This window comes from Corella eumyota, chromosome 5 (assembly GCF_963082875.1).
Source record: "Corella eumyota chromosome 5, kaCorEumy4.1, whole genome shotgun sequence".
NCBI classification, from domain to species: Eukaryota; Metazoa; Chordata; class Ascidiacea; order Phlebobranchia; family Corellidae; genus Corella; species Corella eumyota.
The window spans coordinates 4,836,685-4,897,632 of NC_137494.1; the positions used below are offsets into that span (position 1 = coordinate 4,836,685).

A 60,948-nucleotide genomic window follows, 5' to 3' on the forward strand; every position below is an offset into this window, starting at 1 on the left:
AACAAAATTGTAAGTTTAAAATTAAGTCAAAAAGCCTTATACCATAGCTCTATAGTAAAAAATCAATAAAATAATAGCATATTTGTAAAGCAGAAAAAAAAAATGTGAAAAAAACACAAACAAAAAATAATAATAAAAATTAAAATTATTTTGCAAATAAATAAAGAATTTTTTTACCTTGACTTTTTCAGCCACGATTTTGTCATCATCTATTCCAACTGCATCCACCTCCATCTGAGATCCTCCAGACTCGCTTGACGATGAAGAAGAGGAAGAGTGAGAGGAGTGGGTGGATTTGGCATCTTCATCCTTATCCTCCTTGTTGTCTTTGGGATCATCCAGATCAAGTGATCTTGCCTCAGCGTTGAGCTCCTCAACTCTTTTTTCCTTGGCTTTTAAATCCTAAAATAATTTAAAAAAACGAAGTAATAAAAATGAAAAATAAATAAATGAAACAAATTATAACTATGGGTAGTAAAGACATCTAATTAAGTTTTTTTTTATTAAAAAATGTTTTTTTTTACCTTCTGAAAGTCATCCAATTTTTTCTGCAACTTTTCCACTTGCGCCAAACCTCCCTCTTCCTCCTGCTGCTCTTTTTGGTCCTCCTCCACTTTGTAAGAAGATGCAAGCTCTTCCTTGTCATTCATCCATCGAAGCAAGTCATCACATTCTCGAGAAAGGGCATGTCGTCGACGGGAACGCTCTAACGCATCTCGTCTCAAATCACCAGAAACTTTAAGCTCATCATAACTTGAAAAAATAAAAATTTTAAAAACATTTATTCAAAAAAATTTTAACTAAAAATACAGGTTTTGACTTAAAAAACAAAAGTTTAAATATTTAGAAAAAGAACCAAAACACAGGAAATTTTTTATACAGCAATAAAAGTTTATTTATAATTTAAGTTCTCCAAAAACATTGATGGCATAAATTATAACTTACTCGTTTTCAATTTGTTTTTGTCTTCCTAAGATCGTCGCAACCTCCTCTTTTTCCTCCTCTTCCTCATTCTCACTTTCTTCTCCTACATCCTCCTGAGAGAGCTTTTGGAGATGAGAGGAGGGAACGAATCCTTGTCGATCTTTGCTCTCAACCTTCCACCAATCCTGAAGAAAATAAAATTTATTAAAAATTAAAAAAAAGGATTTTTGTTAAACCAAAATAAAATTTTAATGAATAAAAAAATTAAATAAAATTCAAACATTTTTAAATAAAAAATTTAAAAAGTTATACAAAACATTCAACTTAAATATGTAACAATAAAACTTGAAGTGTTTTGTAAAATAACCAGTTTTTATAAAAAATAAATTAAAATCACAAAATAAAAAAATTTAACTTTTTTCATTTACTTTGTTGTAAGAAGACACCAGCGTAAGAACGTCATCTTTATGAACAGATAATTCCCGAGGAGATTTTTCTTTATAATCGTGTAAAACTCTTACTTTTTCCACTTCTCCTTCTTTCGCCCACGGACTTTGAAGCTGAAAAATATATTTAATTTGAAGTAATAATTTTAGAAAAGATTAAAATAAAAACAGTTTTGTAACCATAAAAAAAATAATTTTTTCTTTAATAAATCTTTAAAATAAAATTTTTGATTAAAAAAAACAATTTTATATTTTTAGTCTAAATTAACCTTGCACTCTTCTGCTTCCTTGTGGAGAGATTTAATTGATCCTTCGTATGCCTCAATGTCACCCATAAGTGACTCGTGTTTCTTCATCAATGACTCAGCAGAATCTTCATCAGCACCAACATCTCCAGATGCAATGACTAAGCGTTTTTCCTGATAAAACAAAAAAAATTAATAAAAAAATATTTTTAAAAAATTCTGGTAATCTTTTAAAAAGCAAAAAAGAAAAATCTTTTAAAAAGCACAAAGCTAAAAATTGTATTTTTTACCTCAATCCAGACTTGGGCATCGTTAGCATTAGCAAGATAGATTTGAGCTTTTAAAGAATCGTCTAAATCCTGTTCTCTCTGCTTTGATGCAAGTCCAAGTTTTTTCCATTCTTCTTTCAGATTGTTGGATCTGTCATCTGCTTCTTTCGCTTCATAATGACCTAAAATTTGGAGAAAAATTAACAAAAAATTTTAAATATATTTTTTTTAATTTAACTGCATAGAAAAAACTTTTTTTTAATTTTTAATAAAAAATTAAAAACATATCAATTTAAAATGCCCCCAAAAAAATGTTAAGTAATGATTAAAAAATATTTAAACACAAATAATATAAAAATAGATATTATTTTAGTAAATAATACAATAAGCTATTTGTTCTTTGTTAAAAGATTTCTTAAAAATTTGAATAAAAATTTAGTTTACCTTCTTCAATAAACTGGTTTGCTTTCTCACAAACTGAATCCAACTGAGGTTCATGAGCTGACAACTCACTCAAAAATATCTGATGTTTTTTTACCAAATTCCTTACGCTCATCAAATCTTTACCTGTGATCAAGTGTTCGAAAATTCATCAAAAATATTTTAAAAGTTGATATTTTACTTGAATGTAAAATACTTGTAAAAAATAGTAACAAAAAAATTAAAAATTATTATTTAAAAACTTTGAAGAAAGTCTTACCAATATTGGTGGAGTTAACAATAGGCCATTTATCCTGTATCCATTCCTGTTCATCTTGAATATCTCGGAATAATAATTTGCTTTTCAATGACTCAGCTAATTTCTCTCTTCGTGTTGTCATTGGGACCTATAAAATAAAAATTTTAAATAATACTAACACTTTATCGCATTTTTTTATAAAATATTGAGACGGTTTTTTTGCAGAACTGACCTCCAAAGCTTTGTATCTAGCAAGTACTTGTTCTTGTTTTACTTGTATTGGTTCAGCATTAAAGTGACCTTCTTCAGCAAACTTTAAACTCTGTCTTTCAATTCCATCCACTCTTTCCTACAAAGTAATTTAAAAATTAAGTTTTAATTTTTAAATCAAATTTTAATATTTAAAGTGCTCAATAACCTTAAAAAAAAAATTCACATATTTTTTTAAAAGTCTAACCTTATGAACTTGAACATCCACTTCCAATAGCTGATGCCTCTTGATCAGGGAGGAGACCGACTGGACATCTTTTCCAAGATCCTCAGATGCAAGTGAACCTTCCACTTCCTCCATCCAACGATTGAGATCGGAGCAAGATCGGTTGTAAACTTGCTCAGCACATGCCTCTGTTAATCTTGTTCCTAAAAAAATGTGGAAAATACTTATAAAAAATAAAAAAAATTTTATAAAAATAAATTTTTTACATTTATTAGTTTATAATTATAATATGTAGTAAATTGTAAGTAAAAGTATGGTACGCTATAAGTAAAAAATTTAACTTCCAAAGTTGAATAGTTTAGACATTTAAAAAAAATTAACTACGTACTTCTAATTTCACAATTCTTCAACAGTTCCTCCCATTTTTCCTTGATATCTTTAATCTCCTCTTCAATTTCATCTTTAGCATAATGCTCAGCTTCCACAAGATCCTTTGCTTGCTGGATGCAAGCATCGACTCGCTCTTCACTTGCTCTTACCTCATCTTCAAACACTAGATGTCTCTGAAGCTTGCCTCGAACATTTGTTGGATCCTAAAACATCATTGTAAAAAAATTAAAATATTAATTTTTTCGTTAATAATTTATTGCCATTTTTAAATAAATTACCTAATAAATATAAATTAAATCATAAAATTGTTTATATTCTACCTTGTAGCATTCATCAGTTGCCGTTTTGTTCTTTTCTTCAATCCATGACTTAAGGTTATGGGCATCTCTCTCAAACATTCTCAACTTGAATGCATTGTCCAAAGCCAACTTGCGAACCAATATTCCATCTTTAAGCAACTTGTGCCTTTGCAGCAACTAAAAAGTATAAAATATATTTATTGTTTTACCAAAAAAATTAATATTAAATAGAAAAATTCCGGCTAAAATTAAAAAATGAAAAATATTAATATCTTACAGCATCTCTTCTCTTCCCAATGTCCTCAGAAGAATAATGCTCCTTTTCAATAAGTCTTGATGCAACCTCATCCACTGAGTTGATCTTGTCCTCTTGCGCCGATGAAGACTTTGTAAAGTCGTCATGTTTGCGAAGTAGAGTCTGGACCGCATCTAAAGAGTCTCCAAGATCAGTTTGGGAGAGAAGAGTTTCCTAAAAAATAAAAATAAAAATTTAATTTTTAAAATATAAAATATTTAGACAATTACCAATTAAAAAAAAATTACTTACTCCAAAAAAAAGTAGACTTCAGACTTAAAACAATTAATTTTTCTCACAAAAATATTTATAAACTTAAGTTTCCATACCTGAGTTGTCATCCAAGATTCAGCTTGTTCTGCATCCCTGTTGAACAAAGCAAGATGTAAACATTGTTCGTACAAAGCTTGCCTCTCATCCCATGTTTGTAACAAGGTTTGGTGCCGGTCTGAAACCTTGGTGAGTTGTTCTGGAATAATGCCAGGCTCTGTGCTGGTCTTGGTCTTTATTTCCCTGTAAAATAAATATAAAGTTCTGACCCATGGTGAAAATAAAGCAGTACTTCTGGCATAGTCATTAATAATTTAATGCATTGATTTGAAAAATAATGTTTAAAAATTTATGTTCTAGAGTCTACGTTTAAATATTTTAACAAACAAGTTAATAAGTTAAAAGAAAGATTTAACAGACAGGGTCAAATTAAGGTTATGCAACATCGTTATTTTTCTTGAATAAACAAGAAATTTTATGCGCTTCTTAGAGTTTAATTTAATTTTACAGTTTTTTTTCAGCAACTTTATTTGCTTGTGCGGATACGAATTAAGTAAAACAAAAAAAGTGCAAACCCTAGATTGTAACGGTTGAAACGCACTGTTTTAAAAAACTTGGGCATGCAAAATAACAGTAGCATAGACTATAAAATCTGAGCTGATTTTGAAGCACTTCTTTAATTTAAAAAGAGTAAAAAATAGATCTGTAAAAATTCTGTAGTTTTCCCTTTTTTAAGCTTGTGTTTATTACTAAAAATAAACTTTTTTCTTACTTTTCTTCGTCAGAATCAGAGGAGTCAGAACTGGAGCTCGAATCAGAAGAAGAATCTTTGTCCTCCGCCTCAATTTCCACAACAATGAGGGTGGATGCGGGATGATCTTCCCGAATTAACCTTTCTCCAAACTCCTGGACATGTGAGAAACTGCTCTCTTGTGCTCCAATCTCACCCTAATAACAAAATTTTTATTTAATAAAAATTAAATAAAAAAAAAATTAAATTTAAAAAAGAATATTTAAAATAAAGTTGTTACTTTATGTTCCTGGTGTTTATCAACAAGTGCTTCAGCTCCAGCGACATCTAGCGCCAGCTCGTCCGACACAATTCTCGATTCAATATCATCCGTCCACAACAACAGGTTATGGCATTCAGATAAAAATTTCTAAAAAATACAACAAATAAATAAATATAAAACTAAAATTATAATTTTTAATATATATAGTAAAAATATTTTAAATTTTATTTTTAACTTTTTTTTACCATTTAAAAATTTTGGTTAACAAACCTGCAAGTCATAACTCTGGTTCAATCGATTTTTCCTTTGCTCAGCAACTTCGGTAACTTTCTTCCAATTATCTTTGATCTCATCTCGTTGATTAGCAACTGATACATCTCCATGTTCTTTCTCAATTCTGTCAGCTTCATCACATAACTTAGTGACCTGTAAAATTAAAAGGCTATAATAAAAAGACATTTTTAAAATTAAAAGATAGGCTATATGTTAAACAAAAAATTTTTTATGCATTTTTGTAGTAGCCTGCAAAACAATGCTTTTTTATTGATAGTTATGCTAAAATTTCTGTAGTTTAATAAAAAGAAAATGTGCTAGATTGTTAAAGTAAGAGTAATGTTGTAACTTGATTAAGTTAATATATACCTAGGGTAAAAAAATAAAAAAAGATGTTACAATTAGCTTTTATTTATATTTTTTTTACCTTAACTTCCAGTGCTTCCAAATCTCTTTCTATCCCTTCGTGTTTTCGTTGTAACGCTTGCACAGACTCAACATCACTACCAATGTCATCCGAGTGCAACATCTTCTCTTTTTCCTTCATCCAGGAGATCGTTTCATCCACATCTCTAAGAGCAAAATTTATAAATTAAAAAAATAATCTTTCAAAATTTGAAAGTTGCAAATTAATACACAAATATCTGCGATAATTATGTTTTTTTTATATATTGTGGTGAAATTTAACATAAAAAAACAGCAAAAATATTAAATAAATATTAAAGCCTAATCTGAATACCAATAACTTTTTTTTTTTTGAAAAAGTCTTACACACACCGTTTAAACATGTGAACTTCCATAGCAGCATTGATTGCTTGGTTTCGTTGTTGAGCTTTTGAGTTCAATTCCTCCCAGGACTTGTTGACCTCTTCTTCCTTGGTTCGGATGGTGTCATGTTCCGGATGTTGTTCTTCCTCAACCTTTAAGGAATTATTAAAAATAAATTTACTTAAAATGATAATACTGATATGTTATTAATAAAACCTTTAAAATATAACTAAAAATAAAAAATACTGAAAATCCATCAGTTCTTGTTCTTATAAATTGTTTAATTTATGGATCTAATCCTGAAGTACATTACTATGTTTATTTGGTAGCCTATAGGGCCAGTTATATTAGTTAGTACAAAAACAGGGTCATAAAAAATATTATTTTAAAGTCGTACCAATTTATGGGCTTCAGAATTGACATCTTTCACTCTTTCATTGTAGCCTTGCAATTCACTTAAAAACTCATCATACTTAGCTCTAAGCATTATTATATGATCCAAATCCTTTCCACAATCTGTTGATGATGCAATTGCCTCCTAAAAAAAATCACAAAAAATTTTTGCATACAATAAAAACAAAATTTAAAAAAAAACTTTTTTAAAAAAATAACCCAAAATTTTTAAATATATATATACAGTTAAATCCATATTTAATTATTTATGTTACCTTATCCAAATTATTTTTTAATCTTAACCAAAAAAAAAACATTTACCTTGTCTTTAATCCAGTATAAGACTTCATCACATCTTTTAATAAATGCAACCAGAGATGAAGTTTGATGCAATCTTACTCCACGAAGTTTAAGGGCTTCCAGCAGATCTTCCCATTCTTTATGTAATTCTTCCAGTCTAGCCTGTTTAAGTGTAGAAAATGAAGATTTAGATATAAGTCAAATGTATTAAAAAACAAATTTAAAAAATTTTTGGGTGAAGAAAAAAGCATTTATATATAAAAATTTTAATTTCAAAAAATTGGGTTAGAAATAAACAATAGACATGTAAAAAAATTTACCGGTAAATTTAAAAGTATCACATTCTGTAGCTGTGTGAATGTTTAAATTTAAAACTTATTCAAAGTTTTTTCCAATACAGTGAACAGCTATTGAGCCAGACAAAAAATCAATAAAGAAACAAAATCGGCTTTACAATAAAATCACTCCTATTTCTATAGAGAAAAGTTAACCCAAATTACTCTTTTTGCTCTTAACAAGAGAATAAAAGAAACAAGAGAAAGAGCGAGTAGGCACTTGAAGCCTATCTCATGTGATAACGTAATTGTTTATTCTCTCTCTGTAAGGGCAGGGCCCATTAAAGTCTATTAATTATTTACAGATTTGTTAGTAGCGTGGTATGGCATGCTTTTGTAATGGTGGCATACCAAAAGGCTATAAAATAAAAATCTGAAAATTCTAAACCGGTGAATTACATAAAACAATAAAATTTGTTTGTGTAAAACTGCTATTAAAAACTGAAAGAATGAATAAAATTCTTTCCATGTTAAAATCAATTTCCCAGACAATTTATTAATAAAACCTAAAACAAAAAGTCTTCTATTTTAATTTTACCTCCACAATTTCTTTGTTGACTTCAATTTTAATCAAGTTGTTGCCATCATCATCTAATTTTGTCAAAGTTCCCGAATTAGCTTTAACCTCTGCTTCCAATGCACTGTGTTTTTGGAGCCTAACCTGTTAAAAATACAAACAATTTTATAAAAAAATATTAAAACAGAAATGACAAAATAAAAAATATTTTTATTGGCTATCTTATTAAATTAAAATCTTAAGTTCTATTAAACCAATTTTTAATTTTTTAATTTAAAATAACAATTAGAACAAATTAATATTATTCTAATTTAAAATATTATATATATAAAATAAAACAATATAAATATATATACATACAAACAATAAATAGGCCTACATAAACAGGCATTTTTAATCAAAAATTTAATAAAATTAAACCTCCAAGTTGGTTGTATCTTTCCAACTTTCATCCTTAGCAGTTTCCATTCTCTCGTTCATCCATTTTTCAAACTCCCCGGCATCTCTCATGAATTGTTGAAATTTTAAAAGGCTGCCCAAATTTTGTCGGCGGGCTTGCAATGCATCTTTGTAGGCCTAAAACGTTATTTACCATATTTTAAGTTTAGTTAACAGAAAGAATATATATATTTATACTATTTAAAATATGGAAATATTTTATGAACATTTTATTGTTGTGATACTGAATTATGGCTATTTATATTTCATTAAAATAAAAAAATAAACAAAAAAATAAATCTTAGACCAACACACTTCTATAAAAATATTTTTACAATTTATTAGTATTTTTTTACCTTATATTGTGATAAAACTTGTTTCCTTCTTGCAGCAATGTCCGCTGCAGTTTCAAGTTGAGCATAACTTGCCTCTGACATTTTGTTGTCAATACAGATAATTATGCGCTTGTTAAAGTTTTCTAAAAATAAATCAACTATAAAGTAACTGAACAGCTAAATTAAATAGCAAGTTATAGCTATCAATCACTACAATTAGCTGATCAGTCAGGAAAAAAACTCGTCTGCCTTGTTTTTTAGTTTATGTTAAATATTTGCTAACTAATGTAATTTTAATTTTTTAATTTTGCGAAACTAATAAGTAAATGTAAAGTTATAAAGTCTCGGTTAATTTCTTTTTATTTGCTTGCCTGTCAGCCTGTCAGCCTGTAAAACCCTTACTTAATACAGCAAAATTAAACCGGTAATGCAAACAATGCGATTTTTGATTTTGTATTGATTTAAATAGCTGTTGTAACTGTAAAAGACAAAAAGTGTCACCCCCTGATTTCGTGGCCGCGTCACAAGCTCAAAATTTTTACGACTGTGTTCTTTGTTAAATAAAATTAAGTTTTTTTATAAAAGTTTTTTTTAAACAAGATAGCTAATAATTAAAAAATCTTATAATCATAAATATTCAACATAAAAAAATGAATTAGTAGTATTTTAAATAAATAAGTTTAACAAAATACACAATATTTTGTACAACAAAAATTAGGACAGTAGAAACTAAGTAAAAGTAAAATCAAAGCAGACTAAATGAATTAAAACTGCAGTAAAATTTGTTTTCGTACCGTTGGAGTTGTAAGCAAAAAAACAAACAAAAAATGATTTGTTGTTAATTATTTTTTAGCACATAAAACAATTTGTTAATTTTTGTTTATTCACAACGCAGTTTCATTGTAGTTGCCATTAACGCTACGTCAAATCCTTTCCAAGTATTCCATAAGATATTGTTCCACGAACCTTCCGACATACCCCATTTTCCATTTAAATTAACCGAGTAACAATCCCTACTCCACCAACCTGTATGAAAAAAAGCTTTTTATGTTTAGCGAACCCAATATATGTTATATAGATAACAGTTACCTCCATTGTCGTTGCCGTTTAAACATTTGTTGCCGGCGTTAAACTTCGCGCCATCCAGGGGCCCCAATCCGTCGCCAGCTGTTCCAGTATAACCGCCAACATGCAGGCGATACTTCGTACCTTGACCACTAAGTGAAAACGCACTAAAAATAATGTTTTTTAAGACTAAAGGATAAACTAAGATTTGTTATTAATTGCCGATTGCAGAACTTAAACGTGGGTAATTAAAAATGTCACAAAGTTACTTGTAGGGTACTTAATTCATCCGGCTTAAGAACTCTATAATCATACAATGAAATAGGTAAGTGTTGACCTGTATTCAGCAAAAGCATGATCTTCTTTAAAATCCCAGATATCAACTCTAAGTCTACATCCTCGCAAATATGTCATGTCGTAGATTTTTGCCAATCCTTTAAAGAATTTTTATTAATATATGTTTAAAAGTGATTTGTCATTTTATAAATCAAAATAGCTACAGTTTTATATTTAAGTTAGGAATGTAAAAGTGGAAATTAGTTATATTGTACAAAATAACTTTATAGATTTATACTAGGTTAACAATATCATACCAATCCAAAATTCTTTCTCCAAGCAACCAAATCCTTCTTCGTATTCGCTAAATGGTTTTTGAAAATCTTCATGTCCGTTAAACCTACGCTGAACTACCTAAAAAATCAAGTTTAAAAATTTTACGTCACAACTATTATATTGTTATGCATGCAATTAAAAATACGTCAACAAATTATTGTGCAAATTTAATATAAACAAAATAACTTACTGTCCACCCTCCGTCACAAAATACTTTTTCTCCATTAACATCTGTTCCATTTCTTAACCACTGCACACCGTAAACTGACGACGAAGCGCAACTAGTTGGTCTTAATGAAATTTCTAAATCTAAAAAAAATGATTGGCATAAAAAATTATCACATTAAAAATAAATCACTGGCTTGCAGTTTAATGTTTTAAAAATCACAGAGAGAAATTTATAACGCTATAGCGAGTCACGTGATGTGTGAAAAAATGTTAGTTTAATTAAAAAAAACTGTGGCTTTATGATTTCTATAAGTAATACTTAACCTTTTAAATAATTAGAAGTGTCCACCAGATATTGAGCCACCTCTTCATCTTCAACTTGAACTCTTTGTACTGAAGCAAGTTTCCCACATTCAGACCATGCTACAACAATTAAACTTTTCAAATTTTTAACTCAATTAATATATGTAGTGATTATATATTTTATAAGCACTTATTCTTGTGTTTTTTATATTTGTGCAACTTACTTTTATCACGTGCTAAATTACATTGGGTCCTATTCTCCGTGACGTAATCACCAACGAGTTCCCATTGACTACTTACCACTTCAGATATACAGTAAATCTAAATTTTACAAAGACAAATTTTGGTACGTCCCCCATTTCTTACTACAGGAAAATTTAAGGTAAAAAAATGATTTTATTTACCTCATGTTTTGATTCATAGTTCATAGACATGTAGTGAAGGTTATACATGCGAGTTGACTCGTCTTCCAACTGGTTTACACAAAATAACAATTAAAACATTGTTTTAATTTTTAATTTAAATATAAACAATTCTTTATTTAAATCAAAATTAAAAGAAATATAATTTTAAAACCTGTACAGTTCCACAGTGTATTCTTTGAATTAGATCCCAGTTCTGATAAGGGTAAAATAATATGTTCAGATAGTCCGCCAAAATTCCATCAAACCTTTTCGTTAGCTTCGTAAGTTCAGTGTTGTTTAACATCATAGGTCCAAGTCCACTAGCTTTCACATTTGATATTTCCAGCATAAACATTGGTATAATGACAAGAAAATAACCCAAGATTCTCATTTTAAAGTAATTTATTACCAAAATTAAGTAAAACATAAAACAATTACAAAATCAATGCTTCTGTTTATCAACTACGGGCAACTATAAAAGCTTTACTTTATTTAGCGTTTTTGATTTGAATGTTTAGTTACAACAGGCGTTGTAGTTTTTAAATAACAATTTTCCCTAACAATCTTGTTAAAAGCAATAACGTCAAAAATTCATTCAATTACCACAAAATTTCAATAACTTTTACATTCTACGACCGGAAATTTTTTTGGTCAAATTTGATGAGAAGGGAAGTAATAACTAGTTAGAGCTTGTTTACATTTGACGTTTAATATAGTCTATTAAACTATGGCACAAAGTTATCATTATTTAAAAGTGCGTCAAAATTATATTTTAAAGTAGATCAAAATTTTTTGGAAAAACATCTCACAATAAATATTCAGTGTGTTATTTTAAAACTAAAACTACTCGTAATTCGTAAATTTCTAAAAAAAATATTTAAATAACCCCCTCTATGATTTATTCATAAAAATGTGTATGCAAAAATAACTTCCAAGCAAATGTAAACACAAAAACTCGCTTTCCAGAAAGTCGTGTTTTTTTAAATGAAAGTCGACAAGATAAAAGTTTTATTTTTAATTTGTGGCTTTAATCCCACGTCAAAAGCTGCATTAATAATGTAAAAAGTTAGACAGTTATGTCTAATTTAAGAAAATTGGGAAATTTTTTAGAATCTTTGCATCATGTTTTTGAAGAAAAGTGACCCTGTGACGTCATCTGATATGACGTAATTACATGGCGCGGTTTTCATATGCAAATATATGAAGATGTATAAACTTTGAATGTAATCTGTTTTTAAAAAAAAAAACTAAAAAGTATTTCTAAAAATGTAAATTAATTTTAAAAAATATATATATATTTTTTGTTACACTAAACACCTGATATTAAGTTACTATTTCTATAGAGCAGTTGTGTGAAATTTCTGCCCAGACGAATAATTATCGACGACAGTCAAACTAATTCGATTTGCGCCGCATATATAATTAATTTAACATAAAGTTTATAACAGATTACATCTTTACATCATAATCAACATTAATTATAAATTACCCCAAAAAGATACGATCCAGTTTTGGCTATATATACCCACGAATCTTTTAATGTTAAGAAAGTTGTAGTTGAACTTAAAGACTAAGAAATTGTATTGAAAAAAAGGTTTTAAAAATGATTAAAATATAACATATTAACCGATTAGTAATACCATGGAGTGGTTACCAAGTTAAACTTAATTTTTTAGCCAAAAATTGCATTTTTTTACAGAAAAAAAGAGTTAATATATTTTTAAAAACAATTAAAAATGGTTCGTTTAGTAATTCTTATAGCTGTAGCGTTAGTTGCACAAGTTTTTTTCTGCCACGAAACCAATGCCATTAGCCTAAAAGCTTTTTGTAAGTGCGTGGGAAGGCCAAAAATCTTCAAATGCTATCGGTATTGTCAACTTATGTCTGTGCTACACAACAGCGGTAACCATGCAAATGGTATGTTTACGACTGGAAAAAGATCATTCGAAGTAGACCCAGAGCAGCCGTATTTGGAAGATGATATTGAACCCGACAATACAGATCTTAACAAACGTGCTGAAAACACCTTAGATAACGGCTACCTGAAAAGTCTTTGCAATTTGTTTGAAGGAGCTTATATTTGTCAATACTTGGGCTATACTGAGGACGATTTATAAGTTTTTTCAGTGATTTTTTTGGATTTTGACACGGGCGTTTATTTTTAATACATTCTTGCATACTAAACATTTTTGTGGTGATTTTAAATTTTTTATTTGAATTATATTAAAATGGAATGAAAAGTAGTTTAACAAGCGTAAAACAATTTTGTAGCAAACCGAGTTTGCAAATACAAAAAAAACATGATTAAAAAAACATTAAGTATCTTGATTATTATTTATTACTTATTTTATTAAAATAGGCTGTCAATCTATCTGACTTATTGTCGCAAAACGACACAAAGTCATTCTCAAAATCGCTTATTTTAAACTCGTCGAATGCCGACAAACGCCATCGCTTAGTGAGCATATAATTCGCCGACCAATAAAATCCAGTGTTTTCAAGTTCAGAAGCAGTAATATACTGTTGTGGGATAGGGTAACTACTTTTACTGCCTGGCGCGGGTCTATGTTTCAGGCTAATTGAGTGACGCTGTACGGTGGTTGAATGTAGCGGGATTTGCGCAAAGACTTGACCGGTAAAATGTACAAAACATTGCGAATCAGAGTCGGTTAGATGTTGCTGATTTCGGCCGTTGGCTTCTGTGCATAAATCACGTAAAAACCCAAACCTAAAAAGGAAAAGGTTGAAAAATTAAAAAGACAAATTAAACGGAAAAATAAAATGAAGTTTAAGAGTTAGTTACCTTGTTAGAATTAACTGCATTAGTTTTAAAATAATTTTTCGAAATTCTTCGGGATTCTTTAAATACTCTAGAAAAATACAAAACAGGTAACGTTTTATACTCCATAACTAGATGTATGACATACTACGACCAGTATTGCAAAAAATTCAATAAAACCATTGAAATTTATTTACACTTACCTTGAAAATTGGCATTTTGTGACAAGGATTTTAAGTTAAGTGGAACAAAGAGAGGACTTCTTAACGGTCCGCTGGTTCCCGATCTCGGAAAAGAAAAAGGGTCGCTCGGAACAGGGAAGAGAAAAAGGTCACACCTGGGTGCTTCTCTCCACCACATTTGTAACTATTAAAAAAGAAAAAAAAAACATTAAAACCATAAACCACATTATGGATGACACCATCTAAAATCACCACACGAACCATTTCAAACAAACAGGTTGCTGTAGCAACCATCCATTGAAGTTGGAAACAAAACACCAGCGAGTCGGAACCAACGCTGGTTTGAGTAGAATAATTGACGTCGCACCATTCAGAGCGTTGGGTTTGTTGTCTGTTTTTTAATGGGACTCGAACTGTTTTGTACTAAAATAATATCAACACGTAGGTTTTAATAGCAGTAGTTAAAAGCCAGAGTCAGATTTTTACCCTAAAGTCTTTAATACAATTTTCAGTACTGGTATACCCTTACATTTAGACCAAGGTTTTAAAAATTTTATTTTTCGGTTATTTAATTCGGTTTAAAAATAGATGAATAACATATTAATTTGACAATTTAATATGACTTCTAATCGGCAGCGTGATGTAGTGGTAAGAATGCTTTCTACACCATCATGAGGTTGTGGGTTTAATCCTCACTGCTCTCATGCTGTAGCGCCCATGAGTAAGGTGTTATAAACGGTATAAACTCCTGCTGAGCCAGCACTTAATCAGCAGCATAATTATCGGGCAATTTTAATCTATATAATATCACAAATTGCTAATGGCAACTCAAGACTGGGTCAGAGTTACTGATGTTACTCTATGTTTAGGTCACACAGTCGACTTTTTCACATAAAAGATAAAGATATATCCAAAAAAACTTTCAGAAAAAAACCTTACCTTGGGTTGATAAAATCCTTTCGCATTCTCCTTGGCAGGAGTTACAAAAAAAGCCCCTGATTTACCCTTGTGGGTTGGAAATATTGGTTTGTTTTCGTTTTCAATCATCTCTAAATCCTTTCTCTTTATCGCAATTTCAAACCAAGCATTTTGAAAAGTTTTAAATGGATTGTTGTTGTGAGATAGAGGTGGATTGCTATATTGGTAACTGGTAGGATCTTCAACTGCATCAATTTAAAAAATGTCAAAGATAATTATTGTAAAGTTTTGTAAAAAAAAAGAAATTTGCAATTAAAATAATATCAAAATTTAATAAAATTTAGCTAACTTTATTAAAAAAAAATAAATACATAAAAAAAAATTAATTTTTATTTAAAAAAAATGACAAATATAATCAATATTTTTTATATATACTTACGTTCAAATCCAGCATTAGAGGGCAGAATACAGTAAAAAATACAACCATAAATAAATGGGTGACTTGGTTCAAGTGAGGCATGTAATATCAACTTGTGTTTTCGCATGTTCTGAACCACAATATTCAATTTAAATTATATTTTATTAAGTAAACAAATCAATCTTAAAGTATGAGATACCGTAAATTTGTAATTTATGTCAAATGAGTTTAAATAAAAGATTCATATATACCTCAAACAACTGGCAAGCTTTTGTAATATCTTGTAAACCAGCAATATTACTTAATGCCCAGTGAACTGCTTCTAAACTTGTAAAACTTGACTTTGGTAAACTATTTCGTTCTGGTACGAAATATATTCCAGTGCTGCACAAAAAAGTGTAAAAACAAATTTAGGAGTTTTTTTAATTTAAATGGTGAACATTGGATTTTGTCCAATTTAAATATAGTATTTTATCCACTTGAACAAAATTTTATTAAGTGGTTAAGTAGGAATATTTTAAACTAAAAATTACGCTTCATTCTTCATGGCATTAATGATTTCCCTGTATTCAGAATGTTCATTTAATTCTTGATGTTGATAAGTAGCTGTTGGTCTTTTTGGTGTAAACTGTTTGTCGTCTGTGCTCCAATTCACCTAGAAAGCAACCAAAATAATAAACATTTATCAAAAACATCTCATAAATAAATACAAAATAAGTGTCCGTTTATTATACTGAATAGCATAGTGTAGTACCGGCAGCATGGTGTAGTGGTCAGAACACTTGACTTCACTACATAAGGTTTAAACTCCTGCTGACCTAATACTTAATCAGCATCTTAATTATCATGCACTTATAATCTATAATATTCTTAACTATCATAGGCAAGTTAAAACTGGGTCAGGTTAACAGATGTTACTTTATGTTTAGGTCATGAAGTCGACCCTCCCACATCAGATATATATAAATAAATAAATTTAATCTTAAAAAATTTACCTTGTTGGAAATAGGCAGAGGTTCAATATTCTGATCCAATCCAAAACTATCTACATAATTTTTAGCAGGGGTTGATCTGTCACTTGATGGGGTACTGGAGTTAGGTCTTGAAGTAGGTCGACTGTGGGGAGTAGGAGTGGAGGGGTTAGATGTTTGGAAAGATAGGATTGGTTGAGAGGAAAAAGATTTACCCAATGGAGTGTGAAGATTGCTGGATGACTTTGTCATCGACTAAAATTAAATTTTGAATAATTTAAAGATGGGACAGACAAAGTTAATATGGATTTACAAAGTCCAATAGTCTTAAGTTCAATACCCACTTCTGTCCTGACATCTTTTAGTAAAGAACTTGCTTCTAGTAAATCTATAATTAGCAGTTCATAAATAACTCTTACTAAAACAATAATAAACTCAACTAAAAAAGTTACATGGATTTTCCCTTTAGAGTCAGTCTTTTCACCATTGTAGAATTAAAAAAAAAATTTAACTAAAGGTACACAAATATAATGAGTTTTACCCATGATCTTCTTGCATTTTGTGAGTTTCTTCGTTTCATCTTGTTCATCTGCTCAACAAACCTCACAAAACCACTTAACATTGCAGTACAACTTCCATCTGTATTCTCATGTGAACTACAACATAAAATTTCAAAAAAAAAAAAATCTTCAAAACCAAAATTATAAAAAAATTAATGTTTCAAAATAATATTTATTTTTTTATATTTATTAATCCTGAATGTGGTAAGATCAAATTCTCCATCTGAACATAAAGTAACATCAGTTACCTTGACCATGCTGTTAATTAAGTGTGGGCTTTTTAGGAGTTCATACAGTTTTAAGCGCCTTACTTAAAGGAGGTACAGCATAAGAGCAGTGAGAATAAAACCCAGGACAGCGTGCAATGAAGCCAAGGAACTGATCAATAAACCATGTTATTTTATTTATTTTTTCTTTTACATGATTTTTAAATTTGCTGATAACTATGTATAAAAATAGAAATTAAAATAGCCTTACGTATCACATAGACAACCATCGAATACATCATAGTGTAATTCCCCTTCATTATTTGACTTGAATGTTCTAAGGAAGTTAAGCTGTTTGATGGGAGAAGGTAGGACCATGAATTTTGCTTTCCAACATTTAATATCCTAAAAAAATGTTGACAAATATTGTTATAACATTTCAATGTGGTATAAAACAACTATTGGCACCTAAATACGTATGAGCTGCTACACAAAGACTACATAGATAAGGTACTGAGTTCAATCCCCACTGCTTTTATAATGTAGTCCAAGTACGGCACTATGATTGGCATAAACTCATGCAAAGTCAAAAACCAATCAGCAATTTCTTTATTGAACAATTACAATTAATAATATTTCAACTGGTACTTTATGTTTAGGCGAAAAGGCCATATTTACACTAAAGATAAATAAATACAAAGGAGTGTTGATTTATATATTTAATGAAAGTTAAATATAGTTTAGGCTCACCATGCAACTTCTGATGTTGTAATCAATTTGATCGCAAACGTAATCATCAAAATAATTCCAATAAATATATTCAACTTTCTCGTGAGAAAATGAACTACGTGCCGTTTGAAACTTGCTTCTGGTTTGAGGCCACAACATGTAGTAGTAATCTAATGTTACTGTCACAAATGGGTGCCTAAAAGTAAATATTCTTAAATAAAAATTACCCTTTTTTAATTTTACGACAATTGAATAGAAAAACTGAACTTTGAGAATATAGCACACAGAAATTACTTAGGTTTATATATTTTGACTTCAATCATGTCTTCAGTTCGAGATAATTTGATGACATGGTATTGTCGACCATGACTCAGCATATACATGTCAGTTGCTGCTTCAAAATCCATATTCCCAATTACTGCACAATTAAGAATAATTTCTATAATCGTAACATAATAATATATATACAAAGTAATCAGTTTTATTCATTTTTTTCCAAATTTCATAAAATCTTTTTAAAAATAAAATTTTTTTAACTCACGTGAGAAAAATTGTTGGTGTGAGTCTCGGAACGAACTCTCACTTTGACTCGGACTTACAAGAGTCGTACCACTGCTTGTACTATCCTGATTTCTCATTCTTTTTGATTGTTTAATTATCTGGAAACCCTGACAAAGCCGCTGATTGACGAGTTCAAGAAAAATTTCTCGGACATTCCGTAGTTCAACACTCTCGGTTTTGGAGCGCAGTTGATCATCACTAGAACTTAAAAAATAAATTTATATATTTCGTATTAAAATAAAATTAAACAAAAAGAAAAATCTAATGTACATTTTTTATATTTGTTTAACCTCGATGTGAAAAATTCGACAAAACATTAGTTACCCCAAGTCTTGAGTTGCCTAGCAGTTTGGGATATTATTGATTTATAATTACCTGATAATAAGGCTGTTGATTAAGAGTTGGCTTAACAGGAGTTTATATCGATTTTAGCGCCTTAGTCAAGTGTGCTACAGCATGAGATAAGTGAAGATCAAACCCAAAATCTCATGTAGTGAAGTCAAGCATACTAACCACTACATCACGCTGCCGGTAAACGATTTTTACCTAACTGAAATCCACAATAGCAAATATAAAACAATATTAATTAAAAATTATTTTACCTTGTATCACAGGACATTTCATCAGGTATAATATTATAAGAATAATCCACACAAGAGTTAGTTAAATGTGAGGCAGTTGGACAGTAATCTGTTGTAATTGGAAGACAAGCCGGGCATTTAAGTGATTTCCAATCTAAACCTAAAAAAAATTAAATTTAAAATAAGCATAATTTTTGAAATAAATTGGGGTAAAAATGATAAGATTCTACAATATTTTTTTACTTAAAAAAACTATTTTATAATTTAAAACAATAAATAAGGGTAAATATAAAGAAATAAACCACTATGAAAAATTATATCTGCATTTATCACTACACTACTACTAACCAGACACTTTTCATGCAAAAAAATTCAAAAACCTAAAATTAAATAAAATTAAAATAGCATGCCAGTATTGGTCTTTGATGTCCACTGGGTGTCGCCAGCAATTCCCCAAATCCAACTGAGTCCGTAACTTGAGATCGGTTTGTTGAGCTGAATACCTTGGTAACATTAAAAAGCAGAAAAAATTGATTTATGTTTTCATGCGACAATAGCTGAAATATCTTACAAAAATACAATTACCAGATGAAAAATATATAAAAAAAATATTAACATGATAAATATTTAAATGGATTAATTTGGAACCTCAAAATTTGATCTTATTTTTAGCATAAATTACAGTGATTTTAGCATAAATTACAGTGAAAATTGCAAAAAAAACATATATATCCCATTTCAGTGTTTTATATATGTTAGCTAAGCATAATGAATAAAAAGTTTTTCTAATTTATATGTAATATTTCTCAATTACCTTAATTCAATTCATTAAAAATTAGTTTTAACAAACTAAAAATATTCACACAACACCATGCAAACACCACAATCCTCATTAAAACAATTTAAATTAGGCTAAAAAAGATATCACAACTTTACCAAAAAAACAAACCCAATATATATAAATTAATTTAACCACACCCGAATACAACATTGAATTAAAATATCTAACATTTAGATCAAAGTAATTCAAAAACACATACTATATACAACAAAAAACAGACTAACCTCTTCCAAGAGCAAAACCATCAGCAGGACTTAGGTCAAGGTCGTCACTGCCACAACTTTTACTTGCATTTGATGAAGTCACACTACTAACACTTGTGCTTAGAGATGAACAGTTTGGTAACACATGCTCTGTGCTAAACCTGAACAATTAATTTTTTAAGATAGGTTTTTTATATTTTTATCAAGAAAAAGTGTGATATTGTGATGCGTTTGACCTATCCGTAAATTGGGGGCTTAGGGGCGAATAATGTGCAATTAGTGCGACTCAAACCCGAAACCTTTCGAGTCATAGTCGCTGCCATAAATAAACTAAAATACCAAATAACTGGGCAAAATTTTTAAGTGTTTATGTTAAGACGAAAGTATTCTCACAATGCTTAATGTAAATGAAATAAGTTAAATTAAAAGATGACAATATAAAAAAATAAACTATCATAAAATCAAATGTAAGTTTACAAATGTAAAAAACAATACTTTAAAAATTGAAATAAAAAAAAACTAAAAACAACATTTATTATTTTAAACACACTTAAATTAGTATAAAGCATTTTAAATTTATCCTTAAAAATATTAAAAAAACAAAAAACATGCTCACCCTATGTAAGGTGAACTTGAAAATCTTGTCGGTGAATTTAAATTTGATCCATGTAACGTAGATGAATCATCTCCTAGAATTGAGTCAGATGTTTTTCGATCCCGATAACTTGCCACGTTTTGGTGATGCATGACTAGCGCCTCACCCTGAGGACCCCTAGGGTAAGTGTGCACCCATCTGCGTCGGTTAGCAGTAAGGGGAGCAAACATATGAAGGGGGTTAAAGGGGTTAAAAAGAGCACGACGATTGGATGACATCATTGTACGGGAGGAACTTGCACTTCCCACGACAAATCTTACTCCAAAGTTATCCTCCTAAAATTTAAATTAGGATTGTAATCAAAATGTGACCAAGCAGAAAAAAATTTTCAATATTCTGAATTAAACAAAAATTTAAATATTTTTATTGTCTCAATCTTACTTTGGTGGGTTTAACAAATTTGTCGTTTAAAGCAGCACCCATAGATCTTGCAACCCCTTCCCTTTGATTCCTTAAAAGATGAGGATGTTTTGATCCAGGGATGTGGACAGGTAAAGTGATTGTTGATCTTCCTAGATTCTCATCTGATAAAACCTAAAAAAAATCAATTTTTATTTCAAGTTAACCAGAAAAAAATGGTGTATAAATGTTAAATTTTGAAAAAGTACATAAATTATAATTATTTTCAAAACAAACCATGATATTTTACAAACATCTTATTTTTAGTTACTTACTCTTGTTTGTTTCCAGTCATCACTTAAATTTCTTGTCCGGTTTTGTTTTTTTTCCTGAATAAAGTTTTTGAGAGAAGTGTCCGATAAAGTTTGTTTCCAATTTGAGAAAATATTTGGGTTACATGAAAAAACCTAAAAATAAAAAAAAAAATTAAAACGTTAGTACAACTTTAAAAATTACTATCAAAATAAAATTAATATTTTTTAAAGAAGTTAATACTTTTGCCTTTTAAAACAATATTGGCTGAAATACCTTACTTTTTTAGTTGGGACTATATTACACCGGCAATTGACTAGCCAGTTTAAAATATTACTCAAAAATTTGATAAATAAAACTATACAAAAAACTTAAAAAACTAGAAACCTGTTTGTCATAAGCTTCATAATCAGTCAAAGGCACAATGGGCAACTCTTTCGGTTCCACTGTTTTATCAGAATTTGTTATGTATTCATTGTTTATTAAATTAATCGAAGTGATTTTTTTGGGTAGTAAAGGAGGAACTTGTATTCGAGGAATATATGTAATGTTCGTAGTTCCTAAAATCAATAACTTATCAGAATTGAAACAGTTACATTATATTTAAAAAAGTTTTAGTAGTAACTAATTTTTTTTTAGAACTTGTTTATTTTATGGATTAATACAAAAAAAAATTGACAGTTTATCATAGTCAGGTGCTAAAAAGAAGACCAAAGGACCTCAGGTTTGAACACTACTGCAAACATTTTAAATATTTTTTTTTAAATTTGGCAGAGTAAAACATACTTTTGTCCCAATTAAACAGGTTAATAAAAAAGTTAATGTTTTGATACTACACTGGGTCAATAAAATACCAAACAAGCATTTGTAGCTCAAGACAAGAAAGTAGTTTAAAAAAATTATTTTAAATTGTAACATACCATCATCAGGAAATGGGTTGGAGGTATAAAAACTATGATTTATCCAATGTGGAATATTAAAATCTGGACTATTTTGTTGAAAATTCTCACCATTGTTTGCTACCCATGGTGCATTACTAGTCCTAGAAACAAAAAATGCTAAATTAATATCAAAAGTGATATTTTTTAAAATAGGCAAATATTTTTAAGTTACCAAAGTCGCAGGAACAAAAATAAACCATTACAAAACCTGCTCACCATTTCTTTTTGTTGCTGTATTGAAACTTAAACAGGGGAACAGCATGTAGTGGTTGCTGTCCAAGACAAATCAGATCGCTTCCAATTCCATTATCAATCATTCTTTCCTTGGTTAATATTGTGAGATCTCGATCAACATCAAATACTCCAACACCTGCAATATTAATACAAGTTAAGAGTTAAGCAAAGTAAAGGATTTGTTGATAATTTTGTTTTTATAAATACTAGATATTTTTAACCATTTATTTTGTAGTTACTCTAGCTAATATTTAAGTTTTTTTATATTTTTTAATTATCAATGTAAAAAGGTCGACAACCTAAACATAGAGTAACATCAGTTACTCTAACCCAGTCTCGTCTTGCCATTGACAGTTTGCAATATCATACTATTAGTAGCGCTATTAAGGGTTCTACAGCATAAGAAGAGTGGGGATCAAACTGGAGACCTTATGTAGTGAACCCAAGTGTTCTGACCACTACATCACGCTGTTGGGTTTTATTTACTAAAAATGTAAAAGTCAATAGACAAGAATGAATTTTACTTTTTAAACTTGTATCTTACCTGGTGTAATACAGACGACAATTTGTCCAGTTCTGTCAAAGTTACGATTATTATGATGACGTTCAAACACGTTTAACGACATGTTGATTGCCTCCAAGAAATTACCTTGTGCTGCTGTTGAGTTTTTAGATTTCGGGCAACCAGGAATAGTAGTAATTTCATCATATTCTGGAAAAATTAAAAAAACTAAAATAAAAACAATATTTTAATTTTTAAGAAAACTTTTTTAGTTTCATTACTAACTTACTATGGAACAATTTTTTAAGAGTTGTAATCAAAGGAGTACAGTCTTCTATTCTACCCATTTGTACAACACACTTGTAAAAATCCATGTAAAATTTTCCACAGTAGTCTCTCCTTACAACTTCTCTCACGTTTTCAGGAAACTCGTTAATGTCATCAGCTTGATAAAATCTCCTGCAAAAATAATCATTAGATTTATTTTGTTATTTTTATATAAAAACTTAGTGCTTTTTTAAGGACATAAACATTGCACTGTTTTAAGATGGAAATATCTGGGTTTAATTCTGAATCTTCTGAGCTTTAAAGGTTCTGTGTTTATAGTGTTATCATGTCATAGCATAACCACAAATAAAAAAGAGTATTAAATTGATGTTTTAACTAGGCATAAATGTATCTACATTATAATTAAACAGGAAATACCTTGAAAAAAGAACCAATGTTAATTCATGGCAGCATTTTTTATCCTTCCATTTTGTAAATAATTCCTAAAAATATTTACACAGAAAAAATGTTATAAGAGTAGGTTACATTTAAAAATGTACCATTATATTGTACTGGAAAACTAAAGCGTTAAATTTTTTTTAATAAAAGCGAATGTCCATATTTTTTTAAGAACTTACTCTTAAAAATCCATCCACAGCCCTTTCAAATTGCAAGTAACCATAACCATCATAATGCCACATCTCCCTGCTCATTTGAACAAAAACATAAACTTTAGCTGTTGAGGACCTTAGAACAAAGTTTGTACTATCACTGATGTATCCACATCTGACTTTTACTGCATTTGCCCACAACTCACTAACCTAAATAAGATTAAATTGTTTTTAGTATACAGTGTATATATATACACACAAAATTAATACACGATTCTCAAAGAATTTGAATCATAAGTTTGGATTATAAAATATCATGGTTCATACACTTATAATATTATATGATAAAATAGCGAATGCCCCTACAAATTAAAAAATGTATGCAACTATTAATAGCATTGTGATAACAAAAAAAAATCAGGCTTAAAGCCATTAATTGCATTTATTATACGTGGTATGTTTGGTATGTTCACTTAAATAAAAAAAAAGTATATACCTGTGCTCTTATTCCACAGAAGTTCACCTTTCCATCAATATAAGTACAAGTATTTTGTAAATGTTTCTTCATTCTCCACATATCACTTCTACTTATGTATTGATCTTTAAAAGATACTTCAAGAAGATCTATTGTTACCTCCTACATAAAAAAATTAGGTAAAATAAAAAGGGCTTTAACACAAAATTTGTATTTCAAGGCAAATTTTACACATTTTTAAATTAAATTATAGTTCCTACATCTGGGTCCGCTTTAACAACATAGACATCATGAAACACTTGAAGATTAAATGCTCCAGCAAGTCCCTTTTCAATACTGATTGTGTCTTTTCCTAATCTGTCATCGTCTCTTATGGACTTTACCTAAATTAAAAACCACAATTCAAAAATAGATTCATAGAAACATAATATTTAATAGTTATATAGCAATAACATGTGGAAACATACAGCACAAAACAATTTTTTTGTATATATCTTTATCCTCGATGTGATAAGGTCGAATGCGCGACCTAAACATAGAGTAACATCAGTTACCCCAACCCAGTCTCGAGTTCCCTGTATCAGTTTGGGATAACATAGATAATAATTGCCCGGTAATTATTCTGCTGACTAAGTGCTGGCTCAGCAGGAGTTCATACCATTTATAGCACCTTACTCAAGATAAATAGAGACTACACTCAGGACCTGATGTAGTGTGATAAATGTTCTGACCACTACACCATGCCAGTATAAAAGTAAATAGCATTTTAAAAGTTGTATAGCAATATTTAAAAGTTGTGTACCAATATTTAGAAGTTGTATAGCAATACTGTGTGGAAATATACAACACAAAACAAAATATGGATTGTAACAAAATATAACCAATCTTTAGTCTGCCAGTAGAAATTACAGCAACACAAATACAAGTTTTATTTATGGAGTTAACGTATAGTTTATTAATAAATTATTTTGTTTAGGTTTTGGTAAACAATCCTTAACTTTTATAAATACGAGGGTTAGTTGGCAGGCTGGGGTATGTAAATATTGTAACATGTATATATCACTAACTGACTAACCTGAATTAAGACAAAGTTTTCTGGCAAATGATTGCAATGATAAATCTTTAATAAATCATTCAGTTGAATATCATGAAAATCACTTCCATTAAAAACCAAAGCTTCGTCTATAAAAAATAGTTTAACAAACCGATAAATTACTTTCGTTTTTTGTAAAAAACTAACCACGATTTTTACAGAAAACTTACCGCTAAAATTTGCCTGGTGTATTTTGAGTTTACACTGCTTCATGGCAATATATACTTAATAGCAAACAGGTTGTTTTAATTCATTTAATCTGTCTGTACTTTACTGTATTACAAAAACAAAAAAAAATGTGCTTTTTGATAAATTCCCCTTAAACATTACTATAAACATAATTCGACACTAGTGGACCCTATTTTAAACAAATTATTATTTTGTTTTTTCTTTATATGAAAACATAATATTAAGTGAATATTTTTTTAAATAAAAAAAATATGCATAAACATAACTACGTAAAAATGTTAAATAAATTAAAAAATCAAATATTAAGTTTTAACAACAAAAATTAAAGTTTTAACAGAGCAATCTTTAACTTTATAATGAACAATTAGAAATTTTAAAAATTGTAACAACTAAGATTTTGAACCATAATAATAAATGATTGGAAATAATGTTTTCAAAACTTTATTTTCAAATGTATTCTGAATCGGTTCTTTTTCTTCGTTTCAAAACAAAACAAGAAGTTCTAAAAAACAAAAACGTTAAAAAAACTAAAAATGTTTATTTATACATTTTAGAATATTGCTAATAGACTTAAAAAAATAGACAGTTTTCGTTGTTTCTTTTTTTGTTTACCGTTGTTTTTCTAAGTTTAAAGCATCCTGATTCGAATCAGGTAAAGGTATGTTGGCTGTTTCTGGCAGTAAAGGAATAAGAAAACAACAAGCTAAACAAAATCCACCCATGGCATAAAATGGAATTGAATGATCAACCGATTCACCTACAAATATCTAACATTATTATTTATTTAAAAGTTTAATTTGTAAGAAATAATTTGTTAATACATTGTGTTTAAAAAATATACTATGACATGTTTAGCATTTATTACTTTCAATGCAAAAAAAAGACTTTACGTCCTAAACATTTTTACCCGACCAAGTCTCGAATATATTGTGCTAGTTTGGCTTATAAATAACCCAATTGCCCGATAACTTGCTAATTTATTATATATATAGTAAATAGCTTTACACAGATATAGTATTAAATTACAAATTTTATACTAAAAGCTATAATAATTATAATTAAAAACAGTCACCTGCAAATATAAGAAAAGGTGAAAGAATAGATGCAACTCTAGCGGACATTGAAGTTATTCCAACACTTGTATTTCTTAACAAGGTCGGAAATAATTCCATGGTGTAGAAAGTAACAATGTTTATAAATCCAGTGATAAATAATTTGCCTAACATGGCGCTTACTACCCCGGCGATCACGTGATCTAAACAAATTTTATTGAATTAGGTACTAAGTGTGATAATTTTATACATAGAAACCGATCATTAAAATTAAAAAATATTATTACCAAAAAATTAGATTACTTACAATTTCTACAAAATGGAGTTGCAATAAAACTAAAAGCTGAAAGACTTAACGATAGAAAGGTTACAGTTCTTCGTTTTAACTTATTCCAAAATAAGAAAATAAATATTCCTGCAATAACATCAGTACTACTACTAATTAAACAGCTCACGTACATGTCTCCTCCTAAATTTGAAGAGTTTAATGTGCTAGTAAAATATCCAAGATAACCAACATTCCTACAAAATAAAATGTTTAAGATTTTATTAGGTAACAAACGAGATTTTATTAAACTAGATTTTGTTTAATTTATATAAAATGTGTGCAAAAATAGTTTATATATATACACTTAGATACTTTAAAATTATTTTTACTTATGTCATAAGAAGCACATTATTTTTAACACTGCATGCTTTTAAAGAATAACATATTTGTTATTGCGTGTAATTACAGGACAAATCAAAATATATTTGTAGTGTTAAGGTAGACTAACCATAAAATGCATAGTACAATAATTCGAGTTCGAAAAACCGGAATTTTCAACAGAAGTAATGGAGACGAAGACCCTAACTTATCTTTTTGCTGGACTAAAACCTTAAATCACATATGTTTAGTTGCAACACTAGAAATTGAATATGCTGTAATACTTTAGTGTTTTGTGACAATTTTTGACTAAAATGTATTGTACTTAAACAAAATAAAGGAACATACGGCACGCTGAATGTTCAGAGTTTTAATCATACAACATATAATAAAAATTTATAACTTATACCTCCTCAGCTTGTTTATGGTGGTCCCAACTATTCTCCAAATTACTTTGGACAGTTTGTGTTGTTTTAATTTTGTTCTGTTTTAACCAATGTGGAGATTCGGGAAGAAAAAAACTAAAAAGGTAAATACAAAAAATAACAGTATCAGAACAGTGTATATTTTTGATGTAAAAAACATTAGTGTATATGTTTTGACAGTTTTGCAGTGCCGTTTTTTAAATATAAACTATAACAATGCTTGTTAAAAGTTACCTTATAAGCAATATAACAAACACAGAAACAATAGACGTGGTGCGAGGTAACCAGACCCAGTTTTTTGCAAAATAAGCGACCAGAGGTACAAACGAAAAGCCGATTCCCCATCCAGTTAAGATATATAATAAGGCTATCGAGGTATGCTTTACCGAAACCATTTCAGGTGCTTCAAAATAGAATAACCAAAATATACAGTGAGGTGATATAACAATTATGTGTATAATAATAGTATAAATTAAACAGCTTTAACAATATTTAAAGAATGAATTTTAAAACTACACTAAAGATATAACAAGCATTGGTTAATTTATTAACAAACTTACCATACACATATGTTGTAATGTAAACCAGAATATAAACCATTCCCGTGAGAAATATTAAAGCTAAGAAGAAGGAGTAGGTTGGTGAAAAAGAGAGAATTAGATTCATACAAGCATGCACAATAACACTGACTTGAAGTATAGGTTTTCTGCCAAATCTGAAAAGAATTTTTTTCATTTTGCAACTAAGAAATAAAGTTATGTTATAGGACTGTGATTTAATTAATAAAATATACTTTTAATAACACTTTTATAAAAAATAAATCTACCTATCAGATAATGGGCCGCCAATCAAGCTTCCAAAAAGCACACCAGTCATAAACATCGCTTGCATTATCGGTCTTTTCCATGAATTTTCACATACAAGGTTGAACTATAAAAATGTTAAAATTAAATTTCAGTTGCTTTCCTAACTTTTTTAAACTAAACAAACTCACATCAGATACAGATGTTGGACCATATGTCATGTCATATATCAAACCAGTTGTACATGTTGAACTATATTGGTTATTTGATGTGGTTTCGTTTGGTTCAGAAGTGTTATAAAAATATAAAGGTCTGCGTATAAAAAATAAAATTTAACAAAGTATATTCAACTTAGCGAACTGTATATGAATAAACTTTAAAGCAAATGTTTACCCTTGACATAAATAGATTGTGTTGTTGGTTTGAGTGAATGAATAATTTCCGTTGTCGCTGCTCTGTTAATTTAACAAAATAGCATATTCATTATTTAAAAAATTATATACATCTTAGTATATATATTTTAATCTATGTTTTATTTTGGTGTAAGAACTCAGTTCCGAGCCAAACAGAAGTCAAAACTACAAAGCGACCAAGGTCTTGGAATCCAAAATTTTAAAAATGCTACAAAAAATCTCTTAAACAAATTACTGTTGAATTGTTATTCAAATTGCAGCGATGTGCTGGTGTGTAGTACATAAATACTGGTGTTACTACAGTAAAACAACACATCCCAGCTGTAAATGCAAGAATACCAAGATTTCGTCTATCTATCCAATCAAAATTGTCTAACTTTTCTTCACTTGAAAGTTTGTCATTCATAATGCTATGTTAATATATTGCCTATAAAACTTAAAAAAATAACAAAGTGATTATATAAAATTCTGCAGCACTTGTTTTGATACCTTTCGCCCTAGGTACCAAAACACTTTATGATCATTTCACATCCTTTTAATAGGCAGGATACGGCGTGTTTTGTTAAATATCTTACTGCAAAATAAAACGTGAATAAGCTTTAATAAATGTTTATGTTTTCATATTTTAGTCAACTCACAATATAAAGTAAAGATACTTAATATCTAAATATTTGCTTATTTAATAACTTTAGCCCATTTTATAACAATTCAGTGTATACCATTTTTTTAACTATTTTTGCAAGTGTTACATATCTTTTTGCTTTCGTTGATTTATGTTTAACTTAACCTTGAAGCTGTTTTTTGGGAGTACCAAATGTCTTGTCACTAATTATATGTATGCTATTCATGTATACGCATATATGCATTGCTTTCATAGTTCACACAGTTAACGTAGCTAAAGTAAAATACATACATTTAACACATATTTATTTATGTAAACTAAACTGCAAAACACACTAATCAAATCATTATGCAGGTTTGGCAAAATATATTACGTTCATGTTCACTGCGCGCCTTAAGGCCCGTATATCTTAACATGGCTTAGCATCTGGTTACAACATATAAATATACATAATTGTGTTTTGCAACACGCTATTTTAACATTAAAGTTTCATTATTAAGTATAATAAGTATTTGTCTAAGCGTTTTCAATCTTTTAATATTAAGCATATTACATTTAAAATAAACAGCATGCATACAAAGGACTAACCAAACATGAGAACTTTATTAATTATCTTAGTATATATTAAAGTAAAATACACAAAAATTATCAATCTAACTAAAAATTATTTTTTAGTATTTTTTTTGCTAACAAACTATGCTACTAAACACTGCTGCACATCGGAAATGATAGCTAATGTTAATCAATAGTCACAACAGAATGGATTAATTGATGAACGACTTTAGATCATTTTTAAACTTGCCGTATTATATTTGTTTCGTTACATGTTCAAGTACTTTTACATACAATAACGTTAAAACTGTTTCTGCCTGAGAGTTTTCAAAGAATAATATAAACATTTTTTGTTTTGCGCAAATGTAATATAGCTTATTGTTATATAGCTTTTCGCACATGTTTGTTCGCACATGATTGAATAAGTTTTTTATGTTTTTTTGGAAGTGTGTTTAAATTCTACAGCGTATTTAAGTTTTGTATTAAACACATTTGCACCTTGTTATATAATATTTCACTAAGGTCACATTTATTGTTGGAGTGAAACTTACTGCCCCAGGTTCGATCCCCAGCTGCTGCTATGTAGCGATGTATTTATCTGCAGTTCTAAAACTTATGTCTTTGAACGCAGAAATCAATCGGCAAGCCAATTATCAACAAATTTACTTACAAACAAATTGTTCTTAAATAATAATGTTTTTTTTTTTTTTTTTTTTTTTTAGGAGGTTAGGTATGGTAAGGTGAAAATCTGACAATGAATTTTTTTCTATTTTTATCGAAATGACACCACCATGACTTTTGTTCGTGTATTGAATTTTACAAAACGTGATTTAAATTTAACCAAAATTTGAATTTTAAATAACTATTTTAATCCCAATTTGTTTTCGCAGATTAGCAAATCGTTCGTATTGTTTATATTTAATAAAAAACCCACGTAAAAACTTTAAAAAGTGACAAAATGAGATCATCGTAGCAGTCTAGACTTAAGCAGAACATGCAGAAATGCAAAAAAAAATCTTTCAAATTTATTAAAAAAACAACCAAAATCTTTCCACCAAAATGTAATTATTTAAAATGTTTATTTTACTTACCCAAATCAGTCATATAATTAGCCCACCTATGTAGATGTTATTTTCCGTCTAATATATGTCGTAGATGTCGATCTATTTCGTATAAAATCCCCGCCAGCACTGACAACAAATAAGGAGAATGGAACTAAACAATCACACGGTAACAACAAGTATAGAAGAGTGTGGGTAACTGTGGCTACGATAACAAGTAAAGAGAGAACTTACCCGAGCTGTAAATAACAACTCCGTCATAACTTGGTCGTTATACTTAACGTACTGGGTGCATAAATCGATCTGCAAAAAAGGTTTTAGGCTGTATAAGTGTGTTTATATAATTGGAACCGGAATAAAAATGCATAATAGTTTAGTTTAGAACTAGTTTAAGCTAGGTAAATATATAATAGGAAAACTTACGTACATAGCATAATGTACTAAATGTTTTAATATTTATTAGGTATATTTTTATAAAAACAAAAATTTAATTTGTTTTTTTTACACAAATATTTAATTTTTAGGTTAAAATAACAATAAAAAAAGTAAGTGAAAAGAAAATATTATTAATCTTTTTTATATTCATTTAACTGAATTTTTGCGAATTTAGATTTAAGTAAAAAATTCAAAATAAATGAAAAAAACTATTTCAAAGCAATGGTGGATTTGCAAAACCAAATGGTTGTTAACAGAAATAAAGACCAGTGGTTTCAATCATACTGGAACCAGACAATTAGTCCAAACCCCATGAACGGAATTCCAAGACAACAAAATTTTAACAATTTCAGAAAAGAAAATGGTTTAAAATATCCTGTTCAAAATTACCAAAATGGAAGACATCAAATAAGAAGGCCGCCAAGTAAGTTATTAATATTTTACCAATAATTTAATTCGCGGTGGTGAGGTCATACTTCGACAAACAGTATCGCTTGTTTGCACTGGCGCTCACAAAAATGACGTCACGGTGTGTACACTAATTTGATTGTTTGTTATAGTGTTTCAACGTGCGCCCACCTAGCCCATGACGTCATCGTTTTATTATGATTTAATTTACCTTGCGGTTTAAAATAGACAAAAAAAAATTTACAACCAAAATATTTAAAACAGAAATTATTGTTCATAGCAACCCCACTTTAAAAACCTAATATGAAAAACCCATAGACAAAGACCCATTTTATAATTTATTTTCTAACCCTGCTCTTACACGCTTGATTTAACCCGGTTACGCGTGACTGATTTTCAATACACAGGGGAGTATAGGGACTAAGACGCTCGAGTCTCGATATATATCGTTAACTGTAATGTTGCGATCGTCTGTGTTAGTTTTCGGTCGTAATAGTTTTCGTAGACTTTTGATTTTATCGTTTTTTGAGTTGAAAATATATTACTTAAAATATTAAGAGGCCGTATGGTAAATAGGTTTATAGTTTAATTTATTTAAAAAATTGGCCTTGGATAAAGATCGATAGAAATAGTTAGTTTGAGATTAGAATAAAGAATAAAATGTTGAATTAATTGTTTTGAAATTACCATATTTTAAAGAGAAATATTATACCAACATTTTGGACAAATTAAATTTACTTTTTTGGGTTATTTTTCGGATTAACTTTCCTCATATAAAAATCAATATAGCTTGTTATTAAAATTCAATTTTAAGAGCCCTTCAAATTGTTCAATCAATTATTAATAAGTTTAGCTTTTCATCCATGAGTTTTGTTAATAACTTAATTATTAAACAAGCTTAGCCAAAAAACACTGAGTTAAAATTTAAATTGAATTAGCAACCTAACTTTGCAAATGCGTTTACCTATTAAGGTTTTTCTATTTTCCTTAATTTTCATGTTAAATGTGCCGTAGGCAGTTAGCTAGTTGACTTATTTTTTCTATGTAACTTAAACGATATAGCCGCTTTAGGCAACGATTTTTCGCATACATTTACGAGATATAAAGAAATAATATCTTTATAATGTGTTGGGGTCGTGTCTGTATGTAGTTCGTGCAAAAAATGACTATTGCGAAATTCTATTGCAGTTTAGTTATTTTATTTTAGGCTAGGTTAAATTTAAAAAAAATGTAAGCAAAAGATGGGTAAAAATGGTACATTAAAACAGATAAGATAAAGGTATTTATTCTGGAAAATTAAATAAAAAATTACAATCACAATTCCAGGTTATCTTGTTAATATTCCCTTATACTTAAAGCCAATTTTTTTCCTGTTTCAGGAATAATAAACAGGAAAATAGATATCTAGTTCAATTAATAAAGGCTTTACAGTAAGGAGGAAATATAACAAACTTAATTTGAAACTGTACCAGGACGCAGCATGCCTCTATCTGTTAATGATCCATCATTTACTTAAATTATCGACCAATGTATATAATTATAACGCTATGTTAACGCTTGGTGTAAGTTAAAGCATGTGTTTAATGTCGTACACAAACGTAATACACCAAATTATGTAACTTTTCTCTTAAAAGCAAAGCTATTTAATTTAACGCGGATAAGAAAAAATATTTTTTTTTAAATAAATTATTAAACCCCAACAATTTTGTAGAACAAAATTAAATCTACTACTAACTTAAAAAAAATATTTTTAAGGTCCATTTAAAAATTATTTTTTTTGTTTTATTAACCATATGAAATTACATAGAGTACTAGTATTATAAATTATTAATAATAAAAATTATTAAGGGGTGAAAGGCTAAAAAACACCTTGCAGACATGGAATTAAGAACCTTGTTTTTAAAGCTGTCTGTAATGGTGTTTTGATGATATCTTTTCATCAAAATTGTTAGTCATCGTTTAATTTCGTAGGCGACAGATGATTTTTCAAAACCTAATTCGTTATTCACGTTCAAAAGTTTGTCACCATGTAAACAGGGACGTAATAACATCAAAAAAATATTGCTAATTAAAGACCTCTATAGTAAAAGGGGATAGTTATTTGTTGGAGCCCCAATCTATAGAACATTGTTTAATTTTGGCCAGCTTTACTTTGTATAGCACGTGATCTACTTACAAAATATAGGTCAGCTTTTAGTGTGTAAATACAGTCGTTAAACGTTCTTAAAGCGGGTACATACGGACCTGCTAATTTGATGGCCTAATTTGCAACGAGCGCTCATCTCAGACCAATGTTTATTTTGTTGTAATAATACCTATTCAGGCCTTTGTCGACTCTTCGTTGTGACGCAGCGCGGACGCTTTTGTAACTCGGCGACTTCGCGTTGTGAGAAAAACCGCGCTCGCAATATCGGATTTCCGCCATTGTTCCAGAACTGATCATTACTCGTGACGTCACCTGGCCCTTTAATTCATGAAAGGAAACGCACGGACGAGCTTGGTTGTTGTGAAATCGGGTTTCGTGTTTTTTTGCGCAAAAAGTTATATAAGAATTTTAAAAATGTGACTATTCAGCAATACATAATTAAATCAATTTTTGATCAATATTATAAAAAAAAATTTCAAAAAGAAATGTTTTTTGAAATGAAAATTAAACAATTTTTTTGATTTTAAAATCAGGCTTAAATAGAAGTTTAAAATAAAAAAAAAATTTTATGATTTAAAAAAAAATTGATGATTCACGTTATGTAATCAGCTACGTCATGCTTACGTCATCAAGACTTACGTCACGTCGTCATTGGAAACCTAGCACGAGAAATACGAGAACGAAAATGCAATTCTAATTACGTGATACAAAACGAACAAAGGTAACAATGATTTTTATTAATTTTTGATAAATTGAAAAAAAATAAATAAAATTTGTTTATAAATTGTTTTTAATTAGATTTTTGTATTTAAAAAAAATGTTAATTTATTATTTTTTTTTTGCATTTTTCTTTTTTATATATATAAGAACACGTGTTTGATAATTAAAGGAAAATTATCTATGCAAATTTATACTTTGTGGTATTATTGAAATAACAAACTTTAAATTTTTGTTCTGCAATCTTTATTATAACCTAATTTCGTTTTAATCCAAAAAAATAATAAAAAAAATATTTTTTCCAAATTGTTTAAAAAAATGCTGAGGTTGCGCGTTTTGCTTGACTGACTTTTGTATTTGTTTGGTCAGGCGTGACCTTGATATTTAACTTTAAATCTTTAAACTTTTCATCTTCTTATAACTTTTATTAATATCTCAAGTTAGATGAAATTTAATGATAGCCAAACCCAGTTTAATAATGTCATGTGTATTTAAAATCATGTTTTATATCTTTATATTTAACAACTCTTTAGATGTAGGGTTATCGGTTTGGGTAATGGCTATGCGGTGTAAACTGTTATATAATAAGAAAAATCATGTAGAAAAATCTTTAAGGATTTAGGCTTGGATTATATACTTAATTTTGTTTATTTTTTTCTAAAAATTAATGTATTGTTAAATATATCTATTTCCTGTTACTTTTTTGTTGATGCGTAAAAAATTTTAATATAATTAAAATAAAAATTTTAAACAATTAAATAATAAGAAGAAACAAATTTTTGTATTTAAAAAAAATTATTTTTTCGAAGTTTTTTCAGCGTTTAGAATTAAATTAACTTGGTATTTTATATTTTAAATATTTGCGCTCAATCCATTTCTTATCGGGTTTATTGTTTATATATTTACTGTCGTAGTTTCAATATTTAACCCACCGCAATTAAGTTAATAATTATGGTAAACACAAGATTTTCCGCTATACGTTAAAATCGTAAATTTGCGACCATATTTGTAAATCTTTATCTTATCTTACGTTATCGCATTTCCGCCTGTTTGACTGTCCACAACGTGACGTCATATGCGTAGGAATAACATATGACGTCATTTGATTGACAGGTATTTGAAATTATGCAATACTATTTTTGCATTCCCAACAAACTAAAAAATCGATTTTATTTTTAGATCAAACTTATTCGACAATAGTCAGACCTTTCTACCTCATACGTCATCAACTATTACGTCATCAGCAATGGACGTCATGGATTTAAATCCGACACTGCCTTCAAGCGGTGCAAACAATAATTTTCTAGAATTAACTTTGGGAGAAACCGGAATGTTATTAAACCCGGAAGTTAAAGGTCGAATACCGTCATCAACGGACGCCGCGACCACGCCATCGTCGCTCGACACGCGCACTGTCGATGACGTCATCATGTCGTCATCGGGGGTCGATTACCCCCCCAACGTGGCGATATCCCCCGGGTCGTGTAAAAGCCCCTTCTGTTGTACGTCGCCGGGATATTGTAATTTCCCCTACCACAATCACAATTCCAGGTAAAAATAAGTTTAAATTTTGTTTTAAAAATAAAATCAGGATAAAAAAAGTGAAAAAGCTGTTTAAAATAAATAAGATAAACAGAGAAGAATATTATAACTATAAGGCATAGTAACAGATAAAACTACTTCTTAAAAACTTTTAAATGGAGTTTAAATAAAACGTTGCTATTTGCTATTAAGATATACATTTCGCTTAAACAAATTTTAAATAGTTTTTTAAGCCATTTAGTTACACATAATGGCAAACGCCCTTTGTTATAATATTTATCTTTTAAAAAAAATTAAGTACTGAACTAATATTTTCTTCTTTTTGTAATTTATTTGACAACAAATCAATATTAAATCATTTGGTTATCTGACATTTTACATACTTACGATTTAAAAAAAAAAAGAAATCTGTTTTTACTTTTAATTTATAAACATTTAATAAACCATATGATCGTACGATAAATTTAAAAAAAGAATTTCTGAGCTATATAATGACTATATTCGGTTAAAGTTTATCTGTGTTGAGATTTAATGTAAAAATATCAACCGGATATTAAAATATTAAAAATCATTTTATATGGTAAATTTATATTGATTATTTAGATAATGTCTTTGTAATCTTTAAGATTTTGTTTGATATTATTCTCTGAGGAGTACATGTCACAATGTCAGCAATATAAAGTACATTATTAGTTTTTATCAATGCAGTGAAAATTTAATAAAGTTTAAGCCCATTTTTAAGAAGTTTGATTATTAAATTAAATTAAATTTTATGTGTGTTCACATTAAAAAATAACTATTTTCTAGGTGCAAGTTACTATTTTTAAAATAAAAATACACATTTTATGTTTGTGTCTGAATTAAACTTTCTTTGCTTTTTTACTCTATTAACTTTATTATTTTTTTGGTAATGATATTTTGGTTATTTAGAAACTCTGTTCCTACAACAATACGAAGACCAACGACAAGTATCGACTCCCATGATTCAGTTAACCGAACCCGAAGCGATCCCTTCCACAGAGACCAGGTTTTTATCCCGGACTCGGCAGAAAATTCCGCGGAGTCAAATCGGACTTACTCCCGCGAATTTCGTCGCCTTTCCGTGCCTGCTATGCACGAACATTTGCCCGTAATCAAACATGATCAAATATCGTTACCCGCGCTAAGCGAACATCATGACATCACAATAAGTGACGTCATGCCCCCGATGATGTCGCTTTCGTCGTCATCACGGTCGTCGAGCGAGTCGTCGATTTTTAACGACTCCCCGCTGATCGAGACCCCGTTATTGGGGCCCGATGCAGACGTGCTAAGCATGATAAAAACCGAAGTGACGAACACTGGGTTTGAGAGAGCAGACCCCATTAAACCCCTTTTTAATTCAAGTTCGCACGTACGAAGAAGCCCTCCGCCCCCGAACGTCACCCTGAACCCGGAAAAACACAAACGAAGCACTGTACCCCAGGGTAAGTGGAAATAACCCCAGTTGTGTGTGTTTAATTGACTTTTTTATGATGTAACACCCAATATTTTTTTGATAATTGTTAGAGTGATGTATATTAACTTTGACCAATCTATTTTAGTTTACTTAATAAATGATATTGCTTTTGCTCTATTTAATTATTATAAATCATAAAATGCAAATAAAAAATTATATTTGTGCTATCCTGTCGTAAAAAAAGTTTTAAATAAAAGAATTAAGATTGTTTTTTTTCCTGATCAAATTTTTTTTAAATTTTACAGACCCAGCCTCGTGGAGTAGAAACAACGTCAAAGAATGGCTCACTTGGGCGATAAAGGAATTTAAATTAGAAGATTTGGAGCTAAAAAAATTTTCAACTACGGACGGGTACAAAATATGCCAGATGACAATGCGAGATTTTTGTCGAGTTACTTCGAAAACTAATTCCGAAGCCATTTTAAACCAGCTTGCCATACTTAAACAGAGTATGTATTTCCGTCTATGTTTATCTTGTATTTGTAAATGTAACCTTACTTAATGAAATGTCAGAAAATATTGATGTTATGACGAATTATATAATTTTCGTGTTATGTACTTGATATTAATAACGGAAATAAACATGACCAATTACAACTTGATCAACCTTCACTTAACAAGCTTGCTACCTTATTTTCTCCTAACTAAAGAAAACGATAATTTTATCCAAATTTTGAGATTACGTTTTAAAATATTTATCATGGTATTATTTTTTTTTAGATGCGTCTGGGTCTTCGTCTCCATTTAATGGAGTTTTGGATCCGTTTCAGGCAGCCTTAACCAGACAACCTGACTGTAAAGATCCCTATAAACTGTTTGGACCAATTTGTATGGAACTATCAAACCCAGGTAAAAAATAAATTCAATATGCTCTAATTTTTAATGATACACAACTTAAAAATAAATCGACCTAACACTTAGCCCAAAACAAATTATTTTATTTTTCTTAGGGCTGAGTTTGTTAAAACAAACTTTAAGTTTTATTATGTAGGTTGGTCTAAAGTTAGGCGAGTTGAATCTAAGACTAAGTTGTATTTAAATTAAGTTATTACTTGGTCAATTTGACATGTAGTCATTTGGTGTCTGTTCGTCTCGTCATTTAAACCATCATTTTTCCCACAATTTAAACCATGTTTGTTATACGCTAGGGTCAAGTCAAATACAACTGTGGCAATTCCTTATGGAACTCCTGACAGCATCATCAAACGCCCCGTGTATTGCATGGGAGGGAGTTACTGGTCAATTTAAAATGGTCGACCCAGATGAGGTCGCACGTCGCTGGGGGGAGCGAAAGAGCAAACCGAATATGAACTACGATAAATTAAGTCGAGCTCTAAGGTAAAATAAAATTTTAAATTTTTGGTTTTATCAAAAAAATATTAATTGTTTAGCGTTGTGATGTGCTTTTTTTAGCTATTCATTTGATATAAGTAAGCAATTAAAATTTGTTATATATTTTTGTCTATTTTTTATAAACTACATTTTTTAATACTTTTTGATATTTTTTAGGTATTATTACGATAAAAGTTTAATGACAAAGGTACACGGGAAAAGATATGCCTACAAGTTCGACTTTAACGGCATCTACCAAACTTTACAAATGAACGCAAAACCCCCTTCTAATCAACCTAGTTTATTTTATAGGTAAAAAATAAATTTGCTAAAATTTAAACTTTTAATGCTATGTGGTTGAAAAATTATGTTAAACACTAAAGTGCAATGCTTTAAAGCGACAGTTAAGTTTAACATCTTACTCCTTTAGCTTAATTGACCTCTAACCGAAGGTCAGAATTTTCGGGGTTTTCGGGGATTCACAATTATTAACTTGATTTAAAAATTGTAAAAAAATAACGACTAAATATACATACGTTGCTTTGACCTAATTTCACCCCTTTTATATATTTATAACTTCATAACAATTCTAAGAAATAACCAATATTAATGTTATAAAAATACAGTAATTTAAAAAATAATAATAACTTAATTTTTGAATACTGACATTCATAGTCGCATTATTAAGCATATTTAACATAAAATATCAAAAAAATTCTACCTTCAAGTTTTTTATTCCTTTTAATATTTTAGTTCTCGCCAGTCGCGAGTACGACAACAAGCCAGAATGTCACTTTGTCAACTCCGTAAATTATCCCAAGCTGGTATGATCCCACCGGGAATGACCGACCCACCTAACTCAACATTGTAGGAATACAAAAACCTTATTTTTACAATGCAATTACATCTGAAAAGTTTTGCAAAAAAAAGAAATTTAATATGATCAAGTTATTGTTAAGCTTTTTTAAATAGCTTCAAGTTTTGACATAGTTTTTTGTCATCACGGGTTTAAATTACACTTTCATTAAATAAATATAAAATGTACACTTTTGTAGGAATGTAAAATATAAAAGTATATAAAATTAGGGTAATATAAAATACATAAACTTTCTTTGTACACCATTTGTAACTTAATTTTACACCAGCATTGATTTTGACATCTTTCTAGAAATTATATAACGCCAGTACAAATATATTAATTTGATCCAATTAAGGGTTAAATTAATATATTTTATTTTTTATTTTTTTTTTATTATTTTATAATATTGGTTACATATTTCTACAACATATTTTACAAATACAAACGCAAAACCTTTTTTTTGTTTTTTTATATTTGTAGAATTATTTTCAATTATTTTAATGTATTTCGAAGCTGCCAAATTGCACATGTATTTATTGTTAATATTATACTGTACATTCAATTACCCAGCTAAGCTGTTTAAAAAATTAGTAAATTTTTCCTAATTTTTTTACTTTTTGATAAAAAACTTTTTCTAGTATTTCCTTACTTCAAGACAATTTTTGTTTTTACACTTGTTTAAAGCCGAATACAAAAACTTTAAAACTGTCTGTATTATATACATAAACCTAAATACTATAGACTTTATATATTCTTTATATTTTAACAAGCGCGTATTACTATTTAAATTCCATACATAAGATATTACATTAGGTTAACATTAACACAAGCTACATATAAACTGCTATGTTGTATGCAACAAAAACTTTAATTATTTTCTATTTTTAACTTAATACCAATGCAACCTACTGCTTTAACTAAACCTTAGTTCTGCTTAAGTTGGGAGTAAAGTTAAGGCGTTTGTTCTATAAGTAATTTTAGTTCGTTTTTGCTCAAGGAGAAAAATGGAAAAACGCGTTTTAAATCTTACAAAAAAAACAGGCATAACGTTTTTTCAACAGGTTTATTCATTAACTGCGATCAATTTTTTTATTTTTAAATAAACTACAGATTCTATATACTTTAGTTGTTGCAGGTTAATAAGTTATAACATATACATAAAGTTTATTTGTACTAATTTTTTAAACGATGAATTTAAAATAAATCAAGTTCAATAAGGAACTTTAAGTAACGTGATCACAATTCAAAAATGAGAATGCATATAAACCTAAATAAACAAAAAGTAAAATAAGCTTGCATATAAAAATGTATTATAGATGTAAAGCAGTACTAAAACTTTATAAATATTGCAATTTTCTTAATTCATATATTTAACAAACAATCACCCATCACCTGATGTCGCCAAAGCTCTCCCGAAGCAAAGCAAAACATTTGTTGGCCGTTTAAAATATATATACAATATCAACAAAAGAATTTCACGCCGAATTTGCTTAATAGATGTACATTAAAAAAGAACAATAAAGTACTATTAGTTTATATGGACTATAAACAGCGAAAATAAAACAGAGTTCAGTTATTTTACATTAACAAGCCTAAAAATAAAATGCTGGAAGCATTAAATTAAAACAGCAGAATATTGCACAAAAAATAAATTTAAAAAGATTTTAATTTCTCGATACAAATTGCAACGGCCGAAATACAATGTTTGTTGTCTTCGCCTTCGTCCACTGGCCAACTGTACTGAGGAACTATAATTTCGGACTTGACTGCAATCACACCGGCGTTTTTCAATTTTTCTAGTTGGAAATCGACTCGTTTTCTGAAACTCTGATTCCCGTCAGTAGCTCGTGTTGTGAAATATATCAAGCCTTGCGGTTTAACAACTCTAACCAAATCCTGATAAAGTGAAAAACGTGTATTTAGTCTTCAACTAAAAATAATAAAAACAGTAAAAATAGTCGTGTGATAGGTTGACTGATTGTTTCCGAGACTAAACGTTATCATGGCTTTTTTGAGTTTTTTTTTTTGAGGTTTGATATGCAATGGCGTTGCAAAATTTTATTTTAAAAATAAACAAGTTGACTTACTGGTAAGCATTCGGGTTGAATTAATGCCGGAACCATTGCGCAACAGCATACCACGCCGTCATAGGTGTCGCTCGGGAGCGGCATCGGTTTATCCTCAAGTAGAATATGTTGGGTGTGGTTCCTGTTTGCATAAAATTGTGACGTTGTTTAAGTAAAAGAACAGTTCAAAATGGTAGGTTGTAATTTTAAAAGTGAAAAGTTATTTGAGGAGTCTTTTACACTCTTGTTGTACAACGCATTGAGCTATTCTTTTTACTTAAAACCTTATTTTTTGCTTACTTGTACAATCCTTTTTCTGCAGCCTTTCCCAGCATTTTACTGTTACCATCAACGGCGTCAATTCTGCCTTTGAAATCTAACTTATTTAACGCAATCGCCATTTGGCCAGTTCCTAAAAACAATTTTTCAAATAAGTTTTTAAGATATAATTCAATTTTTATTTTTATATGAAAACTAACCTGCTCCAACGTCTAGAATTACAAAATTTGAATCGTTCCATTGCCGATCGGAAATAAAATTAAACATGCTTTCCGCCATGTAATCCGGCACTTTGTAGTCCAAAACCTAAATATTTTTTATATCTTTAACAAAATTTCCAAAATTTTAAAAAAATATATTTTTTTTCAAAATATTTTTTTTTGCAAATATTTTTTTTTGCAAATTACCTCCAAATCTTTCTCGTAATGTTGTGACCAGTAATCGTAATACTTCATGGTATGTTCTGTATCATAATCTCCAATAATATTCTGAACTCGGGTAAGGGATTCGCTGCTTTGTTCAGTCGATGGTCTTCGCCAATGCTTGTCTGGTACAATTTGAGCCATTTTAGTTTTTAATTCAAACTTGTTTAAAAATATCGGAAAAAAGCCTAAATATCTGAACATTTTTGACGAAAAAAAACGGTTTGGTTATATTTTTATTTTGTTATAATATCTGATTCTTATTGTTCAATAGTTTTAGTACTTTTAATAATTATTGTCTGAGCATAAATAAGGCATTGTTGTTTTCTAACAATTATTACACATTTTTTACTTAAATTTTATTTTTAATATTTTAACTTTAAGGTAAAATCATCTTAAGCTTTTAAAATTTTTTTTTTGTCAAAATATTTTGGGCGAAGATTTTTATAAGTTTTCATTTCTTTGTTCAAATTTCGCTTAGTCATTTTACTTATTAAAATCGCCTCAATAAATTTTGCTATGTCATAGGTTATTGAGAATGGTAGTAAGACATGACTTTTATATTTTAACAAAATATTGGATGACTTTATTTAACTTATTAACATTAAAAAAAATTTAAAATTATCACATTTTTTCTTAAATATTACTTTATTTAAACAAAAAAAAAATCGTTTTAATATTATTTCTTTTTAACAATTTTAATTAAAAAATAACCAATAAAAGTTACTAATATCTCATTAAAAAAATAAAATATTTTTGCTTTTTATTTTCAGTAACGAATACCAGTCGAAAATTTATCGACTGAGCGTTATGATGTCGAACACTATTATATATAACCCTATAGCGATGACGCGAAATGTTGTTTAATTTATAACCAAGTTTCTTAACCAGTTTAAACTGGTGTTCTATACCTCCTCCAATTAGAAGTAACCGTGTTTTTGTAATAAAAAACTTTTTGAATGTCACGCTTTCTTTCTTCAGCCAAAAAAATGACAACTGACAAATTGAACACAAAACACTGTGTAAAACTAGGAAGTTACAGACCGATTACTCATAAACGTCAAAACTTGTATTTAAATTTTCTTATCCGTGATTTGCTAATTGAAATCTAGTTTTAACTATATCTCTAACTTCTAAGAATCCCTAACAATGTCTAAAAAATTCTTAAAAATAAAACATTATCAATTTAAAATACTGTAATTTCTCTTCTAAAAAACGAACAAATTTTGATAACACGTAAATTATATCACAAATTTGTATAATCAAATCATATTAGCAAATTAGTTAAACATTTAAATGAAGGAAATGACTATTGTTAGACGTGTATTGTGATGCTACTTTTATGATTAATTTTCTTTAAATTATCCTACACAAGCATCTTTATATTACCCTACACATACTTTTAAACTACTGTTCAATGAGCCAATATAAGAATCTAAATTTAACATTAATTCTAAACTAGGCAAAATAGATTATATTTTATAAATCAGACCTTTATAACACAAATAACGTATCCTAAAAGGCTAAAAAGTAACCTTGACTATAGTTAAGCCTTGCTCAATGATTAAGACCAATACGTGTCATATAAAACGAGAAAGGCAACCAACAAAGCATGACGCAATTTTACGTCAAACAGAAAATTATCGATTTTATCAAAAATTAATTTAGATAAAGTAACACACAAAGTATATTTATATTAAATACTAACTATAATTTATATTTTAAATAAAACTATAAGAAAAACAAGGGTCTATAACATGACAAGTTTTAAAATTCAATTTAATGTTTAACTTTATAATGAGTCATGCAATGAATTGAGCATATGCTTTAAAGGGGGAAGGAACACAGTAATGGCTCTAACAGATTCAGAGTTTTAATAGTTAAAATATGAAAATAAAAATAGCAGAAATGAAGCCATAGTGTAACCTATAAAATTTTTTGAATTTTCAATGATTTTTTCTGTGATAATTTTTATAAAAAACACACACAAAAATAGTTATTTTATTTCACATTTTTTTTGCACAAAAATATTAAAATTTTTGTTATTTTTTCGGATTTAAAAATTTGTTTTTTTTTTGGTATAATTTTTCCTCCTTTACTTGCGAAAAAACACCTCCTTCCGCGTCAAAATCCGGTTCTATCCGGTTTCTTATAGTTTGAACCAACCTTTGCAAGTACAGTTTACTGTTTAAACTGGTATAAGGGGTAACAAAACACTTCATTCTAAAACACACAAAGAACTTATTTTAACGTTTCAGTAAATGGATAAGGGAAAATTAAACAAAGGCTATAACAAAACTGAATCGCTTTTAAAAATATTATTTTTAAAAGCTTTTTTTATTTAACTTCATGGCTTATACCAAACAATAAAAGTTTTATATTAATATAATAAAAATTACAAAAAGGAATAAAAGTTTTTATTTTTTATTTATTGATAAAAGCAATTTAATTTTTACGTTAATAGGACATAAACTTACCAAAAAACTTTTGAGATTAAATTTAAGACTTATAAGTGTACTGTTGTTGCTTAAAATACATGCCCAAGGCTGTTACATTATAAAACTTTTCTTGTTTTGCAAGTGAGAAGTTCCATATTCAACCAACAGCTGCAAAATAAAAGACAAATATTGAGGCAATTATGAACTGCTTGCTAAGCATTAAAATATAGTGTTGTTCTTTGCAACTGTTTAAACTTTAACACAGTGAAGTGCTTAAAATAGTTTAATGACACTTAAACATGTTCAAATATTCTACGTCACGAAACGCAGTGAGGGGTGACGATCAACACGATTTTTTTGAGCAAACATAAACTGCTCAGGAGCGCCAACTTACGTTTAAATATATTATACAAAATATTTTAATGTTTACATGCGAATTCGTAAAAAAAATACAAACGTTGTTGTAAAATTTAATATAAATACGAATTATAGAAAAATACAATGATTAATATAAATATTAATTATAAAATTGTTAAATTAAAAAAAAACTTACCCATTTTTTAATTTTTTTTTAACACAGACAAAAAATGTTAAATTTTTATTCGATGATTTACAAACGTTAAAAATAAAGTTTTTAAAAATGATAAACTTTTTAAAACTAAATAACAAAAATATTTAACTTATTTTAATTAATAAGTTTTTTCCTTATAATACAAAACTAATAAAAATATTATTGTATTTATTAACTTTGAATTTCTAAAAAATCTAATAACTACATTTTTTTTTAATAAAAAATAATTAACTGAAAACTTAAAAAAAAGCTCTCTAAAATTTCAACGTTGTTCTGCTTGTAGCAGCGACTGCGAAGCGCTGAAAGGGGAAAGAAAAATCTCGATGCTCGCTTTTAAACAAACATTTTAGTCTACATACAGTCGTACCAACCAATGAATTTGGGGATAAACAATATTGCAAGTTACTAGATTCTAATACTTTTTTAACGTAAAAAATGTTGTAATATTTTAATTTACAAATTAGATAAAAATTAAGCCATTGCCAAAAATGATATTTTTGCTAAGTTGTGATGTCAAATAAAATACAAGACTCTTATAATTTAAACTAACTATATGTTTTTAAATTATAAACAGCTAATAAGTAATTAGCATTTTTAAGATAAATCTAGAGAATTCTCCATAAAAAGAGTTCATATTTTTATAAAAAAACGTACATATTAAAAAAGGAAATTAAAACAAACCAACTTCGAAAATTAACGTTTAAAAAATACAATCATATAAACATTTTCCTCATTGAGGTTTAACATGCCTTTTATTTTTAACTCTAACAGTATTTTAAATTTAAATTCAATTTTTTTAAACCCAAGATGTTCATATAAGCAAAAAAGGAACATTTTTAAGTCATCAAAATAATATTTTCTACAACTTTAATTGACATTCGGGTTAAACCCGTAACATTTATATAGCGTTGTAAACAATTTAAATAAAAGTTAACACAACGCTTGCATTTATTTATTTAACCTAATCTTCGCTTGTGTCGCTTTCAAATAAAAAAGTTTTTTTATAAAATGTATTTACATTTTTGAGGTTGTAAAAGTATTGTATAAAAAATTGAGTTTTGAGCGTATTGAAACAGATAAGTTATTTAACGTTAAAACATATTTAAAACTTGTAAACACTTTCGCATTAAAAATAAATTAGGCACAAATATTTTTAGTACCTAAAATATTTTACACAATAACTAAATTACTTATTTTATCTGATAACTAATGCAATGATGTAACTAAATTTAGATATTTCAGGACCATCAAATAAAATGTAAAATTGTTTAACTAAATACAAAAAAAAATTAAAATATATAACATCCAAATTACATATTTGTTTTAATGAATTTGTTTTTATCTTTTGTAATATATTATTTAGGCAGTTCTTAGTCATTTTTTGATATGTTAACCTTTCAAATTTTTGTCTACAAATGTTTTGTTAATATTCTTTCATATTGTGAGCAGTAACCTGCAACAACTTTTGAAGAAAGATGGTAATAGAACCTTTAAAAAAATAAAAATAATTACCAACTAGATTCAAGTTAATTTTTTATGTAAATTAAACTTCTTAACTAAGCGTCGTTATTTTTTTAAAAAACACTAAATTCAACAGCATATATTTACTTTAAAAAAAAAATTAATACATATCACTTACCCATGCATTTAATTTTGACCTTGAAGTGAACAAGAGGATAATAAAATATGAGCCCACTTATTATAAATAAAGTTGAATATAGATATGCCAAACTTGGTTGGGTGATAATAGGATAAAATATCAAATATAAAGCAACAACTACAACAAGGATCGGAATTAGTAGAGGAACCTTTAATAATAACAACATGTCAATGTTAATACTATGCCTAAAGTTTACTTCACTTAACAACAGCTTGTGAGCATTAATACTGTACAATTTACTATAGTTTACCTTGTATGGTCGCTTTCTATTCGGTTGTTTGTATCTAAGATATAGTAAAGCTAATGCGGATCCACCATGAAATACCCACATACTAAAACTAAAGTAAATCAACAAAGAATCAAAGTCGTTTGGAATCAACGCCAGCAACGCTAAAAAACTCTAAAAAAATACAAAAAAGTAACTAAGATACTGTTATTAGGGTTAAAGCAAATGATAGCACAAAATTTAATTTGCAAACGTTTTTAAACTTTTATTACTTTACAATTGTAGTACAATGTATTACAATACATAAGTGTTAGGTCATGTTAAACATTGCAAAATTGCAAATAAAATTTTGTAGTAAAAACACACAACACTAAGGATGTGATACAATATTCCTATAACACTCACATTAAACATGATAGCTGGTATGGGTGTCACCCGGTTGTAGTTAACCATAGCTAGAACTTTTGGCATGTGGCCTCCTCTAGCTGCTACGTAAAGAATTCTAGAAACAATACAACCAAGGTTTTACAAAATATAGTTATTTAACTACATTTTTTTTATAAAACCTTAACAAGTTATAAGATTATAAAACATATAAAGTTACCTGGGGCTAGTTATGGTGTATCCGTTACAACCCCCAAATGTTGAAATTGCAACTCCAAGCGGCATAATCCAAGCTATTGGACCAAGTAGTTTGACTCCAAACGTCTAAATCAAAACCTTTCTTAGTTACATATTTGTGTTACAGTTAATTGTATTAAAAAAATAACGTTATGCCGACATGTTGTGCGAAACGTTATAATAACAATATTAGGAGTCGACAAAACAACCGTTATAGTAACAATATAATCAAGTTATTGAAAACTTTTATAAAACGTTTTAAAGGCGTTATATTGTTAGCTGGGTTGGTAGTAATTGAAGGCCGATTGCAAGTAAATTTGTTTATTGACCCCATGTACTTTTAAGTACCCACTTTTATAAAAACACTCCTACTTGAAAACTTACCACTGCAACTGCTCTAGAAGCAAACATTTCAACGAGAGATAAACCAGCCAGGTAAGCGATGTTAGTGAGTAAATATACGAATGTTACGAATGGTATTCCTATCATAATAGCCCGAGGAAGATTTCTATAAAAAATTGGTCACTGAATTTTGAATTTTGAAGATTCAGGAATCACTTTTGTTAGATTTATTTTCAACTTTTAGGAGTACCTACACAATTGGGTTTTGCAGTTCTTCAGTGATGTAATTCAATTGATTCCAACCGTCAAATGCCCAAAATCCTTGATATAACGAAGTTCCAACAGTGTTCCACTGTATAGGGTTGTTAAACATATTGTTCATATTGGTAGTTGTACCTATAGTACAAAATTAAACTATTTAAATACCAATAGTTCTCAAACAACATCAATTAGGGATAGTTATCCAAGTATATATTATATTAAAGAATAAGATCAACTTTAAAGCCTGTTCAATGTGGCTGTCAATACACCATTTAACATTGGGTTTGCTTAAACCTTTTATAAGAAAATACAATAATACATCACAATGTTTTTAAATTAGGCAATTAATTTAGCAATTTGAACTTTATTATTTATTTGCTACTTGTCATAAACTATAACTTATTACCGATACATTTAATCAAACTGGTTAGTCTCAACGGAAATGTTAAAGGTATTCACAAAACACATTACGATTAATGCGAAATACCTAAATAAATATTTAAAAACTTTATAAATTAAATAATTTAAAATCGCATAAATTTTCCAACCTGTAGAAAGTGAGTAAATTCCTGTTATTATTATAATTAGTAACACTATAAGTTTGGCCGCTGTGAAAATTATTTGTGTTCGTTCAGCAATTTTCACACTGAAGCAGTTAAAGAAAGTGACCAATACTAAAAAATAAAAATTTAGAAAATGAAAAATATTTAACAACACTTTCTTAAAAATATATTATTTTTTATTTCGTTTTTAATCTTTGACACTTTTCCTTATTTAGGTACTTGATACTTACATATGCATATCGCCGCAGCTAGCTTAACCGATAATACAGGAATTTCTTCACAATCGGGAAAAAACGGTTTAATTAAATATTCGCCAAAAACAAGACCTAAAACAAATTAAATGTTAAATTCGAAAATTAAAACCAAAAACTAAATATTCTTATCGTTCTAAATACAGTATCAGACATTTTAACTTAAAAAATCCAATGTATATTTCTACTTTATAACAAAAAATTTATTTATGGGTATTGGCACATTAATATTGTTTTTATTGATTTTACCTAGCATAGCAACTGCTGAAGGCTTGAGTACAATTGAAGATGTCCATGCAAATAAAAAAGCAGGAACTGGACCAAACGCTTCTTTAAGATAAGGATACTCTGCACCTGACTTTGGTATCATCGTGCCAAGCTCAGCATAAGATAGAGATCCTAAAACATAAAAAGTAATATACGATTTTTCTAGTGTAAGCACTACGTTTTTTTTAATTTTTTTATTGAATTAGTTTTAGAGATAAATTTAGCGATCTTGGGAACCGAACACAAGAGCACATGTAGTGACGTTGATATTAAAAACAAACCAATGTTCCAATTATTTTTTATACTTACCACATGTTGCAACAAGACCGCAGAGTAACCAAATCACCAAACTAGCTCCGATCGAATTCACATTTGCCAGAACTCCAACCGGTGAAATAAAAATCCCACTTCCAATCATACTTCCGACAATTATACTCACTCCACCAAGTAGGGTAATCTGAACAACAGGTTATAGGTTTTACTTAATAATGTGAGCTATTAAAATGTTAAATTTTAATAAAATATTTTACAATTTTAAATCAGGTGTATTTACAATATAGGTTGATTTAAGTGATCGTATGTGAAAAAATGTAAATTTGTTAGGTTCTATTTTTTAATTTAATTTTTTTTTACATAAATATAGCACATTCTTTATTTATATAAACTGTTCTAGTTTATGGTGGGTTTAAATTTCAAAAGCACACACAATTTTTGACAATTTCCGAAAGCCATGCTAAAATTACAAAAAAAATATCGTAAACATTGCAGTATACGGAATTTAATTACACCAAAACGAAAAACAATTTTATTATTTTAACTACAGAATATTATTTATAATACATTGTGTGTCGTTTAAAGTTTTAAAACCTGATATATATTTCATAGTTGCGCAATGTAAAATTTAGACACAAAAGTGTAATGTATACAATGGAAACGGTGTTCAGTTACCTTTCTACTAATTGTAGTTCATTGACCTCAATATAAAAATAAATTTATACAATAAAACTTAACATTTTTGAAACAAAACTATACGTTTTGTATGTTTTAAAATGTGTAATTTTTTAACATATGCTGAATTAAAATTTAGATGTACTTCTCTTTTTAGTTGCAACTTTTCATCTTTTTCGTTATTTTTAAGATTGTTGTTGGTGCTGTTAGTAATTTCGTCATTGTTCAACGTGTTATTACTCTCCATGCTTTTAACCTTATAAACCTATATCTACAGACTATTTTTTTTTAATATAAATATAATAATTAGTAAACCTTAGTTGAATTTACAGATTGCGGAAACTTTTAGATTGCGGAAACTGCTTCTGTTTACATTATACATCATCCATCACGGGCACTGCTAAACTAAAATTAAACTGGCTGGCAATATAGAACTCTACCTCTTGAAAAATTGGTAAACAACATTGAATCTAAGCTGATAGTAATTTGTTAGGTTGTTCAAGTGTCTCAACTGCAACAAAAATCGATAAATTATTAAAGTTGTTTTAAATAATAATAACCGATCATAAATTATTGCTCGACAACTGAACTGTTTTATTTACTCGTAAAACCACGAGTTAAATTATGCGTTCCAATTACTACTTGACTATAAATCCTTTGTCCATTACGCACAGAACTATATTTAAACAATTTCTTAGTCTTTGTACAAGATGCTAAAGCTACAATCCAAGTAAAACCCAGCTAGTGTTTGTTTTAAACGTGTTGAGTACCTTCTACCTTATCAATATAACTAACACCAACATGTGGCTACGTTGTGGATCTTTTTTTCCGAACACGCGCCCAGTTTCAAATTCCAATAAAAAAATAGAACGCAAAATTGACAAAGCGGAACTATCGCGTGATCGATTAAAAAAATAAAAAGTATCTCTGATATTTAGCTATAGTTATTGACAGCCAATTTGGAATTTAAATCTTCGAAATTTGCCTTACGGCTGTTACTATTTGTTGCCAAATGTATTCGCAACAAACAAACTTTAAATTTTATTTGTTTACGTTTTTTTAACATATTTGTTATATTTGCAAATTTTACTAAGACTTTAATACAACAACAACATATTTCTATTTTAATGGCTGAAAAAATAACAATAAAAAATATTTTATTTTTTCTAAAATTTTGTTAATTAAGTTTTTTATAAAAAAATTATTTATAAAGTAGGAGTTTAATGATGTAAATAAAAGATTTTGTTATTAATCTTTGTTAAATTACAGATTATAGGCAAGATATTAAATAGATTAAATTATTTACAAAATAAACTGATAAACACTACTTATTTATTATAACAACACAAAATTTTATTTTTAACACAAATTTGAAAGCTTTACAATTTATTGTCGTTGTATTTTTAAAATAGCTCCAATAATCGGACCCAAAAAATTGAAATCTGTAAACGCAACTCGAGCGCCCACGTGCGGCTACAAAATTTTAAATTAATACTTTTGAGATAGGGCGCAGTCTTTTCTGCACAAAACCTTTTTTCAGCCTTTTCGACTTATTGTTTAAAATAGTTTAAGCAGAACCACAGTTACACGTCAACATATTATTATTTTTTACCATAAAAGGTGAAAGATTTGCTCGTTTGACAAAAAAAGAACTCTTTTGACAAACGTAACGGAAAATTTTAAAAGGCTCAATCTAGTTCCCGTATTTTTCGCTTAAGAATTAGTCGGTTGTTAAAAACTAATACAAAATGAGGCAAATTTAACTTAAAAAAAATAGCAGAAAGTAAGGTTTAAAACCAAAAAAAAGATAATAGAAAAAAAAAACTTTTTTTTCTAGCAAGATTTAAATAAAAATGTAACGTTTTTTGGCATTTATTTAATTAAAAATTGTTAGATTTTTGTATTTGCAAGCTAACAAATTAATACAAAATTTTGAACAGATTTGAAAATTATGTTTATTGACAGTTTCAAAATTTCTTGCGTTAATATTGATTTTTAAAGTGGCGATGATAAGTTAATTTGTGTCGATCGTTGTGAATATTATAAATGCTTTCCTGTAATATAAACTGCCAGTCTGCTGTCCTTTTTATGCTGTGTCAACAATAGTGATCAAATACCAACCTTATAGAATTACCATAGCTACCTTGGATAGTTAGTTAGGAAATTAGGTAAATTTCAAAGCTGTTAGTATTTTATATTAGAACTACTTACTAACAGTTTAGTTTAATGCAGTTTTCAACATACTATTTCTCAAAGGTTTAGTAATAAAAAGGAAACGAATGACGTAATATTATTTAGAAGAAGTCAATACTATATATAAGATAGGAAATTTAAAATTAACGAAGGTTTTAAGAAAACTTTTTTATGTATTGGAAATAATTTACATCATGCTTTTTAGTTGTTACAGTTTTGAGTAGGTTAGTCTAAAACATATGTTTAAAACAGTAGTGCGCTAACAACAATCATTCTATACTAGGTTAATTTTAAAAACAGAAGCTTGATTGTATATAATTGCTAGTTAGAATAACAAAAGCGCGAAAGGAAGCTAAAGTATAGCTCTTATAATATTTATCTACAGTTGTGTAAATGCATATTAAAAAAACAATAAATTTAAACAATGTAAATAAATAAAAACAAAACTGTTTTGCAGTATATAAATAGATAAAGTTTGTATAACCGAAACTGCGCTATAATTGGGTTTCAAAATTGCAAAATCGGTAATTAACTCGAGCGCCAACGTGCGGAAACAAATATTTCGAGTCGGTGCTTTTGAGATCGCGTGCGACTTATTGCTTAATAGGCATTTTTTTCAGCTTTTTTAAATTGTTATCAATACTCATCAAAGCAGAACCATAGTTCCACGTCAGCAAAATATAATTTTTCCATATAAGGTTGTGGATTCGCTTGTTTGACAAATAAAGAACAACACTGTCAAACGTCATGGAAAATTTTGAGCACCCAAAACTAGTTCCCGTTTTTTTCGTTTAAGATTTAATCTAATTAAAAACTAATAAAAAAATGCGTAATTTAAAAAAGTATATATAGTTTATAAGTTAATGTAAATTAGAGATTAGTTTCAAACATGTTTTGATACATTAGGATAAAAGCTATAACAACAAACATCTTTAACTAAGTTAATGTTCAAAACATAAGAAATAAGATTTGAAAAATATCTTTGTTTTATAGATTACAATTTTGTAATAATTTTAAATTAAACTATTAAAAACATGGCGGAAATAACATGTAAGTTTTCTTTTTAAATATTTTGTTAAACCAAATTTTAAAATTTTGATTTGTACTTTTTCGTGATATTTAAACGTTCTCAACAATTAAAATTAGTACGACTGAGATTTTCACTAACAATTAAAGGCTTGATTTTTAAGTGACAGTCGGAAAAACAGACTGTGATATTTTGACTCATGACATTGCTCTTATGATGAAATTTGCAAATTTTCCTGTTCGTCTTGAAGCACACGTGAAAAATCTGATTAACCACAAAAAAACAGGAAGAAAAACATATTTTTATGGAAGTAAGAATTTTTATAATAATACAAAGTTAAATAATAATGTCTAAAGAGTGTATTTTACGTTTTTTTACTAATCAATTTAAATTAAAAAGAAACTTTAACTTACTTAGCTAAAACATGTCTAAGTTTTTTAAATAGTTCAATTAAAAGTGTTATTTAACAGAGCCCAAAATGGAAGGCTTCACAAATCCCCAAAAGCTAGCATCTACGATTGAATTCAGTACAGAATCAAACGGAAATCGAAAATCAGTTGCCAACCATGCAGCAAGTTTGGCAATGGTTTTACAAACCTACGACCCAATTTATTTACACCTGAGACAAAACTAAAAAAATCACTAAACAGCTAACTTTGAATATGAACAACTGACTCTAAAACATAAAGCTTCTTCCAGATACGTACACAACATTTTTAAAAAGCAACAACTTTACCATAAACAGAAATTAAAATTTTTTTTATTGTCACAAATAGATTTTTGCTTACTGACTAAGCTAAAAAAAGGCATAATTACATAAAATTTATGTTGTATTTTTTATAAAATGAAACAGTTTTGCGAAAAAATTATTTGTAGCATTCTTAATGAATAGTATGTTCTTCTATTAAAGTTTTTTTTGTACATTTTATATTTGTTTATAGAACTAGTTAAATGAAATATAAAAATAAAATTTAAAAATTTTTTGGTGGTGTAATATAATTGATATAATGATTTATACTAACCTAAAATTAAATCTTTTTCACTCTTTTTAGACAACAACTTTACAAATATATTTAAAATAATAAAAAAGTTGAAGCGACAAGTAAGTGATGTTTGAAATTCTCATATACAAATTACAATAAATTTGTTAAAGTTTACAGGCCACATTTAACCGTATATTGCCAACATAACATATATATATATATTTACCTTTATTAATTAAAAAATAAAAATAACTTTTGTTGTGATATAAAATGTAAAAAAAAATTTTTAGATTTTTTTGAAGATGGGGGAAGTCACAGGCAAGCTAAATTTTTTTCTAAAAATATTAGTTGTTTTGTATTACTAAAATTGTTTTGTAATACTAATATAGTACGAAATTTTTTTTTAATCTGGTAAACGGACATACATTTCAATGCCATTTACCGTTGACTTATAAAATTATTTTTGTTTAAAAAGTAACAATACCTGGTCAAATTAGCAGTGGGGAAGCTGTTCGTTACTGCAGGAGTGGCAACGTGCTGAATGGTTTGGCAAGAAAAGCACTCGAAGTAAACAACTTATCTCACAAAGGTAAACGCAAAAGTTTTTTTAAGTATAATTTTTACATATACAATATAGTTTCTATATCTATTACAACATTTATTACTGTTTGAAACAAATTATATTAAATTTTTTATTATACAGAGATCAAAAACATAAAATGCAGCCATGACAACGTTCAACTTACTTTGCAAGCAGGCGGAACTGTCACATTAACAGTCGAATATTATTAGTTTTACTGTTATATCAACAAAGTTTTACAAAAAATGAAATAATTATTAAAAAAATCATTTCATATACCCTACTTAATTACTTAAATAATTTTTAAAGACTTAGCCTTTTATTGTGTTTCTAACATACATTATAAAATTTATTGAAATAAATTTTAACAAGTAATACCTTTAATATATTTTTTACTTGAACAACCAACTTGAATAAACACCAACAAATTATGTCAATGTAAAATCATGTAAATATAATTTTTTTTATACATTTACCTTAAGTTATATAATCTGAAATACTGACTGTTTAAAAACAAACAAAAAACGTTTTTTTTTATTTGTGATAGTATACACAAGATAGGGTATATCAGTGACTGATAGTATACACAAGATAGGGTATTTCAAAATAACGAAGGTTTTAAGAAAACCTTTTTGTGTATTGGGAATTTTACAATATGCTAGACTGTTTGAGCTAAATAAATTGCTAGGTTTGTGTAACCAAAACCGCGCTATATGCCGATTGGGTAGCTTTACGTCGGTCAAGTATTATTTTTACCATATAAGGCAATGGATTCGCTCGTTTAACAGATAAAGAGCAACACTCCAAACGTCACAGAAAATTTTGAGACGCCCAATACAAGTTCCCGTTTTTTTCTTTTAAGATTTAATCTAATTATTAAAAAAAAACTAATAAAAAATGTGCAATTTAAAAAAAATATATATACTTTATAAGTAAATGTAAATTAGTATTTTAATTTGCTAAAAATATTTTTTTTTTAAATTGTGGAAAAATCTGTTATAATAATAATACAGATATAATAATATAGTAATACAGAAAAAAAATGGTTTGCAGGTTTACATACAGTATTTAAGCGCAAATTAAACACGGATAATTAATTAAGACCAAAAATGTGAGTGTTTAAACACTCCAGTTAAAACTTTTCATGATAAACAAGCGAATAATCATAGTAATGATGACCATTTTTATTTCCTATTTTCTATACATTTTTTTATATATTTGAAAAATTGTTATTGTATAAATAACATCGTTATGATTATTTTAAACAGATCCGATGAAGCGTGATTTTCAAAGCGACTTGGAACCCACCATTAGGTTTAGCACTGATGCGAATAAAGAAAAACTGTTGATCGCTGGTCATGAGGGAAGATTTCATATGGCTCGGATTAATAACACCGATACGATGTATTTCCATGTCTATTGTTAATTCAGACACCTTTAAAAATATGTGAATAATTTTTTTAGTAGTTGTATGTATTTTAAATTTAGTCTCAAAGGTCATTTTTTTATTGTTGCAATTGTACTGTAATATTAATAATTGCTATAGTTTGGAAATTACTATTACAACTAAGATTTATTTTCGAAATAAATCTAACAGTTTAGTTTAATGCAGTTTTCAACATACTATTTCTCAAAGGTTTAGTAATAAAAAGGAAACGAATGACGTAATATTATAAGTAGTTGATACTAAATATAAGATAGGAAATTTAAAATTAACGAAGGTTTTAAGAAAACTTTTTTATGTATTGGAAATAATTTACATCATGCTTTTTAGTTGTTACAGTTTTGAGTAGGTAAGTTTAAAACATATGTTTAAAACAGTAGTGCGCTAACAAAAAGTGCGGAAAAAAATATTTCGAGTCGGTGATTTAGAGATCGCGTGCGACTTATTATTTAATAGGCTTTTTTACAGCTTTTTTGAATTGTTATGAATACTTATCAAAGCAGAACCATAGTTCCACGTCAGCAAGGTACAATTTTTTTTATATAAGGTTATGGATTCGCTTGTTTGACAAATAAAAAACAACATTGTCAAACGTCATGGAAAATTTTGAGACGCCCAAAACTTAGTTAGATTTTTTGAAAAAAAATTAAAAATAGTAATAACTGTCTTCTGTTAAATAAAAGATTATAAATCTTTTTTTAGACTTGTTCAAAAATGACATAATATACAGGCAAGTTATAAAAATTATTTTAATTTGTTCTAAAACTCGTAATTCTAGTTTTAACAAATAAAACTTAATGTTCTGTGAAAAAAAACATGCTTCTACATAATCATAAATAGTTTTTTACAGCATCTTTCGGGCATTGGTGGAGTGTCATTACAGGCTCTGACATGGCACAAATATTAATGTATCACGAATTTGTGCAAAGGTTGGATGCTCACGTAAGAAATGTAGTCAAAGGAGGTCAACCCTATGGAGGCAAGTATTTTAATTTGCTAAAAAATTTTTTTTTTAAATTGTGGACAATCTGTTATAATAATAATACAGATATAATAATATAATAATACAGAAAAAAAATGGTTTGCAGGTTTACATACAGTATTTAGACATACGCAAATTAAACACGAATAATTAATTAAGACCAAAAATTTAAGTGTTTAAACACTCCAGTTAAAAATTTTTAAGTTGAACAAGCGAATAACCATAATAATAATGACCATTTTTGTTTCCTATTTTCTATACATTTTTTATATATTTGAAAAAGTTTTATTGTATGAATAACATCGTTATGATTATCTTAAACAGATCCGATGAAGCGTGATTTCCAAAGCGACTTGGAACCCACTATTAGGTTTAGCACTGATGCGAATAAAGAAAAACTGTTGATCGCTGGTCATGAGGGAAGATTTCATATGGCTCGGATTAATAACACCGATACGATGTATTTCCATGTCTATTGTTAATTCAGACACTTTTAAAAATATGTAAATAATTTTTTTAGTAGTTGTATGTATTTTTTAAATTTAGTCTCGAAGATCATTTTTTTATTGTTGCAATTGTACTGTAATATTAATGCAATTAAAACTTAAAAATAGTCTTTTATCCATTTAAAGTCAACAACATTTTATAAGTTTACACTCTTTTTTATTTCACAATTTTTAAAATGTTTTTTTTTAATTTTTTAAGAAAACCTGTTATGTATACAATGGTAAAATTAAAAATAAATATTTACATATTTCGTTGTACACTACAATTTGTTTAATTGGTTGTATTTTCCTAAAAGTGGGGTTTTTACTAAATTAACCTTTTCAGTAATTTATACATCAAATATTATTTTACGTTGTCATACAAAAATACAATGATTTGCATCACGTAAATCAGAACATGTTTTTAAAGCTAGGTTTAAACTATTAAACAGATTGAAGTTGGTAGGCTAATTGCTATAGTTTGGAAATTACGATTACAACTATCGAACAAAGATTTATTTTCGAAATAAATCAACTATTTAACTCATTGTGTTACAAACCCTAATCAACGAAGGTTACGTTAAGCACTATGTGAAAAAAGTTGGATGCTAATAAAAACATTTCAACTTGTATTTAAACCACTCGATTCAATTCAAAGAATTATTTTATTTTTTAAATAACAACACGCTCCAAGAAACCAAAACCTTTTAACTTTGTGTTATTTAACAGCGCCGAAAAAATAGCGTCTACAAACCTTAAAACCTATAGTTAACAACCAAATTCACCACAGAAGCATGTAACAGGTTTGGCAATACTAGTAAGCCTAAAAAGCTAACTTTAAAAACGAAGTTAACTTATCATATACCGCCATCCGGTTACTTTAAACTAGGTTATATATTCAATCACTTATATAACATGCCAAAATATATCATTTTAACATTGCTGCATTGTTGTTTAATTTTCAAGACTTTCTATATTGCAACAGATTGTAATTTATTAATATCAAATAACATTATGTAAGTGCTCCACATTTTTTAAAATAAGAGCAATATTTCATTTGTTATACAAATAAAACAAAAGATAAATTACAGCTACGTGCAAACTCATGGACTTGTGGTTGGCCCAAGTTGGAACTGACAACCTGTACGGGTTGAAACATGCTCACGATCTCAAGGTTGACACAGGTTAGAACTGTTAACAATTAACAGATTTTACAAAAACGTTTTTATGATTGAACTTTGTTTAAAATTTAAATAAATTACCCAACAAACATAAAGTTTTTTTAAGTAGCTAACAGCAATGTGCTCATGTACTCAAGGTTGTTACAGGTTAAAACTGTTAACAATTAACAGATTTTAAATAAATATTTTTAAAATAGACTTTGTTTAAATTCTAAATAAATTGCAAAACGAACAAATCTTTTTAATAGGAACATGCTCACGATCTTAAGGTTGATACAGGTTAGAACTGTTAACAATTAACAGATTTCAAGTAAATGTTTTGAAAATACATTTTAAATAAAATTTAAATAAATTGCATAACAAACAACAACCCTAGCGCCTTTATTAATTTTTTGACCTGCAAAAATTATTACCTCAATTAAAAATCTCAAGTTTAATTAAGTTAAAAAAATATTTTTCATAAATTATGTTAGCACCAATGTCAAATGACGTCGTAACATAAATTGTTATATCTAACCTAAAATTGGCGAAGTAAGTTGGGCAATTTATTAACTCTTGTCATATTGTGCTAAAAATGCATTTTTTAAAAGTAATCTTAAAATTGTAACTAATACTGTTTTTCATTTTCTTCAAGTTAATAAACAGCAACAACAAAGTAGGTAAAATAACACATTTGTTAGAAATAAACAAATATTTCAACATTTTTGTTAAAGTCTATGTGATGTTGCATACTTTTAACAAAGTAATATATAAACAAATAGCTTAATTTTACATTTTTTGGAAAAATAAAATTTAATCAATTATAAAATAAAATGTTGGCATTATTAAAAACACGCAAAATTTAAATATGCATTGTACCCGTATATTTAATAACTTAATTTCCTGCTAAAATATAGCATTTCA

General features: G+C 28.3%; 8 protein-coding genes and 1 long non-coding RNA gene across 10 annotated transcripts in view; 3 read left to right on the plus strand and 6 right to left on the minus strand.

Annotated features, from left to right (window-relative positions):
• The window catches only part of LOC145752324 (spectrin alpha chain, non-erythrocytic 1-like), a 19,116-nt gene extending 10,352 nt beyond the window's left edge, over window positions 1–8,764 (minus strand). Inside the window, exons 1-24 of the mRNA XM_082568591.1 lie at window positions 8,647–8,764; window positions 8,273–8,428; window positions 7,874–7,996; window positions 7,022–7,162; window positions 6,705–6,845; window positions 6,317–6,459; window positions 5,967–6,111; window positions 5,537–5,692; window positions 5,285–5,413; window positions 5,026–5,201; window positions 4,313–4,496; window positions 3,966–4,157; window positions 3,710–3,865; window positions 3,388–3,592; window positions 3,021–3,202; window positions 2,796–2,912; window positions 2,585–2,711; window positions 2,329–2,451; window positions 1,906–2,066; window positions 1,640–1,789; window positions 1,353–1,484; window positions 946–1,109; window positions 525–753; window positions 178–402 (exon numbers count right to left, since the gene is read on the minus strand). Coding sequence (XP_082424717.1) covers window positions 178–402; window positions 525–753; window positions 946–1,109; window positions 1,353–1,484; window positions 1,640–1,789; window positions 1,906–2,066; window positions 2,329–2,451; window positions 2,585–2,711; window positions 2,796–2,912; window positions 3,021–3,202; window positions 3,388–3,592; window positions 3,710–3,865; window positions 3,966–4,157; window positions 4,313–4,496; window positions 5,026–5,201; window positions 5,285–5,413; window positions 5,537–5,692; window positions 5,967–6,111; window positions 6,317–6,459; window positions 6,705–6,845; window positions 7,022–7,162; window positions 7,874–7,996; window positions 8,273–8,428; window positions 8,647–8,727 — 3,738 coding nt within the window. The 5' untranslated portion in view covers window positions 8,728–8,764. The remainder of the gene's footprint in view (window positions 1–177; window positions 403–524; window positions 754–945; window positions 1,110–1,352; window positions 1,485–1,639; window positions 1,790–1,905; window positions 2,067–2,328; window positions 2,452–2,584; window positions 2,712–2,795; window positions 2,913–3,020; window positions 3,203–3,387; window positions 3,593–3,709; window positions 3,866–3,965; window positions 4,158–4,312; window positions 4,497–5,025; window positions 5,202–5,284; window positions 5,414–5,536; window positions 5,693–5,966; window positions 6,112–6,316; window positions 6,460–6,704; window positions 6,846–7,021; window positions 7,163–7,873; window positions 7,997–8,272; window positions 8,429–8,646) is intronic.
• A 4,662-nt stretch (window positions 8,765–13,426) lies between these two features.
• On the minus strand, window positions 13,427–25,806 carry LOC145752325 (GATOR1 complex protein DEPDC5-like). The gene is made up of 31 exons (XM_082568592.1): window positions 25,726–25,806; window positions 25,538–25,644; window positions 24,723–24,845; window positions 24,484–24,624; window positions 24,015–24,197; window positions 23,815–23,879; window positions 23,399–23,568; window positions 23,152–23,319; window positions 22,590–22,743; window positions 22,353–22,468; window positions 21,820–21,992; window positions 21,456–21,587; window positions 21,163–21,315; window positions 20,743–21,056; window positions 20,148–20,287; window positions 19,493–19,585; window positions 19,104–19,242; window positions 18,482–18,705; window positions 18,235–18,358; window positions 17,962–18,136; window positions 17,483–17,616; window positions 16,987–17,101; window positions 16,470–16,700; window positions 16,008–16,129; window positions 15,726–15,858; window positions 15,496–15,604; window positions 15,078–15,301; window positions 14,400–14,561; window positions 14,160–14,322; window positions 13,981–14,047; window positions 13,427–13,905 (listed from the first exon to the last, which is right to left on the minus strand). Exons 1-31 carry the CDS (start codon window positions 25,766–25,768, stop codon window positions 13,509–13,511), a joined length of 4,794 nt encoding a protein of 1,597 aa, XP_082424718.1. The 5' UTR covers window positions 25,769–25,806; the 3' UTR covers window positions 13,427–13,508.
• A 569-nt stretch (window positions 25,807–26,375) lies between these two features.
• LOC145753157 (solute carrier family 22 member 4-like) lies at window positions 26,376–29,174 on the minus strand. Of its 2 annotated transcripts, none has more exons than XM_082569553.1 (9): window positions 29,064–29,174; window positions 28,862–28,982; window positions 28,694–28,797; window positions 28,428–28,582; window positions 28,102–28,270; window positions 27,852–27,963; window positions 27,573–27,673; window positions 26,817–27,318; window positions 26,376–26,501 (listed from the first exon to the last, which is right to left on the minus strand). In XM_082569553.1, exons 2-8 carry the CDS (start codon window positions 28,889–28,891, stop codon window positions 27,096–27,098), a joined length of 894 nt encoding a protein of 297 aa, XP_082425679.1. In that variant the 5' UTR covers window positions 28,892–28,982; window positions 29,064–29,174; the 3' UTR covers window positions 26,376–26,501; window positions 26,817–27,095. The 2 variants fall into 2 exon arrangements, with proteins under 2 accessions (XP_082425679.1, XP_082425680.1); XM_082569554.1 differs by having other exon boundaries at window positions 26,409–26,511.
• A 2,852-nt stretch (window positions 29,175–32,026) lies between these two features.
• Window positions 32,027–40,600, plus strand: LOC145752184 (uncharacterized). The gene is made up of 9 exons (XM_082568411.1): window positions 32,027–32,177; window positions 34,917–35,028; window positions 36,204–36,575; window positions 37,497–38,032; window positions 38,310–38,513; window positions 38,785–38,913; window positions 39,213–39,402; window positions 39,574–39,708; window positions 40,150–40,600. Exons 1-9 carry the CDS (start codon window positions 32,066–32,068, stop codon window positions 40,265–40,267), a joined length of 1,908 nt encoding a protein of 635 aa, XP_082424537.1. The 5' UTR covers window positions 32,027–32,065; the 3' UTR covers window positions 40,268–40,600.
• Window positions 40,601–41,543: 943 nt separating this feature from the next.
• LOC145752668 (methyltransferase-like protein 27) lies at window positions 41,544–43,265 on the minus strand. The gene is made up of 5 exons (XM_082568982.1): window positions 43,008–43,265; window positions 42,801–42,906; window positions 42,622–42,733; window positions 42,343–42,463; window positions 41,544–42,151 (listed from the first exon to the last, which is right to left on the minus strand). Exons 1-5 carry the CDS (start codon window positions 43,224–43,226, stop codon window positions 41,909–41,911), a joined length of 801 nt encoding a protein of 266 aa, XP_082425108.1. The 5' UTR covers window positions 43,227–43,265; the 3' UTR covers window positions 41,544–41,908.
• Window positions 43,266–44,696: 1,431 nt separating this feature from the next.
• On the minus strand, window positions 44,697–46,325 carry LOC145752956 (uncharacterized). Its single transcript, XR_014283792.1, has 3 exons — window positions 46,014–46,325; window positions 45,500–45,628; window positions 44,697–45,245 (listed from the first exon to the last, which is right to left on the minus strand). It is a non-coding gene; the product is annotated as an uncharacterized LOC145752956 (long non-coding RNA).
• A 1,068-nt stretch (window positions 46,326–47,393) lies between these two features.
• On the minus strand, window positions 47,394–51,445 carry LOC145752753 (b(0,+)-type amino acid transporter 1-like). Its single transcript, XM_082569085.1, has 12 exons — window positions 51,316–51,445; window positions 50,532–50,679; window positions 50,205–50,354; window positions 49,935–50,030; window positions 49,690–49,815; window positions 49,135–49,276; window positions 48,923–49,046; window positions 48,522–48,625; window positions 48,323–48,419; window positions 47,942–48,091; window positions 47,671–47,839; window positions 47,394–47,519 (listed from the first exon to the last, which is right to left on the minus strand). Exons 1-12 carry the CDS (start codon window positions 51,415–51,417, stop codon window positions 47,455–47,457), a joined length of 1,473 nt encoding a protein of 490 aa, XP_082425211.1. The 5' UTR covers window positions 51,418–51,445; the 3' UTR covers window positions 47,394–47,454.
• Window positions 51,446–54,354: 2,909 nt separating this feature from the next.
• Window positions 54,355–56,390, plus strand: LOC145753065 (uncharacterized). Its single transcript, XM_082569455.1, has 6 exons — window positions 54,355–54,413; window positions 54,554–54,700; window positions 54,861–55,492; window positions 55,664–55,691; window positions 55,849–55,962; window positions 56,077–56,390. The coding sequence occupies exons 1-3, from the start codon at window positions 54,398–54,400 to the stop codon at window positions 55,022–55,024; spliced, it is 327 nt and encodes a 108-aa protein (XP_082425581.1). The 5' UTR covers window positions 54,355–54,397; the 3' UTR covers window positions 55,025–55,492; window positions 55,664–55,691; window positions 55,849–55,962; window positions 56,077–56,390.
• A 912-nt stretch (window positions 56,391–57,302) lies between these two features.
• LOC145752979 (uncharacterized) lies at window positions 57,303–59,131 on the plus strand. The gene is made up of 3 exons (XM_082569358.1): window positions 57,303–57,923; window positions 58,248–58,376; window positions 58,704–59,131. The coding sequence occupies exons 1-3, from the start codon at window positions 57,881–57,883 to the stop codon at window positions 58,859–58,861; spliced, it is 330 nt and encodes a 109-aa protein (XP_082425484.1). The 5' UTR covers window positions 57,303–57,880; the 3' UTR covers window positions 58,862–59,131.
• The last annotated feature ends 1,817 nt before the right edge of the window (window positions 59,132–60,948 follow it).

Excerpts from the sequence above, each read along its gene's own strand:
- LOC145752753 (XM_082569085.1), bottom strand. The coding sequence starts at position 51,417 with ATGGAGAGTAATAACACGTTGAACAATGACGAAATTACTAACAGCACC. Across the intron at positions 48,626-48,922 it reads CTTCTAGAGCAGTTGCAGTG|ACGTTTGGAGTCAAACTACT; the intron begins GTAAGTTTTCAA and ends GTTTTGATTTAG. Across the intron at positions 48,092-48,322 it reads TACCAGCTATCATGTTTAAT|AGTTTTTTAGCGTTGCTGGC; the intron begins GTGAGTGTTATA and ends GTATTTTTTTAG.
- LOC145752325 (XM_082568592.1), bottom strand. The coding sequence starts at position 25,768 with ATGAAGCAGTGTAAACTCAAAATACACCAGGCAAATTTTAGCG. Across the intron at positions 15,302-15,495 it reads CTCTAATGCTGGATTTGAAC|TTGAAGATCCTACCAGTTAC; the intron begins GTAAGTATATAT and ends AAATTGATGCAG. Across the intron at positions 13,906-13,980 it reads ATGCAGTTAATTCTAACAAG|GTTTGGGTTTTTACGTGATT; the intron begins GTAACTAACTCT and ends TTTCCTTTTTAG.
- LOC145752184 (XM_082568411.1), top strand. The coding sequence starts at position 32,066 with ATGAACGGAATTCCAAGACAACAAAATTTTAACAATTTCAGAAAAGAA. Across the intron at positions 38,514-38,784 it reads GCTTGCCATACTTAAACAGA|ATGCGTCTGGGTCTTCGTCT; the intron begins GTATGTATTTCC and ends ATTTTTTTTTAG. Across the intron at positions 39,709-40,149 it reads CAACCTAGTTTATTTTATAG|TTCTCGCCAGTCGCGAGTAC; the intron begins GTAAAAAATAAA and ends TTAATATTTTAG.
- LOC145753065 (XM_082569455.1), top strand. Across the intron at positions 54,701-54,860 it reads AAAAACATATTTTTATGGAA|AGCCCAAAATGGAAGGCTTC; the intron begins GTAAGAATTTTT and ends GTTATTTAACAG.
- LOC145752668 (XM_082568982.1), bottom strand. The coding sequence starts at position 43,226 with ATGTTCAGATATTTAGGCTTTTTTCCGATATTTTTAAACAAGTTTGAA. Across the intron at positions 42,464-42,621 it reads GCAGAAAAAGGATTGTACAA|GAACCACACCCAACATATTC; the intron begins GTAAGCAAAAAA and ends TTATGCAAACAG. Across the intron at positions 42,152-42,342 it reads TTCAACCCGAATGCTTACCA|GATTTGGTTAGAGTTGTTAA; the intron begins GTAAGTCAACTT and ends TCACTTTATCAG.
- LOC145752979 (XM_082569358.1), top strand. The coding sequence starts at position 57,881 with ATGAATACTTATCAAAGCAGAACCATAGTTCCACGTCAGCAAG. Across the intron at positions 57,924-58,247 it reads CATAGTTCCACGTCAGCAAG|CATCTTTCGGGCATTGGTGG; the intron begins GTACAATTTTTT and ends AGTTTTTTACAG. Across the intron at positions 58,377-58,703 it reads AGGAGGTCAACCCTATGGAG|ATCCGATGAAGCGTGATTTC; the intron begins GCAAGTATTTTA and ends TATCTTAAACAG.
- LOC145753157 (XM_082569553.1), bottom strand. The coding sequence starts at position 28,891 with ATGACATATGGTCCAACATCTGTATCTGAT. Across the intron at positions 28,798-28,861 it reads GTCCAACATCTGTATCTGAT|TTCAACCTTGTATGTGAAAA; the intron begins GTGAGTTTGTTT and ends ACATTTTTATAG. Across the intron at positions 27,319-27,572 it reads ATTGTACTATGCATTTTATG|GAATGTTGGTTATCTTGGAT; the intron begins GTTAGTCTACCT and ends TTTATTTTGTAG.